This window comes from Geotrypetes seraphini, chromosome 1 (genome assembly GCF_902459505.1).
Source record: "Geotrypetes seraphini chromosome 1, aGeoSer1.1, whole genome shotgun sequence".
In the NCBI taxonomy this organism is placed as follows: domain Eukaryota; kingdom Metazoa; phylum Chordata; class Amphibia; order Gymnophiona; family Dermophiidae; genus Geotrypetes; species Geotrypetes seraphini.
The window spans coordinates 287,731,742-287,801,003 of record NC_047084.1 but is presented as its reverse complement, the minus strand read 5'-3'; the positions used below and the strand labels follow the sequence as shown (position 1 = coordinate 287,801,003).

The 69,262-nt window shown below is 42.3% G+C and overlaps 1 protein-coding gene across 3 annotated transcripts; it reads left to right on the top strand.

Moving 5' to 3' along the window:
• The first annotated feature begins 21,064 nt into the window (after nucleotides 1–21,064).
• AP5S1 (adaptor related protein complex 5 subunit sigma 1) lies at nucleotides 21,065–52,383 on the top strand. 3 transcript variants are annotated; one of them, XM_033933677.1, is made up of 3 exons: nucleotides 21,065–21,119; nucleotides 43,634–43,823; nucleotides 51,447–52,383. In XM_033933677.1, the coding sequence occupies exons 2-3, from the start codon at nucleotides 43,657–43,659 to the stop codon at nucleotides 51,868–51,870; spliced, it is 591 nt and encodes a 196-aa protein (XP_033789568.1). In that variant the 5' UTR covers nucleotides 21,065–21,119; nucleotides 43,634–43,656; the 3' UTR covers nucleotides 51,871–52,383. The 3 variants fall into 3 exon arrangements, with proteins under 3 accessions (XP_033789568.1, XP_033789492.1, XP_033789664.1); XM_033933601.1 differs by having other exon boundaries at nucleotides 21,105–21,215; XM_033933773.1 differs by lacking the exon at nucleotides 21,065–21,119 and adding an exon at nucleotides 21,238–21,311.
• The last annotated feature ends 16,879 nt before the right edge of the window (nucleotides 52,384–69,262 follow it).

Below are 69,262 nucleotides of genomic sequence, written 5' to 3'. Positions count from 1 at the left end.
TTTTTTTATGTCATCTTAGCATATTTTATGCTGCAGAACGAATTATTTTTTTTAACATGTATTGTTATGGGAAAACGCGTTTCACATAACGAACTTTTCGCATAACAAACTTGCTCCTGGAACGAATTAAGTTCGTTGTGTGAGGCACCACTGTACGTGAGTAAACTCAGTGTGCACATATTTACAGTCACTTTGGAGCAGATATAAAAATGTGTGTGCCAGCATTTGTGTGCTTTTGGGACTTCATCTGGACATTCTATAAAGACATATAGGTTCCTATATTAACTTTACAAAACAGAGACATCACATATATGAGGCTCAAAAATGATTGGTTACAAAATTCTTATGCACATATTAGCACACTAGGTTGTATGAGAACAAAGTAAAGCATAGGATTTATGAAAGGAGGAACAAAATGGGCCATATGATATATAAGGCAACACAGGGGAAAAGGTAAAATATAAATGCACAAAAACGGGGGGAAATGTATTCATGGGAGAGACTGAGTTCAGACCTAATGACTGGGCAGAATTTAGGTGACAGTCTGCAAGTCAGTATTTATTTTCCTGCAGTGGCTGAAAGCGAATGTTACATAGAAGAATGAATGCAAAAGCATTTTTGCCCGATCCTTAAATGTAGCCTTGGTGGCAAGTGCCAGTAGACCCTTTTTGTGTATATACTGATTTTTTTCTTGCATTTTTTTTTCTGTGGAAAGTTTTCCTTCTAGAAATTGCAGAGTCCAAACATAGTAACTTAGTAAACGACGGCAGATAAAGACCTAAATGGTCCATCCAGCCTGCCCAACCCAAAGTAAAAAAAAGTTACCCATATGTGATGGACAACACTGACAGAAACCATTCCCAAGTTTAAAATCATTACTGAAGTCATTTTTTATATTTCAAAAGGCCTTTCACAATTGGCAAGTGGCTGGGAAACAGCTCCAGGCCATTGGGCGTTCCTGTTTTCTCTGCCTCTATCCCTTTCAAGAAGTAAGGCATTCTTTTCTGTCTGTAATTAATACTGTAAACCATCCTGCCTTGTTTGCAGGAAGGGTGGAATATTACTCAACGACCATAACAATCAACACAGCCAGGGTTGTCAGAGGGGTGGGTCCTTTTACTAAGCTGTAGTGGAAAGTGGCTTTTGTGCACCCTTACGTGGGTTTTTCCTTGGGGTTAAGGCCATTTTTACTGCAGCAGTACAATGGCCATGTGCTAATGTTGCACTAGCGTCCACTATTAAAAACAATTATTACGTGAGCACTTACCGCCACCCATTTTGTAGCTAGTAGGGGCTGCGCTAATAAGTTAGTGCATGGTAATGTAGCAGAGCTGATTAGCACCGACACGCCATACTCTGCCTCAGATACAATTCCACAACCCCCAAAAATAAAATAAAATTTTGTGCAGGGGTAGTGCATGCCAATTTGGAACTTACCACAGGATGCCTGAGTGGGCCCCATTGTAAGCTCTTGTAAGTGCCCACTAACGTTTACTACAGCTTAATAATAGGGCCCCATAATATTGCAGGATATAATTTCTGGCCCTAAGGTTTTGGGGTTTTTTTGTAACTATTTTCAATATACTGTATTCTAATTAGACTTCTTTGCACACAATTTTTTTTTATAATCTTTATTCATTTTTAATACTTTCATTAAGTGAATACAAGGAAAAGAATACATTTTATTGTCTTTGCTTTCCAGTGTTAACCTGTAAGTGGTATGTGACAGGAAAAATGCATGTAAATCATACTGTCAGTGTCCAGCTGCTTCTCTGAGTGCTATGTTGGCACAGCATAGTTATAGCCATAGACATGTGAGCAGAGTTTCAATCCACTTCTGATCCATGAGTTAAAAAATGGATTTTAAGCGCTCTAGGCTTTAATATAGCCTCTGAGCCAGGGAAGAATACAAGGGGGTGCTGAAAAGTTCTCAGCCCAATCAAGATCATAATATAATAAGTGCCATCTCCAGAACAGACCCTAGGTCCATCAAGTCCGGCGATCCGCATATGCGGAGGCCCCGCCAGGTGTACCCTGGCATAGTTTTAGTCCCCATATCACTCTAAACTTCTCATAAGAGATGCACATCTAGCTTACCCTTACCTATGTCACCTTATGCCACTCATAAGGAGATATACATCTAACTTACCCTTAAACCCTAGAACGGTGGATTCCGCAATTACCTCTTCTGGGAGAGTATTCCAGGTGTCCACCACTCGTTGCATGAAGCAGAACTTCCTGATATTTGTCCTGAACTTGTCCCCCCTTAGCTTCAGTCCATGTCCTCTTGGACATTGGACATAGTAAATAATTTTTTAACCTGCTCTATTTGGTCGATTCCTTTGAAAGTCTCGATCATATCCCCGCGCAGTCTCCTCTTCTCAAGGGAGAACAATCCCAGTCTCTTAAGTCGTTCCTCATATTCCAAGTTCTCCATGACCTTTATTAGCTTCGTTGCTCGTCTCTACACCCTCTTGAGTATTTTTAAATCCTTCTTTAGGTATGGAGACCAATGTTGGACGCAGTATTCCAAGTGTGGTCTGACATCGCTCTATAAAGCGGTAGTATTACTTTCTCCGATCTACTCATGATTCCCTTCTTTATCATGCCTAGCATTCTATTCGCGTTCTTTGCTGCCGCCGCTGTTTCAAAACAATGCCAAAATATAGAATTTCGTTTCTGCAAATTGGTATTTAACAAAATAAGATAACACTCTTTTCAGTTACAGTGGCTTAACAACGCTCAGAATTTAGGAAGTTGGTTGGTTGGGCTGAGAATTTTTCTGCACCCCCTCGTAGGTGAACCCTTATATTAATATGGGATTTGCATGGGAATATGCTATTTATTAGCACATATTTTTACTCACAATATTGAGATAAAATCCTAATTAAGGCCCCCTTTTATCAAGCCGCATAAGGGTTTTTTTAATAGTGGGTCGCTGTGGTAAAAACTCTGATGCTCTTAGACCTGCAATAAAAATCACTTACACTGCTTGTTAAAAGGGGGCCTAAGCTGTAAAGGTAGTGTTGAAAAATTGCATGCTAAAATGTAAGCTATTTTTGCATATTTTCCCCTGTATTCATATGGGGTTAGATTTACTAAGCAAACCAATCGTGTTTTGATCGGTTTGTGAGCCCTTTGCGACCCAATTTCCCTCCGACTAGATTCACTAACCTGTGTAGCGATCCCATCCTGATCTGTGCATGCAAATGAGGGGAATCGGCATGCAAAGCAAGAAGGACGCAATTCACTACCTTTTTTTCCTGACACACTGACTGGCTGGCCGATCAAGAACAAGCGACTGGTGAGGACCAGTCGCTTGTGTAAAAAACTGTTCTGTCTTTGGTGAGGCTCCAATTGGAGTACTGCCTGCCCCAACTCTTCTCTCTCTGCCTCCCCAAACTCTCCTGCTCTCTACTCGCCCTGACTCTCTCTGGCTCACCTGACTCTTCTGCTCTCTGCTGCCCTTCCTCGCAGGGCGAGCCCTTGGTTTTAAAGTGGGGCTGCACTGTGGGGAAAGGCAGCAGAGAGCAGGACAGTCAAAAATTGCCTGTTTTTAAATGCCGGGAATCGCCCTTCTAGAGCAGAAGTCTCAGGGCCATTAAAAAAAAAAAAAGACAAAATGGAAGCAAAACGTATGCGCAGACCATCTGCAGGGAAAGCAGATGGTCTGCGCATGTGTCAAGATCGCACAGTAGAAATCCGTGCGGTTGGAGGGGGACGTTCCTCCAATCGCCCTCATTTTAATTTTTTTGTGTTGTGAATTGGTTGGGCCTGCACAGATCATCCATGAATTGGGCACAGAAAGGAGGTAAGTGAATCTAGCCCTTGGTGTTGTAGAGAGTTGCATGGGGACAGAAATCCCACCTGTCCCCACCAGTCCCCGCCAGGAATCTCTCATCCCCACGAGGAATCCCTCCATCCCCACCCGTCCCCGTGAGAATCCCCTCCGTCCCCGCTCGCACCTCATAAATTACTTCAGAAAGTTTTGATTTTTTTAGTGAGCTGTGATTAAAGGAATTATCTTCCAAAAGAAAGTATATACACAATTTTTCTCCTTATAAAAAAAAATCATAAATATTAAAAAATGCATACATAAAGACAAGTTGACACCAAATAGTCAGTAGTGTCATGATATGTATTGTGAGTATACTGCAACAGATTTGGGTGCCTTTGATAAAAACTAAGTCTTAAGGAATTTTGTGTTGGTTTTTTTTTTTTTTTTTTTAAACCTTATAATGTAAGTACTATCTGCACATCTTTCTCAGCCTAAATGTATAGAATCTATACATTTAGGCTGAGAAAGATGTGCAGATAGTACTTACATTGTAAGGTTAAAAAAACCCAAAATTCTTTAAGGCTTAGTTCTCTGCTGAAAAGAATCACTGAGGGACAAAGGTTAACCATTACCAGCATATATATCAATATTTCAACTGAAACAAGTTTGGGTGCCTTTAATAAAATTTAATGGAAAGCTGAGGAGTCGCCTTAACTCTAGCCTTGTGTGTTCTGATGTGCCAGCACTTTTATTTCTCATACCTGATCTATCACAACACAGTGTAACGTTTACTTCAGTCTCTGCCTCCTCTTCTCTTAGTCTGGGCCTTTGGGGGGGGGATCAGCTCGGGTGACAGTCCTCCTTGGCTCGGGTCTCTAAATGTTTCGGGCTTCATCTCCTCCTCGGGTCTTTCATTCAGGGCCTTTGGGGGCCGGGTCCTCCACGGCTCGGGGGTCCTCCTTGGGTCTGGCCTCCTCCTCCTCTGAAGGCTTTGTCTCCTTCTCGGGTCTCTCTTTCTCGGTCGGGGCCTTTGGGGGTTCGGGCGGCTCACTCAATTAAAGCTGTCTTCCCGCCTAGCCTTGCATGTGACGCCTCCCAACCAATCAGCAGCATTTCTTCCCAGTGTGCGACGTGTGCGTACATGCTGAGCTCACTGATCAGCATAGCTGTTCTCGCCATGGCACCACACCTGGACCGGTTTCTTCATTAAATTTAAAATGGATCGACGGAGCATTAGGTAGGTCTCAAGAACCCTGGTTCTATCCCCGTGTGAGTCCCGTGGGCCTAAGGGGGTCCCCATGTGAGTCCTGTGGACCTTGGGGGGGGGGGTGTCCCCATGGAAGTCCCACAGAGCTGGGGGGGGGGGGGAAACCCTGTGGGACCTGTGGGATTCCCGTGATCCCTGTTCCCATGCAGACCTCTATTCCACAGGCAACTTAATTGAATAATGAGCCAATTAACGCTGATAATTGGGATCCTAACAAGAAATTATTAGTGCAAATTGGATTTAATAAAAAGTTATTCACATTAATATAGGTGCAGATTCACACCTACATGTTACCTGTGGGTACAAAAAGGGGGTGCAGAAATGGGAGGGTCATAGGTGGGTCAGGGGCATCCCTAGAATTTATGCTATGTTCATGTTATTTATGTTTATTAATATTTGATATCCTGCAAATTACAATAGATCAATGCGATTTATAAAACATTAGAAACAATCAAATCAGATAAGACCAAGAAAAGAATACCATAATCAATAAAAAAGACCTAACCTAAATATATTTTAACCCCCCCCCAAAAAACCCCTCTTTTTGATGTGGTCTCCTGAATTTAGGGCTCCTTTTATCAAGGCGCGCTACGGGGGTTAGTGCGTTGGACATTTCATCACGCGCTAAGCCCCGCGCAGCCTAAAATCCTAACGCCTCATCAATGGAGACGTTAGGTACTAGCGCAGCAGGCGGTTTAACACGTGGTATTCCGCGCATTAAACCGCTACCGCGCCTTTGTAAAAGGACCCCTTAGCCTTCTCATCTCCCTCAACAATCTACAAGCATCTGGAAACACTGGATGAAAGCTGGTATACGTACTTTGGATGATGTTATATCAGATGGTAAGCTGCTTGACTTTTCACAATTGCAACACAAATTTGGTCTTAACAAATCACAAAATTATAGATGGTTGCAGTTGAAGCAGGCCATTCAGGAGGGTTTCCCTGAATGGAAAAATCTAATTAATCAGCATAGTTTGCCGATCTTAAGTTTTCAGGTGGACTTCCTGGGACACCAGGCCGCTCAGTGGTATACATTAATATCTGGATTTTTGAATAAGAAACCAAAGACTGGTCTGCGAGACATTTGGAGCATTGAGATATACGGTGTCAGCATCTATGAGACAAACTTGGGTATTTTTGTTACATAGAACAGTTTGGACCCCAGTTCGTTTCCACAAGTTAGATAGCTATAAGTCTAATAGATGCTGACACTGTCATCTTGAAGCTGGGACATTAGATCATTTAATATTTTATCGTCCATTGATACTTGCTTTTTGGAAATCAATTTGGGGTCAAATAAATAGCTTGTTGGAAAATCCGGTGGCATTATTGTATGATATGGTGTTATTTGGCACATCAATGAGAGTTAGGAGCCAAATATCTTCTAACAATAACAAGCTATTACTCATTATGACAGGGGTTGCCATACAGCATATCATGAGGAATTGGAAAAATTGGGATCGTCTGAATTATAGTTTTTGGTGGAACTCTATATGTCACATATTTAAAATGGAAAGGGTAATTGTCGTGCAGCAAGGGGATTTTAAGAAATTTCAGGATATTTGGGAGCCATTATCAAAATACTGTTTTTTCCCCTTAAAAATGCACGTCCAATGGGGGGGGGGGGGGGAAGGGAGTATTTTGGTTTTCTTATGAGTGCAAATTGAATATGATTTTGATAGGCTATTAAGTGATGTATTTAAGTATAAAATGATGTTATATGCTGTTACACTTATTGTAAGTTTAGAAAATCAATAAAGAATTACCCCCCCAAAAAAACAATCTACAATTAAGCCAAATTACATGCCACCCCCCAAAAAATTACAGGTGTAATTAAAGAATAAGGAAGATCTGTGCCTAATTTACTCCCCCTTTTAGAAAAGTGTAGTGCGGTTTTTAGCGCCAGCCGCAGTGATAACAACTCCGATGCCCATAGAATTCCTATGAGTGTCGGAGCTGTTACCGCTGTGGCCGATGCTAAAAACCATACTGCAGCTTTGTAAAAGGGTAGGGGGGAGGGTTTAGGCATGAGGATTTGTACTCGGCATGATTCCTGGGTGTGAGTGCTATTTTATAAGCTGTGCCTAACTCTAAGCATCATTTATAGAATAGCGCTGACTTTTTCAGCACTGATTTTTTTAGGCCTCACATATAGAATCTACCTCTTTATGTATTAGCTTCAGTGTACGCCATCTCACACCACACTTAGAGGTCCTTTTACTCGCTGAGAGCGGTGCACAAAGCACAGTTACTTACCGTAACAGGTGTTATCCAGGGACAGCAGGCATATATTCTCACATGTGGGTGACGTCATCTACAGAGCCCCAGCGCGGACAGCTTTTCAAGCAAACTTGATTGAAGTTTCAAGTTTGCTACACTGCACCACGCATGTGCATGCCTTCTTGCCCACTAGAGGGCGCATCCTCACCTCGTGGTCCTCAGTTCCATAACCAGCAAAGAAGCCATCCCCGGGGAGGAGGGCGGGTTGTGAGAATATATGCCTGCTGTCCCTGGATAACACCTGTTACGGTAAGTAACTGTGCTTTATCCCAGGACAAGCAGGCATGATATTCTCACATGTGGGTGACCTCCAAGCCAACCAAAAAAGAGCAGGTGGGAGGATGGCAATTTAGGAAAACAGGTTACGTAACACCGACTGGCCAAACCGGCCGTCACTTCTGGACAAAGTATCCAGACAGTAGTGGGAGGTGAACGTATGAACCGAAGACCAAGTGGCAGCTTTACATATGTCCTCCACAGGAGTAGACCGGAGGAAAGCAACCGAAGCTGCCATAGCTCTGACCTTATGCCCCGTGACTCGACCATGGAGTGTAAGACCAGCCTGAGCATAGCAAAAAGAAATACAAGCAGCCAACCAGTTGGACAAGGTGCGCTTGGAAACAGGATGTCCCAACCGATTAGGATCAAAGGACAAAAACAATTGAGGAACCTTCCGATGAGACTTGGTACGTTGGAGATAGAAAGCCAACGCCTTCTTACAGTCAAGCGTGTGAAGCGCCACCTCACCAAGATGAGAGTGGGGCTTCGGGAAAAACACCGGAAGAACAATAGACTGAGGTGAAAATCAGACACAACCTTAGGTAGAAATTTAGGATGGGTGCGAAGAACCACCTTGTCATGATGGAACACAGTAAAGGGCGGGTCCGCAACCAAAGCCTGTAGCTCACTAATCCGACGAGCCGACGTGAGCGCAAGTAAAAAGACCATCTTCCAAGTGAGAAACTTAAGAAGAGACTTATCAATCGGCTCAAAAGGAGGTTTCATCAGCTGAGCCAAGACCACATTAAGATCCCAAACCACAGGAGGAGGTTTCAGAGGAGGATTAACATTAACTAAACCCCTCATGAAACGAACCACCAGAGGATGAAGAGAGAGAGAACGTCCCTCTAGATGCCGATGGAAAGCAGCAATAGCACTGAGATGTACCCGGATGGAAGTCGTCTTCAGCCCAGACTTGGACAAATGCAACAAATATTCCAGAACCGAGGACACCGGAACCAAACTCGGATCCAGATGGTGCGAGGTACACCAGGATGAAAATCTGGTCCACTTCTGGGAATAACAAAGCCGAGTCGAGGCCTTGCGCGAGGCTTCTAACACCTCCCTGACCACCGAAGTCAGGGGGAAAGGAACCAAGCCGTCAGATGTAATGACTGAAGATTGGGATGCAACAGCGAACCCCGACTCTGAGACAGCAGAGAGGGAAACACAGGCAGAAGTAGAGGCTCCCTGGCACTGAGTTGAAGGAGCAGGGAGAACCAGTGCTGACGAGGCCAACGAGGCGCAATGAGAATCATAGTGGCTCTGGATGACTTGAGGTGAACCAACGTCCTCAAGATCAGAGGAAAAGGAGGAAACGCATAAAGGAATCTCCCTCCCCAGTCAAGAAGGAAGGCGTCTGCCTCGAGACGGTCCTGGGAGTAAATCCTTGAACAATAAAGGGGCAGTTTGCGAGTCTCCGGGGAGGCAAACAGATCCACCTGAGGAGTCCCCCAGCGGCGGAAGATCTCGCGCAGGACTCTGGAGTTTAGCGACCACTCGTGCGGCTGGAGAAGACGACTGAGCTTGTCGGCCAGACAATTCTTCTCTCCCTGAATGTAAACCGCCCGCAGGAAGATGTTCTGGGAGGTCGCCCATTCCCAAAGGTGCAAAGCTTCCCTGCACAGGGACCAAGAGCCCGTCCCCCCTTGCTTGTTGACATAATACATTGCCACTTGGTTGTCCATCCGTACCAGGACCACCTGATTGCGCAGCAGATGACCGAACGCTCGAGCTGCCAGAAAAATGGCACGAAGCTCCAACACATTGATGTGACAAAGACGGTCCTCCGCCGACCATAGCGCTTGAGTCCGCAGACCGTTGAGGTGAGCTCCCCAAGCGTACTCCGAAGAGTCCGTGTTCAGGACCTTGCGAGGTGGAGGAACGAGAAAGAGCAAACCCCCGGAAAGATTGGAAGAGTCGGTCCACCAACGGAGCGATCGTCTCAAGGAAGGAGTCACCGTTACAGGAAGGGAGAGCGGGTCTCGATCCTGACGCCACTGGGAGGCCAAGGTCCACTGAGGGAGTCTCAGATGCAATCGGGCAAACGGCGTGACATGAACTGTCGAAGCCATGTGGCCGAGTAGAATCATCAGCCTGTGGGCAGATACGGAGCGCTGCAGCAAAATCTGACGGGCCAGACAAAGCAGAGCCTCCAGTCTCGACGAGGGAAGGAACGCCCGAAGGCAAACCGTGTCCAGCACGGCCCCGATAAACTGAAGGGATTGAGCCGGGCACAGCTGCGATTTGGGAAAATTTACCTCGAACCCCAGACGTTGAAGAAAAATGATAGTCTGTCGGGTCGCTGAGATAACCCCCTCCCGGGATGAAGCCTTGATCAGCCAATCGTCCAGGTAGGGGAAGACCTGCAGCCCCTGAGATCTCAGGGCAGCCGCTACCACCACCATACATTTCGTGAAGACCCGAGGAGACGAGGCCAGCCCGAAGGGAAGGACGCGATACTGGAGGTGCAACTCCCCCATCTGGAACCGTAAGAACCTGCGGAACGCGGGATGTACCGGAACATGAGTATATGCTTCCTTCAGGTCCAGGGAGCACATCCAATCCCCCGAGTCTAACAGAGGGTACAGGACTGGGAGGGACAACATACGGAACTTCTCCCGGACAAGAAACTTGTTGAGCCCTCGGAAGTCCAGAATTGGGTGTAAGTCCCCTGTCTTCTTCGGGACCAAGAAATACCGGGAGTAAAACCCCCGTCCCCTTTGGTTCGGGGGAACAGGCTCCACCGCCCGAAGGCTCAACAAGGACTTGGCTCCCGACAAGAGAAGAGGAAGCTGGTCTCGACAGCCAAGAAAAGTCCCCGGCGGACATTCCGGCGGACTGGCTAAGAAGTTTAGCGAGTAACCTTCGGAGATGATCCGGAGCACCCAAGCGTCCGACGTGATCTCGGCCCAGGCTGGAAGAAAGACCTGCAATCGGCCCCCGATAGAAAGGGGGTCCTTCGAAGTGCGGAGGGGTCCGCCCCCAACCGCGCATCACGTCAAAAAGACGGAGCGGGTTTAGACGCTCCTTGCGCCTGAGGCTTTGGTTGGGACGCTCTGCCCTGCTGCGGGGGACGCCGGGGCGGAGGCCTCGAAAAAGCCGGCGTCAACTTCTGCGGGTACCGCCGCGGAGGAGGTCTAAACGGCTTCTGCGGTGGAGCCCGGGGTTTAGGACGGACCAATGAGGCAATAGAGCGCTCATGTTCGGACAAGCGTTTGGTCGCCGCCTCCAAGGACTCATCGAACAACTCGGAGCCCACACAGGGGAGATTGGCCAGACGTTCTTGCAAGTTTGGGTCCATATCCAAAGTACGAAGCCATGCGAGACGGCGCATCGCCACCGCAAAAGCGGATATGCGAGAGGCCAACTCAAAGGCATCGTAAACTGCGTGAAAAAGGTAGAGACGCAGCTGAGATAAATTGGCCATAAAGGCTCCAAAATCCTCCTTATGGGAATCCGGCATGACCCCATAATACCTGGGCAACGCCTTCACCATCTGCCTTAAATAGGATGAGAAGGTGAATGCGTAATTAAGGACCCTGGCAGCCATCATTGAGTTGGAATAGAGGCGATGACCAAACTTGTCCAGGGTCCGCCCTTCCCGCCCGGGGGGAACCGCAGCCGAGACCCGAGAAGGCTGGGACTTCTTCAACGCCGACTCCACCAGCAACGACTGGTGAGACAACTGCGCTTTATCGAAGCCCTTACAAGGGACTGTCCGGTACTTAGACTCCATCTTAGATGGAACCGCTGTGACTGTAAGAGGGGAGTCCCAGTTCCTCAGAAAGGTTTGGTGTAGAACCTTGTTAAGAGGCAGCCGGGGAGTCTCTCTGGGAGGAGAGGGCAAATCCTGCTCCTCCAAAAATTATTTCGTGTATTGCGACCCTGACGCCAGGTCAAGGTCCAAAGCCCTCCCCATATCCAGCACAAATCGTGAAAAGGAGGAGGGCTTCGAAGGAGGCGACGGAGAACGAGAAGCCCTCGTCGCCAAGAAGGAAGGGGAAGCCTCACGAGAATAACGAGGTTCCTTCCCCGTACCCGAACCCCAAGAGGCCGCACCAAGCGACCTTGACGGGGTCGGGGACCGGCCATGCCCCGAGGAACCCCTTCGGGAGGTCCCCAGGGTATGGGGGACCGAGGCACGCCCCCTCCGTCTTGGCGAAGAGTCCCTCGAGTACTCAACCTCGGAGGAACGGAGAAGCCTCGGATTATCGAGGCGAAGCTCGGAGACCCGAAGGGTCTCGGCCCCGGTCGGTGAGGAGCGACCGCGTCATCGAGAAGCAACCCGTTGACGTTTGGGCTTCCTTGACCGACGCTTCGCCCGAGGCCGACCTGAGGGCGAGGAGCCCCGGGAGGATCTCGACGAGGAGGAAGAGGAGGAGATCCTCCGAACCCTCCGTACCTTGTCCCGAGGCCGCACGCTCCGCTCAGGCTGGTCAGCCGAGGTCGAGGGCAAGGCCGGGGCCGAGGCCGAAGCCGTCCCGGGGGCCGAAGTCGAGGGTACCGAGACCGATGCCGCCGACGCCGGGGCCGCCGAAGGCGGCTGGAGGTGCGCGAGGGCACCGGACAGCTCCGAGGTAATGAGCGCACGGAGTAAGTCCTGAAAGGCCGGCACCGCCATCATGGCAGGTAGATCCTGGGTCGGCGGGTGCTCCCTCGAGGGCGACCTCGGTCTCGAGTATTCCCGCGGGGCACCCGACTTCGGGGCGGGGCCGAGGACGACCCACCCGCCCCCGTCGATGAGCCTGAGGATGGCTTCTTCGAGGCTGGAAGAGAAGAAGGAAGCGAGGACTTACCCTTCGTCGACTTCGGGGTCGAGGAGACCGGCTTCGACGACGCGGGCTGTCGGGGCGAGGTCGAGGGAGACGAGGCCGAGGTCAAGGCCGGGGACGACGTCGAGGCCTTCCCCGCCCCGGCTTCCACCGCAAAGAGCTCTGCCATACGAGCGCGATGGCGGCGGAGGGCCCTTGTTTGAAACGTAGAGCACCGAGTACAGGAGTCGGTCGGGTGCTCAGGGCCCAGACAAAGTAAGCACCACCGGTGAGGATCGGTGATCGAAAGGAGACAATCGCACCGGGTGCACTTTTTAAAACCCGTCAAAGGACGGGACATGGACACGAAACCCGGCCGGGAACGAACGAGGTCCCGCGGCCGCGGCTCCCGGGAGCCCCCGGAGCTGAACGGAAGAAAAATAAAAGTTTTTTGGTTTTTTTTCGACGAAAACCGATACACAATCAAATAAAAAAATAAAGTAAGCACAGCGACCGAGAGGGAAACACTCAGCCGCGGTGACAGAAGGCTAAACAAGAAGAGCACAATTTCCACAGGGCTTCTGGCTCCGCGGAAAAGACTGAACTGAGGACCACGAGGTGAGGATGCGCCCTCTAGTGGGCAAGAAGGCATGCACATGCGTGGTGCAGTGTAGCAAACTTGAAACTTCAATCAAGTTTGCTTGAAAAGCTGTCCGCGCTGGGGCTCCGTAGATGACGTCACCCACATGTGAGAATATCATGCCTGCTTGTCCTGGGATAAGGCTGGCTGCCTGGTCCCCGCCGCTTCCCCCCGAGAATGGCAGATGCTGCTGTCTCCTCTTCTGTTCTCTCGCGGCATAGCAGCGCACTAGGTTGCCTGCCTGGTCCTGCGCCACTTCCCAGGCAGGCAACCTTCTGCACTGCTATGCCACGAGAGAACAGAAGAGGAGGCATCCGCATCTGCCGTCCATTCTCAGGGAAGCGGCAGGGACAAGGCAGACAGGCAGCCAGCCTTGTGTGTTGCTCTCAGTGAGTGAAGGTGCCAGAAGTTAAAAAAGAGGTACGCACAGGGGGGGGGTGGCGGGGGAGGAAGGAGGAAGAGGGCCGGCAAGCATGGGAGAGTGGCAGCATTAAAATAATGTAACGGGGGAAGGGGGGGCGCTTTGGGTATTCACTCTATAAGACGCACCCTTATTTCCACCCACTTTTTTTGGGAAAAAGTGCGTCTAATGGAGCGAAAAATACAGTACCTACTGGTACTGAGTTTGAAATGGTCTCCCAGTGGTTTGAGAAAACACAAAGGATTAATATTTACATGTTTCTGTTCACAGGTTCTGATTGCTGCAGTTTGAAATGTGGAAAAGAGGATGGAACTTTCTGTATAGACATCTACTGTTGCAACTATAGAACATAAAAAGGTCTCTTGAAGTGATGTCTAAAATTGTTCTGTGACTGGAAAAATAAGCGTGTTGCTGTGACTAATCTTTTCATGTGTTGTATCTTCAGTGTCACAGTGTCTACTGTACAATATCAAAGGTGCTTGATAGAGAATGGACAACAAGAATGCCAAAGAAAATTTTGTCTTCTCAGGAGGGGGATAGGGAGGAACATAAATACACAATTATTTATTAAATTCTTGATATACTTCCTTTCTGTGGTACAACCAAAGTAGTTTACCTATTTCATACAGGTATTTTAATAAATCAAAGTTTTTGTCTTGGGCAATGGTGAATTAAGCGACTTGTCTAAGGTCACAAGAAGATTCAATGGAAAATGAACCTTTTTCCTGGTTTACAGCCCATTGGACTAATCATTAGCTACTCCTCCACTCCAATAATAGTTCCCCCCCCCCACCCTGATAGTCAGCCAGCATTGGTCAGTGTTTTTTGTTTAAACACTTAGGACTAGATACACTAAGGACACCGATCATGTCCCGACCAGTTTGCGACCCCAATCCAATTCACTAACTTTACTCCCGATCCGATCCATGCATGCAAATGAGGGGAAACGGCATGCTAAGTAGGAAGGCAGCAATTCACTAAACTGAAGGCGGAACACCAATTGGGCTGGCCAATCCAAAAACAAGCGACTGCTGAGGACCAGTCGCTCACATCCCTGCCAAATCTCTTGCTCTCTGCTGCCCCAACTCTCCCGGCTCACACTGCAGGCAAGGACTTTCCTGCTCTCTGCCGCCCTTCCCTGCAGTGCCCTCCCCCTCCAGGCCCAGATCCGTCCTGTCTCTTACTACCCTGGAGCAACCTGCTGTAAAACTTTCCCCACAACAGGAGCACCGCCAGTCAGCACACCACCACAATAATACCCGCATCACTGCCCGCAGTGTCCTTCCTGCTTTAAATCTGTGGGTTAAAACCGAACGTTTGGTTACATAAAGGCAAGGCTTCACATATCTGCTACATCAGCAAGCCGTGGCTCCTCTAGTGATGGTACTTTGGACACAGATTGAAGAAAACCACTTGCCACTGGATATTTTCTGTTCTGGTGAAAAACATTACTGTCGTGAGCATGGGAGCATAGACAGACAGCAAGTGCAGGCGCAGACCATCTACAGGCAAAGAAGATGGTCTAGTTCGGTGCTTGGACCCGTGCTCTTCAACATATTTTTAAACGACCTAGAAATTGGTATGAGGAGTGAGGTGATTAAATTTGCAGACAATACGAAGTTATTCAGACTAGTGAAGACGCAGGATTGCGAAGACCTGCAACGTGACATAAACACACTCGAGAAATGGGCCGCAACATGGCATATGAAGGTTTAACGTGGATAAATGTAAGGTGATGCATGTCAGTAACCCAAATCTTATATACAAATACAGACTTGGTGGGCTATAGCCCTTTTCTGCTGCTTTTTTCTATGTTTCTATGATGTCTGGTGCAGTACATGGAGAGACCCCCCAGGAAAGAGACTTGGGAGTGCTGGTCAACAAGTCGATGAAGCCTTCTGCGCAATGTGCGGGGGCGGCGAAAAGGGCGAACAGAATGCTAGGAATGATTAAGAAGGAGATCACAAACAGATCGAAAAAGGTTATCATGCTGCTGTACCAGGCCATGGTACGCCCTCACCTGGAATACTGTGTCCAGCACTGGTTGCTGTACATAAAGGAGGACATGGTACTAGTAGAAAGGGTCCAGAGAAGAGCTAAAATGGTTAAGGGGCTGGAGGAGTTGCCGTACAGTGAGAGATTAGAGAAACTGGGCCTCTTCTCCCTTGAAAAGAGGAGACTGAGAGGGGACGGGACATGATTGAAACATTCAAGACAAGAAAGGAATAGACTTAGTTGATAAAGACAGGTTGTTCTCCCTCTCCAAGGTAGGGAGAACGAAAGGTCACTCTCTAAAGTTAAAAGGGGATAGATTCCGCACAAACGTAAGATAGTTCTTCTTCACCCAGAGAATGGTGGGAAACTGGAACGCTCTTCCGGAGGCTGTTATAGGGGAATACACCCTCCAGGGATTGAAAACAAAGTTAAGACAAGTTCCTGCTGAACTGGAACATACGCAGGTAAGGTTAGTCTCAGTTAGGGCACTAGTCTTTGCCCTAAGGGCCGCCGCGTGAGCAGACTGCTGGGCACGATGGACCATTGGTCTGACCCAGCAGCGGCAATTCTTATGTTCTTAATGTTGCTGGCTAGATTAGCCCCCAATATTCAGTACAGGGCCATATCTGGGCACTGGCATTGAATATTGGGGCTAATTTTGGATGGGCTGGCCACTGGAGCTGATGTGGGCCCCTGCTGACTGGGACTTAAATAACTTTTAAACTCTATTTTAATGTTTTGATGGCCCTCAGAAAGCCTCCCTCCTTCCTTCCCAAATCCATCTATAAGCTCTCCTACCCCCCCTACTACTATTACTACTACTTATCATTTTTATAGCACTACTAGACATACGCAGTGTTGTACATCGAATCTTAGAAGAGATAATCCCTGCTCAAAAGAGCTTATAATCTAGTCAAGATAGACAAACTGGACAACAATACACATGCTCAGGTGAAGGAATTACAAAGACAGCATTGCCCATACACTCTAACCCCACCTCCCCTCTGGCAGTTTAGGTAGCCCCCCACCCTTCCAGGTATACCTCTGCTCAATGGTCCAGTGGGTTGCTGGAGGCAGGAGTGTAGCCCTTTTGGCTAGGGTTACCAGAAATCTGGACTTACCCAGTCATGTCCTCATTTTAGAGGGCATGTCCAGGCATCCGGACAGCTTTTCAAAACCCGGCACTTTGTCCGAGTTTTGAAAAGCAAATCGCGCCAGGAGGGGCATCTGCGCATGCATGGATGCCCTCCCGATCGAGATGAACAGGCTGAGCGGGCAGGGATGTAATGGGTGTAATGGGGCAGGGATGGGTGGAACTAGGTGGGTCTAGGGTAGGGGTAGGGAACTCCGGTCCTCAAGAGGTGTATTTCAGTCGGGTTTTCAGGATTTCCCCAATGAATATGCATGAGGTCTATTTGCATGCACTGATTTCAATGCATATTCATTGGGGAAATCCTGAAAACCCTACTGGAATACGGCTCTCGAGGACCGGAGTTCCCTACCCCTGGTCTAGGGGGTCTGGATTTTACTTAAAACCTGGTAACCCTGCCTTTTGCTCTTGCCCCTTGCAGCTGGCCTCAGGAAATGGCTGCTATGATCCCTTGTTGCAGCTCCTGGTACTTGTGCAGGTCATGGCAGCCATTTCTTGAGGCCAGCTGCAAGGGGCAGGAGGGAGGGAGGCTGAGGTCCTACTCCCAGTAATCCACTGGACTACCAGAAAGCAGATTTAGGTAAGGGGCGACCTACCTAAACTGTCGGGGGATACTATGATGTGGTAGGAGGGCTTAACCTTTTCCTATCGTGTGTCATTCCAAAAATGTCGTTGCCATCGTGGATACACAGCCTGTATGGACTAATAAAGAGCCAGAAACACAAAATATTTGAATTTACAGACTTATGACTTATTTACATTATGTTTACAATAGCCGTAAATGATAACGGCGAATAATACAAAACTTTGCTAAAATAATTACGATTGGAACCAGCGTAACGTAAAATTTATTACGATAGGAAAAGGTTAAAGAAGACATGGGCTAGGGTGAGAATGAAGGAGGGGAGCTTTCGGGGGGGGGGGGGGGGGGGGGGGGGGGGGTTCTCAGAGTGGGATTGTGGCACTAGGATGGAATTTAAAAGTTATGTGGATGCCGGCCAATATTCAGTGCTGGCACCTAAATCACAAAGTGGCCTAATTTAGAATAGCTTTTGATCTATCCTAAAGTGGGCCACTTAGCGATCAGGTACTGGCATCCACATAACCCTGGACTCCTCCCTAATCCCACCTCCTCTACTGCCCCTGGCCTGACCATTTTTTTCATCAGTCAAGGTTATATTCAGTGGCACTGCCTGGGGATTTAAGATGAATACTATCTTGAGTGAATTCCTTCAAAAGGTTGCAAAATATATCCACATAAATTAATAAATAGATAAATAAATAGGCAAGCTGGCAGGAGCCTTTCCTGCCCGCTTAAATCAATTTGAATATCAGGCCCTTAGGGCCCAGTTTACTAAAGTGCTGTAAGCTTTTGCAGGTACTGTGTGTTAATTGCCATAATTAACGCACAGTAACTGCAATGCCTCCATAGTAACTGTTGGGAACTTTCCCAGCCTTTTGCCTTTCAGCTAATAAAGAAGAAAGGTATTTACTGCACATTAACTGAATGGCAAATAATGCAAAAAGCTATGCCTCTTGAGGAGGCACTAAATGTATCATGAATAGTTAATGACTTACATATATAACTGTAAGGCACACTCTGATCTCTTCAATATTAGGTGATTAACAGAGAAATTACTGTGTACTAAGCTGCTGCATTAACTCTTTGCACAGATCTGCACTATTAATTCATCTTAATTTCCTTGTTAACTACTAAACACAGCTTAGTAAGTAGTAAATGACAGAGGAAAAGACCAGGTGGCCCATGCAGTATTCCCGGTTGCCTTTGTCTCTGTTTTTCTACTACATATTGACATGCAAAGAGGCAGATGCATCACATCTCATGGCAGAGCCTCAGTTCTACTACAAAATTATAAAGGACAAAATTAAAGAGTGTGGATTAATGAGACAAAGTCAACATGAATTTAGTCAAGGGAAATCTTGCCTCACCAGTTTACTGCATTTCTTCAAAGGGGTGAATACACATGTGGATAAAGGTGAGCTGGTTGATATTTTGTATCCGGATTTTCAAAAGGCATTTGACAAAGTGCCATCATGAAAGACTTCAGAGGAAAATCGGAAAGTCATGGATAGGGAGGCAATGTCCTATTATGGATTAAGAACTGGTTAAATGTTTCAGTATTCTCAATGAAGAAGGGTAAATAGTGGGGTTCCCCAAGGATCTATGCTAAGAGCAATGTTCCCTCTAAGGACCGAGTTCATGTGAGCAAGAAAATTTTTTTCATGAGCAAAGGCCTGAGTAAGCCAAAATTTTTCCGTTACATTACATCAGAGAAAGGAGAAAGCAATGCGTGTCCATTTATGCTGTGCAAAACATAAAGAGAGGCAGACACAAATAGCTAAAAACTGACATAATCCAATCACTACATTACAAATCAGCAAATGCAAGTAAATTCAAAATATGGAAAAATGATATAATTTTATTGGACTAAATAATGTATTTCACAAGCCAAAACCTCCTTAATCAGGTTAGGACAATATACTGCTATTATGGTATCCTGTCCTAAACCTGAGGAAGGGTTTTGGTCACTAAGTTAGTCAAAAAGGTATTATTTCCATTTTTACTTATTAACATGGCTACCACACTACTTTATCTTAAACTAAAAATGAAATTATTTTTCTACCTTCATTTTCTGGCTATTTACTTTTTCAGTTGTGTTGGTGGTTTTTGCTTTCCTGCCCATTTGTCAATTTTTCTCTTCCTTTTCCTTTCAGCTTTCTTCAATTTCTGCCTGTCCAGATTTAATTTTTTTCTTACTATCCAATCAGTCTGCCCCCTCCCCACTTCCATTAGTCTGCCCCCTCTCCTCTCTACTTCCAGCATATGCCCTCTAACTCCCTCCATGTCCATCCAGCATGTACCCCTCTGACCTCTCCACTTCCATCCAATGTGCCCTTTTACCCTCCCCACATCATTCCAGCATGTGCCACTCTGCTCTCCTCACTTCCATTCAATGTATCCCCTATCTTCCTGATATTTAGCAGCACTTAACCATAGAGTGCTGCCAAATATAAGTACAAACTGCCCTGATCCTCTGAGGCTGGGTCAGAGTCAAGGCTGTCCTGGAACCTATTAGATACCACCTATATTCAGTGCTGGTGTCTGGGTAACTCATGTAGAACCGCACAAATAGGTGTTCTATAGTTGCCCAGTTGGTGCTGAATATTGACTGGCACTCAGAGAGCTCCAATGGCCACACACATCCTGGATATTCAGTGTCATGTCCAGATATAGGGCTCCTTTTACAAAGCTGCGTTAGAGCATCAACGCGCGCTACATTGCTGCACGCGTTAGATGCTAATGCCAGCATTGAGCTGGCATTAGTTTTAGCCACATAGCGCACGGTAATATCCTGCATGCGCTAAAAACGCTAGCGCACCTTAGTAAAAGGAGCCCATAGTCTGGCATTGAATATCTGGGTATAAATCAATTCAAAGTGGTCAAATTTTATAAAATGCTAACCAACTGTGGGCTGAATATCTACCCTAAAATGTAGGGGAAGAGATAATTGAGATGATATTTACTCAGTTTATGCTTTTAAAAACTACTGTTTAACACTCCATAGAGAAAATAAAATAGAAAGGCCTGTTCTTTTCTTAAGCTGATAATCAATATTTTCAGGTTTAAACTATGGACTATCAAGGATATATCTTAAATCTAAATATTTCCCTGTTGGATGGGGGTCAATAGAACCTGCAGATACCACAATACCACCACTAGACCGCAGCAAGCAAAAGTAATGTTCATGTAAACTCACATTCTGTCACTTGAAACAACTTGATATATCTGCAGCTTTTTGGGTATGCAAGTGCAATGAATCAAGGAATAAATCCAGAACCTCTTTATTCTCCTCTATAGGAGTGAAGCGTTAAGTGGTTTTAATAACAAAGTGAAATCTAAGAACAAACTTTCCGTTTAGATCTTATATTCCCTTTCTTTCCAAACCAAAAGGGTCAGAGTACCGATTTATATGTAGACCTCCGGGTCAAAGCATTGCTTGATATTATAAAAACTGGTTTCATTTAACAATACTGGATTTTTGTTAAGAATGTAACGTGAACTGTAGGCAAAAAAAAAAAAAATCATATTAATATGAAAGAAGAACCCCCCCTTATAACCAAAGTAACCTACGTTTTATTTTTTTAGCTCAGTATAGTTGGACAGAATCAACGTGCTGGTCACGTAAAGAAATACAAGAATTAAAGTTCAGTAGCCTTTCTTTCTCCTTTGCTGCCAGCAAAGCAGCAAGAAGCCAAGATGCGAATCAGTCATTCCCCACACTCAGACCTCCATCCCACCCCTATTCGAGATTGTAAGGTTATTTTCTTGCATTGTTGTTTCTGTTCTCTGTTGAATCTCTAATAAAAATGATAGAAAAAAAAAAAGAAAAGAAGAAGCCAAGATGTTGCTTGTGCCACTACTTAACAGACCTCATCACAACCAGGAACAAGATAATTAGTTCCCCCCCCCTCCCCCGGAGGACACTTTTAAGAGGAACACCGCTGTCAGGAAGAAGCTTTTAGAAGCCCGGTGAGATGGGAGAGACGTGTGTGATAGAGAAGGAAGGGGAGGAGTACAAGAAAATTAGGAGCCGCGATCATAGAGTGTATAAAGAAGATTACCAGGGTAATGTAAATCCGTAGGAAAGTGGAAAGAGATAGCTAAAGGGTTGGACCTGACGTTTTCAATGAAATCGAGGATGTTTGCTGACTTTAGACAGAGGTAGAGAGAGCTGGTTGTCTGTGTGCTGTGTGTTTGGGATGGGGCTCTGCAGCATCCCTGCACCCCCCCTCCCGTTGAGATTTCGGGTTGTCTGTGTGGTAGGATGAGGAGAGAGAAAATTTAAGATTTATATGGAGGGATTCATACAGGGAGGGGGGCGGGGACGATCGTTGGGAGACAGCTTTAGCAGGGATGTATGTTACCGGAAGGTGTCCGGGACGAGGGAGGGTGGTCACTGAGAGAGAGAGGAGGGGAGGGGGTGCTTTGTAAGCTTTTTGCTGGGGAGAAGGGGGGGGGGGGGATTTGGCTGAGTGTCCATCCTAGAAAGAGGGCAGAGAATACCGGGGATTGAACTCACCAGGGTCAGAGGCGAGGGACATGAAGTCTAGGGAGTTTAAGCTAGTTGATCAGGTTACACCCCCTCCCCAGCAGTCTTGCCGTCCCCAAACAAAGCTTGTGGCACAGAAAAGCCACATCTTTTAATGACTGGATATTCTAGACCAGTGGTTCCCAACCCTGTCCTGGAGGACCACCAGGCCAATCGGGTTTCAGGCTAGCGCTAAATGAATATGCATGAGAGAGATTTGCATATAATGGAAGTGAGAGGCATGCAAATCTGCACCATGCATATTCATTAGGGCTATCCTGAAAACCCAATTGGCCTGGTGGTCCTCCAGGACCTGCAACAACTTTTTAAGTTAAGTAGATTCATTTTCCTTGCCACTGAAAATCTATTCTTAGTACACAAAGAGCATTTTGCCTTAGCCAGCATTTTTACACTAAAGTCATATATAAAGTCACTGTGATGGGACAGTGTGTTCGGCTATAGGAGTCTAGGCTCTTGGTCGAATCACACATTTTCTGAGTATATGTGAAGATTGTATAGATGCAATTTATATATATATTTATACTTTCAGTTCTATATAAGAACATAAGAACATAAGCAATGCCTCTGCTGGGTCAGACCTGAGGTCCATCATGCCCAGCAGTCCGCTCACGCGGCGGCCCAACAGGTCCAGGACCTGTGCAGTAATCCTCTATTTATACCCCTCTATCCCCTTTTCCAGCAGGAAATTGTCCAATCCTTTCTTAAACCCCTGTACTGTACTCTGCCCTATTACTCCCTCTGGAAGCGCATTCCAGGTGTCCACCACTCGTTGGGTAAAGAAGAACTTCCTAGCATTCGTTTTAAATCTGTCCCCTTTCAACTTTTCCAAGTGTCCTCTTGTTCTTTTATTTTTCGAAAGTTTGAAGAATCTGTCCTTCTCTACTCTCTCTATGCCCTTCATGATTTTATAAGTCTCTATCATATCCCCTCTAAGTCTCCTCTTCTCCAGGGAAAAGAGACCCAGTTTCTCCAATCTCTCAGCGTATGAGAGGTTTTCCATCCCTTTTATCAAGCGTGTCGCTCTCCTCTGAACCCTCTCGAGTAACGCCATATCCTTCCTAAGGTACGGAGACCAATATTGGACGCAGTATTCCAGATGCGGGCGCACCATCGCCCGATACAATGGCAGGATAACTTCTTTTGTCCTTGTTGTAATACCCTTCTTGATTATGCCTAGCATTCTATTTGCTTTCTTAGCGGCTGTTGTGCACTGTGCCGTCGGCTTCATTGTCATGTCCACCATTACCCCCAAGTCCCTTTCTTGGTTGCTCTCATTCAATAATATCCCTCCCATCGTATAGTTGTACCTCGGGTTTCTGTTTCCAACATGCAATACTTTACATTTCTCAACGTTGAACTTCATCTGCCATCTCGCCACCCATTCCCCCAATTTGTTCAAGTCCCTTTGCAATTCTTCGCATTCCTCTTTAGTCCCAGCTCCACTAAATAGTTTTGTATCGTCCGCAAATTTTATTATCTCACACTTCGTGCCTGTTTCTAGATCATTTATGAATATATTAAATAGCAGCGGCCCTAGCACTGAGCCCTGCGGAACACCACTCGGAGTCGTGACCCCCATCCAGTCCGAGTAGTGGCCCTTCACCCCTACCCTCTGTTTCCTACCCGCCAACCAGTTTCTGATCCATCTATGTACGTCTCTGTCCACTCCATGGTTCTTCAGTTTCCGGAGTAGACGTTCGTGAGGCACCTTGTCAAAGGCTTTTTGGAAATCAAGGTATATGATGTCTATGGGGTCTCCTCTGTCCATCCGTTTGTTAATTCCTTCGAAGAAGTGCAATAAGTTCGTTAGGCACGATCTCCCCCTGCAGAAACCATGTTGGGTTGTTTTCAAAAGTTCGTTTCTTTCCAGATGTTCATCGATGTGTTCTTTAATCAGTGCTTCCGTCAGTTTCCCCGGAACCGAGGTCAAACTCACTGGTCTGTAGTTTCCCGGGTCACCTCTATACATTGAGAAGTCTTGCTTGTAGTATTGTTATCTACAAATTTGACTTCTCTACCCTTAAAACCTCTTTGTAAGTCCTCTCCACTCAGCACGTTTGACTTAGAGAATGACACGGGGAAAAAATTTGTCTCTATCCCGTCCCCGCGAGCTCGGGCCCTGTCCCCGCAAACCATCTGATCCTATCCACACAAGCCTCAAATAGTTTTATACTGAAATTATATTAAAGTATAAAAAGAAACAATATTCTCTACAATTGTCAATTTATAAATCAGCGTCTTCTCCTCACTCTCTCTTCCCCATTTCCCTCAACGTCCTCGGCCCACTCTCTCTCCACTTCCCTTCAGTGCATGCACATAAGCAAGCAAGCAATTTTATATAATTTTCATTCTATTCATTCATAGAAATTAAAGTCTAAATAATGCCAGTCACATAACAAAACATGATTTTATAAAAATAATTCCCTGCACATTCAAGCCTGCAAGGATTACTAGATGTCTTTCAGCAGCTCCCCTCCCTCCCTCCTCCTTACCTTCATGGCCAAGTCAAAATGATGTACCAAAAATAAAATTTTAAAAAACACAAAGCACACTGTACGCAGAGAAAATGTTAATTATTTATATTCTGCAGGTTTACAAAGATGTCAAGGCAGATGACATATGCAATGTCACCTCAGTAACAACTATACAAAAATAGACAAAAATACCCCCTCCCTTCTTACTAAACCGCGATAGCAGTTTTTAGCGCAGGGAGCTGCGCTGATTGCCCTGCACTGCTCTCGATGCTCATAGGCTCCCTGCGTTAAAAACTTCTATTGCAGTTTAGTAAAAGAGGGCCATAGTGCAAAATATAGACAGCTGATATAAATTCTCAAAAATGACACATTTTTATTACTAAACTGAAAATAAAATCATTTTTCCTACCTTTGCTGTCTTGTGATTTCATGAGTCTCTGGTTGCATTTCCTTCTTACTGTATCCTTTTTTTTCATTTCTTTCTTTCTGCACTCTGGCCTTCCTTCCTTCCTTAGTGCCCCCAGTGCCTCCTTCCTATGTCCTTAGTGCCCCTTCCTGTGTCCTTAGTGCATCCAGTGCCTCCTTCCTATGTCCTTAATGCCCTTAGTGCCACTTCCTATGTCCTTAGTGCCTCCTTTCCATGTCCCCCTCACTGTCTACCAGACTTTGTCCCCCCCACCATCCCCGAAGCCAGCCTGCCTGCCTGCCTCCTTCCCTCCCTGCCTTCCGCGCAAAAAAAAAGCCTCCCTCCTTCCTTCCCCCGCCCCCCCCAGTCGGCTCTACTGCTGCTGCTCTGCTTATCTCCCTGCTGCTGCTAATCGTCACCCAGAAGCCTTCTTCCTGACGTCAATTCTGAGGGGCCAGCACAGTTAAATTCATTTCTGGTGTGCTACTGGCATGTACATTTTGACACCACACCAGTGGTGTAAATTACTGGCCGGCACTGTTAAATTACTGCTGAAGAGAGCAGGAAGCCAGACCATAAGAGAAAATTGAGGCAGTGAGGGGGAGGCGCTGATTATAACCGTAGGCTTGCCCTCTTGATTTCCACCTCTAGCTCCACTTCCCTTCCTGAGTTTTTCCTCTAGCTCCACCTCACTACTGGTCTTGCCTAACAGTACAATGAGCGCAGGGGTGGGGGAGTATGAGTACCTCTCCTGCCTCCAGTAATACTCTGCACAGCCGCAGTGGTGAGGGAGGTAGATGACAAAGGTAGGGGGAATGATTTTATTTTCAATTTAGTGTTTGAATTGTGTCAATTTTTAATCTGCTATCTTTTGCGCTACTCAGGAAGAAATACATTTGTTTATTTTTCTCTGGGGTAGTACTGCATGCAGAGTCTTAAATCTTAAGGTTTCATTTTTATATATTAGTACTTTTAGTTTTTGGCCCTGTATTTGCATAGGAGTTATCTATATTCTGGTAGGAATGAATGTTGAGAAGAATAGTGTGTTTTGTGTAGTTTAATTTTGTGGTTAACCATTACCATTATGTGTTAATAAGATTATATTGTGTGTGTGTATAAATATATGAAAAATGAATGGAAAAAATTGTGTTATTATTAGTACTATTATGGGGGCGGAGTCTGGGGCGGAGAATGGGCGGAGTCTGGCCCACAACTTTGTCTGTGTTTTGGATTTCGGCCTTAGGGTGATTGGGTTTGACACCCCTGTTCTATACAAAAGATGAGTGTAGTATAAAAAAAAAACCTCCAAAAGTCCAGAAAATGATTGAGAATTTTTATATATGGTTCTTTCAGTTTGCTGCAATAAGAACATAACATAAGAACATAAGGTGTGATAAATTTAGTACACTACTGTATTATGAGAGAAAATTGTATTAATTTTAAGTTTAAAATACACAAAAGAAACTCTTTAAAATGAGCTTATTGTAGCATCTTTTTTAAAAATTTACACCTCCTTACAAATACCATCTTAATGAAGGATTTACTATTTTACCACAATGCATGGAAGTGTGTTAAGGCTCAATTCTTTCCCCCCCCCCTTTTTTTTTTTCTCTCAAATCCATGCAAAATGTTTTTAGCACTGGCCGGCGTGCTGAATGCTCTGAGCTGCTCCGATAGTCATAAAGTTCTTATGAGCTTTGGAGCAGTGCAGAACATTCAGCGTGCCAGCTAATGCTAAAAATCTCTTATGCAGTTTTGTAAAAGGGAGGTTAATGTTGGAGATTAATTCCTGGGTCAAAAGTGGAGTTAAGGCAAGCTACTATTTCTGGTCCTATTGTTAATCTGTGTTGCTGCACAGTTTGGTCCCAGAATTTGTTGGAGGTCCTACACTCAGGTCTCCCAGATCAGGGATGTATCATGCTAGCACAGCACCACACATTAACCTCCCAGCATATATGGTTCCTTCCGATTATTAATCCCCAAATGCATTATTCTGCATTTCTTTGGATTGAATTTTAGTTGCCAGATATTGGACCATTCCTCTAACTTTTGCAGATCCTTTTTCATATTTTCCACTCCCTCTTCAGTGTCTACTCTGTTACATATCTTGGTATCATCCGCAAAAAGGCAAACTTTTCCTTCTAACCCTTCAGCAATGTCACTCATTGAACAGGATCGGCCCCAGCACCAAACCCTGAGGGACTCCGCTACTCACCTTTCCTTCCTCCGAGCGACGTCCATTAACCACCACCCTCTGGCGTCTGTCCAACAGCCACTTTCTAATCCAGTTCACCACTTTGAGTCCTAACTTCAGCCCTTCAAGTTTGTTGAAGAGCCTCCTATGAGGATCCGTATCAAAGGCTTTGCTGAAATCTAAGTAAATTATATCTAGCATATGTCCTCAATCTAGTTCTCTGGTCACCCAATCAAAAAATTGGCACGATTTACCTTTTGTAAAGCCATGTTGCCTCAGATCCTGTAGGAAGTTCACTATCCTTTCTTTCAGCGACACTTCCATTATTTTTCCAACAACTGAAGTGATATATCTTGTTGGGCAGACTGGATGGACCTTGCTGTCATCTACTATGATGCAGTAGATTAGTGGGTAGAGTTTTCTGAAGCAGAATTCTTGTAGTTTGCGAGTCATGAGGGAAGTGTCCAGTGTCTTTAATTTAATAGTTAGAGATGTTAGATGTTACTACTGTTTTAACTTCAGTAGTTAGAGGAGGTTAGGGCCTTTACTACCTTTATAAACTAAGCAGAATACATACAATTGCTTAATTATATCATACAATTAAACAACATAGAAGTTAATATTTTTCATACCTTCATCTTGTTTCCAAAAGGTTCTTTAACAACTTTTACTCAACCAAATATAGCGATAGTTAATAAAACCTTACATTCCATAAAACCAGCAATGTCTTTACATGATCTATTTCCCTCTACAGTCAAACAATATGACACTTTATCACCATTTATTCAAAAAATAATTTCTGGTAGTTCAGCCACAGGCAATGTCCCATATTCCTGGAAAATTGCCTATATATGTCCCAAGTTGAAAGGCTCAAAAGATTAATACCTCTTTATTATCTAATTATTGTTCAATAACTAATTTACCTTTTTTTTCTCTAAGCTAAAAAAACTTTTGTGGGTGAACAGCTGACCCATCAAACAGGTTTCTGATGCCATCATAACACAGACATCACATTACTAAGTATTATAACCTATATAGAAACTCATCTTGGCTAAGATAAATGGTTTAAGTTTATTTGATATACTGCCATTCCTAAAAAAAAATACAGCACAGTGGTTTACAAAATTAGGATGGAAGGAATTCCAATAATAGATACGGTAGGATAGAGAACTAGAAAAGCAACACTCATATCAAGGAAACCACATTATTAATTACAGGTATATATTGATAGTCAATCAGAACAGAATGTAGTTCACAGATGGAAATAGGACATGCATACCACTTTTTTTGTGGTTACACATTCAAAGCGGTTTACATATATTTAGGTACTTATTTTGTACTTGGGTCAATGGAGGACATATTTGATAAATTTTTAGCTGACAAATAAGAGACTGTAATATATGTTCTTCTTTTCTTCTTGTCCAATTACTGTTTTCCTATGTACTTTTGTGCTAACTTTGTTAACTGGTTCGAGTCCCATCTGGGAATGTCCCAGTATATAAGACTAAGGATTGGATTGGATTGGACTTGCCCAGGGTCTCAAGGAGCAGTGGTGGGATTTGATCCCACAACCTCAGGATGCTGAGGCAATAGCTCTGCTACTAGGCAGCTCCTCACTGCCACACAGATGCCCAATACCAGCAACCTAACACATGTCTCCCAATGCATCTTTAAATAAGTGAGTCTTGAAGGGTGCTTGAACTCTCATTTAGGACATGACAGTTCAAGATGGAGAGTGAGTGGAAGTGAGTTCCATAATACTGGAGCTGCATGCCTTGGAGTTTAATCTTGCAGATAATACTGAGGGGATAAGTTGTCGATGGTAATGCAGTGATCTAAGAAGATGGGGGTGGAAACATACTGAATAATAAGAGCACATGTACTGTGGATACGGTTTTGTGAGCAAGAATAAGGACCTTGTGTTGGATATGATGGGCAACCAGGAGCCAATGGTTCTGAATAAAAAGGGAAGTGACATGGCCATATTTCCTAGCTCGAGTGAATAGTCTTAAGGCAGTCTTTTGTACTGATTGCAGTCTCCAGAGAAGAAATTGAGAAATACCAGAGTATTACAATAATCCAACCAAGACAGTAGTAGAGCATAAAGAAGAATCATTTGTGAGTTTTTATCTAAATAAGAATAAATAGCATGAAATTGGTACAAAGCCATGGAACAAGACCTAGTTAATGTTGCAATCTGTGGGGAGAATGAAAATTCCCAATCAAGAATGATACCTAAATATTGAAACACGATTATTAATTTTGTGACAGAACTTCGAAATAATGGAAAAATTGCTGAGGCATCTATTTCCAATAACCTAGAAGGCGGTGGTTTTATTTTGTTGTAATCAGATGGATTTCCTGTTCCATTTGGAGAAAAGCAATGTCAGGAAGCAGAGAATCCATGTAATGGATCAGTAAAATATCATCTGCCTAATAATAATAACTTTTAAATCCAAGATTGTGAATTTAGAGTTGTAAGTGGGCTAATGTATATGTTAAAGAGAAGGGATGCAAAACAGAGCCTTGGAGAACTCCATATTTTAGAGTTAGTAAGGGGGGATGATGAACCAGCAAACAAGACTGTAAAAAATCAGTAAGTGAGGTAGGAAGTGAACTAATGAAGAACTGTTCCAGTCAGGCCCATTTGCGAAAGTCGAGTAAGTAATAAAGAATGATCTACTAGACCTAACACTGCTGATAATTGTAGGAAGAAGCAAAGCAAGAAGACCCAATGTTCCACAGAAAAAGGAGCAATTCAAAGAAAACCAAACTGTGGAAAACACAATGTTCTTGACGTTCCTTTTATTTCTTGAAATGTGTTCTCAAACAAAATAAACCTTGTCCTCATGGGTCAATTTTACCTCATGACCCATGTGGACAAGGTTTATTTTGTTTGAGAACACATTTGAAGAAATAAAAAAAATGTCAAGAATATTGTGTTTTCCACAGTTTGTTTTTCTTTTGATAATGGTAGGAACAAATGACCTGGCCAACAATACCCTGCTTGGAGCACAGATAGTTTTTGGGGAGTTGGGGAGGGGTTCTTTTCAGAAAGATTACAAAATACTGAGAACTTCAATAAGTTGGTAAGACCCTGGTGCCATCGAGAAGGCTTTAGGTACTTAGTAGGATGGAGCATCACATGGAAAAACAAAAGCCTATATTATAATGATGGACTGCATCTTACTGTGGCAGGAAAAATAATCCTTGCTGAGAAATTCAGGCAATATATATCTAGGCATTCAAACTAGAAGGTGGAGGTGGCATATGGATGCAGGTTAGTTCTGGTGGCCACACCAGCAAAAGATAAGATATCACAGTAGTAAAGATAGCAACATAAATAACAATCTTAGCAATTCATTTCGTAGCAGTGCAGTAGGAAGTGATACTTACCAAAAAACTATGTATTGGAAGCTCTTGAATAAACCTGATGGGCAGAATTTTGGACCCAAAGTGGTGAACTGGATTAGAAACTAGTTGACGGACAGAAGCTAGAGGGTGGTGGTTTATGGAATACGCTTGGAAGAAGGAAAGGCAAGTAGTAGAGTGCCACAAGAATTTGTGTTGGGACTGATTCTGTTCAATATATTTGTGAGTGACATTGCCAAAGGGTAGAAGGTAAGGTTTGCATTTTTTGTGGATTATACCAAGATTTGTAACAGAGTGGCACCCTGGAGGTAGTGGAAAACTTGAAAAAAGGATCTTCAAAAGTTAGAAGAATGGTCTAATATTTGGCAACTAAAATTCAATGCAAAGAAGTGCAGAGTGATGCACTTGGGGAGTAGAAATCTGAGGGAACCGTATGTGCTAGGAGATGAGAGGCTGATGTGCACGGATGGGGAGAGGGACCTTGGGGTGAAAGTGTCTGAGGATCGGAAGACGATGAAACAGTGTGATAAGGTGGTGGCTGTAGCCAGAAGTATGCTGGCCTATATAGAGTGAGGCATAACCAGAATAAAGGAGGTGGTAATGCCCCTGTACAGGTCATTAGTGAGGCCCCACCTGGAGTATTGTGCTCAGTTTTGGAGACCGTATCTGGCTAAGGATGTAAAAAGACTTGGAGCGGTCCAAAGAAAACCAGCAAAAATGGTATGGGGTCTTGCACCAAAGAACGTACAAGAACAGACTGGATGACCTGAATATATACTGTATACTCTAGAGCAGTGTTTTTCAACCTTTTTTGGGCAAAGGCACACTTGTTTCATGAAAAAAAATCACGAGGCACACCACCATTAGAAAATGTTAAAAAATTTAACTCTGTGCCTATATTGACTATATATAAAGTAATTCTCTTGAATAGGAATCAAATAAACACAAAGAAAGTATTTTATAATTACTTTATTATGAAATATTAAGTAAACAGAATAGTGAAAAATTATAAAATACTTTATTCAGTGCGAAACCTGGGCCTGTTTGGCTGAACACAAAGCTGATATTCTGGCTGGAATCGAAGAAAGACACACACGTAGCTCTTCGTCAACAGCTCTCAGTCTCTCTCTGTATTTGGTTTTTATAGCATACAAAAATAGACAAATATACCCTCCATCCTTTTTATTAAACCACAATAGCAGTTTTTAGCGCAGGGAGCTGCGCTGAATGCCCAGCGCTGCTCTTGACGCTCATAGACTCAATGCGCTAAAAAACACTATTGCGGTTTAGTAAAAGGTGACCATATTTTAAAATATAGACAGCAGATATAAATTCAGAACTGTGCATAGTAAGTGAAGGGAAGTTTTCATCTCTGGGAATTTACCCAGTTAACTATTAAGTTATTTGGGCAAATTCCTTTGAAAACTGTGGTAATACTGCCTCCACTTTGCTAAATTTAAAATAAAATCATTTTTCCTACCTTGTCTGGTGATTTCTGGTTGCACTTTCTTCTTCTGACTGTGCATCCAATCTTTCTTCCCTTCTATCAGCCTGTATGCTTTCTCTCCTCCACACCTCATTCCCTCCCCCAACTTTTTCTTCCTCTCTCCCTGACCTTTCTTTCTTTTTTTCTGTTTCTCTTCTTTCCTTCTGTTTCCCTGCCTGCCCCCTTTCTTTCTTTCTCCCTGCCGTTCCCCAAGCCACTGCCAGTGCCGCTGCCATCGGGGAACAGGACCCACCAACGGATAACAGGCCCCAAAGCCGACGCCGACGCATGCTCTCCCTGACGTCAATTCTGCAATCGGAGAGGAAGTTCCGCCCAGCCAGGCAGCGATTGGCTGGCCCGAACTTCCTCTCCGACTGCAGAATTGACGTCGGGGAGAAGAAGACTTATCGGCTCGATAGATTAGATCGCCAAGACAAAGTGAGTCCTGGGTGATCGACTCACTTTGCCTTGGCGAGCTACTGGCGCCCCTGCCTCGGGCCCCCTGTCAGCTCCGGGCCCCTGAATGCAGGACTGGTAGTACTGCCCTGATGGCGGCCCTTCGGCACACCAGGCAACATCTCGCACACTAGTGTGCCGCGGAACAGCGGTTGAAAAACACTGCTCTAGAGGAGAGGAGGGACATGGATTGGATGATAGAAGTTTAAATATCTGAAAGTAATTCGTAATATAGTTCCGGTCATGGTACATGGGCTTGACATGCCATTGGGGCTTGCGTGCATCTGAGAAATTGAAAGCTATGCTGTCGGTAGTTTCACTATCAGCAGGGTCTCCCAAGATGGACAGGTTTCACTGGAGATGCCAGACTAACGATATACTACCCATCTGGGCAGCAGCAGATGGGCAGTGTTGGAGGTAGAGAATTGTGTTTGATACAACAGCACATAAGAAAGGTCTGGCAAACTGCTTCTGTATTCCACTAAGAAAATTTGATGATGAGACATAAAGAATCAACATATAGTGCTGAAAGATGGTCCCCTAGATCAGAAGGCTCTCACTCTGCTACTAAGGAAGAGCTGATAGTCACCCAGAATATGCCCAGTGTTTGTGAAGCTGTCAGATCAAATCCACCAGGACGTCCTGATGCTGATGCTGCTGTTGTTGGACAGAAAAGGGAGCTCAGAAGCTGTAAAGATTATTCTTAACATTAGAACATGGAATGTACGAAGCATGAATCAAGTAAAATTGGAAATTGTTAAAGATCAAATGGAAAAAAAACAAAATCTTTTTGATAGGGATCAGTGAACCCAAATGGACAAGACAGGGCCATTTACAATCAATCAAGCATTGGATCTGCTACTCTGGTCATGAAACACACAGGAAAAATGGCATGGCAGTCATCCTCAACAATAAGCTTTCAAAGACAGTATTAAAGTACAATGTTATCAGTGATATTGTCATGTCAGTCCATCTATAGGGAAAGCCAATCAATGTTATCTTGATCCAAGTATGTACTCCAAGGACAGATGTGGAAGATAAGGATGTAGAGTTCTACGAATAACTTCAAAATTAGATAGATCAAACACCAAAACAAGATCTACTGATCATTATGGGGGACTTTAATGAAAACGTAGGAAGTACACCTGAAGATGCAGTGGTTGGAAAGCACAGTATAAGAGAAAGGAATGAAACTGGTGATAGTACAGTTTTGCAAAACGAACCATCAATCATGAATACGCATTTCCAACACCACAAACATTGCCAGTGCACATGGACCTCTCCAAATGGCATGTATTGAAATCAAATTGACTAAGTCTGCATAGGACAGAGATCGAAACCTGCTGTTTTGACTGCAAGGACTAAACCAGGAGTCGATTGTGGAAGTGACCATGAGCTTTTGACATGCTTTTTGACTGATTTTTTAACAAGATCATTAGAGACATCCCAAAATATGACATTGAAAATATTCTATCGGACCATTGGTTAAAATTTGCAACAGATTTGCCTCTCTAGGAAATAGAGAGCCTGAAAAGTTTTGGAATGACATCAAAATCATAATTAGTGATGAAGCTAAAAAAACCAAACACTCTAGAAGAGAAAGAAAGCCAAGAAATTGTCTTGTATCTTAGAAGAAACCAGAAAAGTTGCAGAACAAAGAAAACAAGCAAAACTCTTTGGTGGTAGAGAAAAGTATCACAGTTCAACCGAGTGTTTCAACATCAAGTTCAGCAAGATAAAGAACAATATCTAAAGGATATTTGTCAGAAAATTGAATCGGAATATGTAAACGGAAACACCAGATTAGTATTTCAGGAGGTTAAAAGATTGTGGCAGAAATTCCAGCCTCAATTGGGGAAGCTTAAAGATGCCAGTGGAATGATATTGAATAATCCAGAACGCATTAAAAACAGATGGAAACATATACAGAAAATCTATACAAAAAAAGACAAGAATAACACTGGGAAAATATACAGAAAATCTATACAAAAAAAAGACGAGAATAACACTGGGAAAATGGAACTGGGAACTGATGCCGAAGAATGACCAGATATTGTAGAAGTCGTAACAGCAATTAAAGCTTTATCGAAAAACAAGTCACCTAGTATCGATGGTATACCAACCGAATTAAAGGCTCAGTAGGTTCTATCATGGCCTCATTTGACTGTCGACAGATTTGGAAGGAGAAAACATGGCCAAACAATTGGAGAAGGTCATTGTTCATATCTATACCGAAGAAAGGTGATGCCAAGGACTGTAATAACTACAAACAACTGCATTAATTCTACAGGCCTGCAAAATATTGCTGAAAATAACACAAAGGCTACACTCATATGTTGTGCAAGAACTACCAAAGTTCAGGCAAGTTTCATAATAGGACAAGGAACAAGAGACATTGCCAACATTAGATGGATATTGGAAAAGAGCAAAGAATACCAAAAGCTCCTATACTTTTGCTTTATCGACTGCAGCAAAGCTTTTGACTATGTGGATCATGATAAACTATGGAGAACTCTAACACAAATGGGAATACCCAAACACATAACTCAGCTGATAAAGAGCCTCTATGAAAATTAAGAAGCTGCAGTGAGAACAGAATATGGCAACACTGATAGGTTTCCAATAAAACATGGCAATAGGCAAAGATACATCTTGTTACCTTACCTTTATGTGAAGCTATCTTCAGAAAAGCAAATTTGGAAGAAGAGAGTGTTGGTTTCAAAGTTGGTGGCCAAAATATAAACAACCTGCGCTATGCAGATGATACAATACTCATCACCATCAGTAAGAAGACATGCTGTATCTATTGAGAAAAGTCAAAGCCAAAAGTCATAATATGGGATTAGAACTGAACATAAACAAGACGAAGATCATGAAAACGGAAAATGAGGAAGATTTTGAGATTGAAGGCAATAGAATAGAAGTTGTAAAATAATTCAATCTCCTGGGCTCTTTTGTAAACAAAGATGCAACAAGCAAGGAAGAAATACTCCACAGAATAGCACCTTGTTGTTCTTTCATTAAGGTTCTTCACAAAGTATTCAAAGGCAAGGAAATAACACTCCAAACTAAGATCAGACTTGTCCATGCACTCATTTTCTCAGTGGTCACGAAGGAGGCTTCTTCGTCGATCGATGTCTTGAAGACCAGAGCCATCCATCTGGCTTTGCTGGCCTTCCATTCCTTTCTGATGGGCAAGTCAGTCAGGGTTCTGTCGGACAATGCCACAGTGGTGGCTTATGTCAATCATCAGTGGGGCACCAGGAGCACTCTGCTCATGGTCTGGGCGGAGTCACACCTTCAAGAAATATCAGCATCCCACATAGCTGGAGTGGAGAATGTTCAAGCGAATTTCCTAAGTTGTTGCGTGCTAGATCCCGGAGAGTGGTGTCTAAGCCCGGTGGCCTTTCCGTTGATTGTGCAGTTTGGGGATCAGCCCCTCATGTACCTGATGGCTACAAGTGTCAATGCCAAAACACCCCACTTCTTCAGTCATCGCAGAGACGGTCAGACTGAGGGCCTGGATGCTCTGGTTCAACCATGGCCAATGACGGGGCTGTTGTATGTGTTCCCTCCGTGACAGAGTTCATCTCTGCATAATTCGCCATCCGGGCCTCGTGGTTCTGGTGGCTCCGGATTGGCCTCAACATCCGTGGTACGCGGATCTGGTGAGGCATCTTGTGGCGGATACTCTTCCTCTGCCACTCTTGGATGACTTTCTGACTCAGGGCCCCATTCCCATGTTCGATCCGGGTCCATTCTGTCTTACTGCTTGGCTCTTGAAAGGGGTCACCTAGATAAGAAGGGGTATTCAAATAAAGTGGGGTCCCGGAGGCTTTCCACCTCTCTGGCTTATGTGAGGGTTTGGCATCTATTTGAGGACAGGTGTATGGCGCGTGGAGTGGTCTCTTTTCGCTCTTCCCTGCCTAACATTAGAGTTCTTGCAGGATGGCTTAGATAGGGGACTGGCTTGGTCTTCTCTCCGGGTTCAGCTTGCGGCCTTGTCAGCCTTTCGTGGGTTGTTGAAAGGTTAGCATTTGACTACCATTCTTGATGTGATTCGCTTCTTGCGGGTGGCCAAATTGCTCCGGCCTCCTGTACGACCCTCTGTGCTATCTTGGGATCTGAATCTGGTTCTGTCAGTTCTAGTGCGCCCTCCTTTTGAACCATTGGGCGACTGCTCTTTGAAGGACCTTACTCTTAAGGCGGTCTTCTTGGTGGCCATTACTTCAGCTAGATGTGTTTCTGAGCTGCAGGCTTTCTCTTGTAGGGCTCTCTTTTGGGAGTTTTCTAGGAAGCGGGTTGTCTTGAGGCCTGTTCCGTCCTTTCTGCCAAAGGTAGTTTCTCCTTTTCATGTCAATCAGGCAGTGTTTCTCCCAGTGTTGGGTAGCCGGGAGGGTTCTTCAGAGCAGAGACAGTTGCGCAAGTTAGATGTCTGTCGGGTCCTTCGCTCTTATGTGCAGAGGACCCAGGAGATCAGGAAATGAAATTATCTCTTTGTCCTTCTAGTGGGTCCTTGTAAGGTGGATGGCGCTTCTAAGGCTACTATTACGCGCTGGATCAAGGAGACTATTGTTTCCACTTATCTTCTGAAAAAGAAGCCTGTTCCAGAATTTCTCAAGGCTCATTCCACTAGGGGTCAGGCAGCTTCTTGGGCTTAATCTTCTCTAGTGCCTCCAGTGGATATTTGCAAGGCTGCAGTTTGCTTTTCTCTGCATTCCTTTGTCAGACACTACTGTGTGGATGTTCAAGCGCATCGGGATGTGGTGTTCGTGAACGTTTTCTGGTGTCAGCCCTTTGGGGATCCCACCCTTGATGGGTATTGCTTTGGTATGTCCCATCTGTAAGGAATTATACCGGTCTACCAGGCGATACAGAAGGAGAAATTAGGTTCTTACCTGCTTATTTTCTTTCAACCCGAGACTCGGGCCGCGTGGGAGCCCTGCTCCGCCCCCGAATCTCCTGCTGACCTCACCGGATTTCTTCAGGAGCAGCCCTCTGCCATCGGGTGCTGCTCCTCACTTCAACCCGAGACTCGGGCCGCGTGGGAGCCCTGCTCCGCCCCCGAAACCCTACAGTTTCGCCTGACCTCCTCGGGAGCAGCTCCCCTGCCTTCGGGTGCTGCTCCTCACTCTCAGCCCAGCAACTTCGGGCAGCGTGGGAGCCCTGCTCCGCCCCCGAATCTCCTGCGAGTTTCATCGTTTTTTCTCTTCAGGAGCAGCCCTCTGCCATCGGGTGCTGCTCCTCACATTCAACCCGAGACTCGGGCCGCGTGGGAGCCCTGCTCCGCCCCCGAATCTCCTGCTGACCTCACCGGATTTCTTCAGGAGCAGCCCTCTGCCATCGGGTGCTGCTCCTCACTTCAACCCGAGACTCGGGCCGCGTGGGAGCCCTGCTCCGCCCCCGAATCTCCTGCTGACCTCACCGGATTTCTTCAGGAGCAGCCCTCTGCCATCGGGTGCTGCTCCTCACTTCCCAGCCAGGCAACTTCGGGCAGCTGCCCGTACCCAACTTTCTAACTGGAAACGTGTACATTTAACCTGACCCCCCTGGTCGGCAAATCCCCCCCCCAAATAAAAAAAAATAAATAAATAAATAAATAAAATAAAATAAAAAATAAAAATATATACAAAAAATAAAATATAACAAAAAAAAAAAAAAAAAAAAATATATATATATATATATATAACCGACCCCTGGATATACTCCTTGTCTTATCTTTAACTGCACTGCCTGTTTCTTTCAACTCTCTCTTCCCCTCCCCCTCCTCCTGGCAAATTCTCTGTCTAACCCCTTCATATTGGCCCACCTGACTCCAACCATGAAGCCTTCACTCTGGCCCCTTATCCTCCTTCTCCTCTCCCTCACAAACACTTCCTACTCTCAAAAACCTCTCCCCCCAAACTCTCCCGATACCACTTTCATCAACAACACCTGTCCTGGCCTCAGAATCCCCACGCTAATACCCACCAGACCCCATCACTTCAAAAAACACCGAGGAGTTAACCTCACCTCCTTGAAACCTGTTCCCCCAGCAAACCTACCCAACCTTACCTCAGACTCTCTCACCCCAGTCCCTACCCTCTATTGTAACGCCAGATCCGTCAGAAATAAGACCCAAATAATAAGAGATTTACTCGAGGATCGTGATCCGGGTTTTCTGTGCATCTCTGAATCATGGATCGAAAAAGACGACTTACTCACTCAAAATGAACTCTGTCCCCCAGGCTAAGAACATAAGAACATAAGAACATAAGCAATGCCTCTGCTGGGTCAGACCTGAGGTCCATCATGCCCAGCAGTCCGCTCACGCGGCGGCCCAACAGGTCCAGGACCTGTGCAGTAATCCTCTATTTATACCCCTCTATCCCCTTTTCCAGCAGGAAATTGTCCAATCCTTTCTTAAACCCCTGTACTGTACTCTGCCCTATTACTCCCTCTGGAAGCGCATTCCAGGTGTCCACCACTCGTTGGGTAAAGAAGAACTTCCTAGCATTCGTTTTAAATCTGTCCCCTTTCAACTTTTCCAAGTGTCCTCTTGTTCTTTTATTTTTCGAAAGTTTGAAGAATCTGTCCTTCTCTACTCTCTCTATGCCCTTCATGATCTTATAAGTCTCTATCATATCCCCTCTAAGTCTCCTCTTCTCCAGGGAAAAGAGACCCAGTTTCTCCAATCTCTCAGCGTATGAGAGGTTTTCCATCCCTTTTATCAAGCGTGTCGCTCTCCTCTGAACCCTCTCGAGTAACGCCATATCCTTCCTAAGGTACGGAGACCAATATTGGACGCAGTATTCCAGATGCGGGCGCACCATCGCCCGATACAATGGCAGGATAACTTCTTTTGTCCTTGTTGTAATACCCTTCTTGATTATGCCTAGCATTCTATTTGCTTTCTTAGCGGCTGTTGCGCACTGTGCCGTCGGCTTCATTGTCATGTCCACCATTACCCCCAAGTCCCTTTCTTGGTTGCTCTCATTCAATAATATCCCTCCCATCGTATAGTTGTACCTCGGGTTTCTGTTTCCAACATGCAATACTTTACATTTCTCAACGTTGAACTTCATCTGCCATCTCGCCGCCCATTCCCCCAATTTGTTCAAGTCCCTTTGCAATTCTTCGCATTCCTCTTTAGTCCCAGCTCCACTAAATAGTTTTGTATCGTCCGCAAATTTTATTATCTCACACTTCGTGCCTGTTTCTAGATCATTTATGAATATATTAAATAGCAGCGGCCCGAGCACTGAGCCCTGCGGAACACCACTCGTGACCCCCATCCAGTCCGAGTAGTGGCCCTTCACCCCTACCCTCTGTTTCCTACCCGCCAACCAGTTTCTGATCCATCTATGTACGTCTCCGTCCACTCCATGGTCTTTTCTCCCCTAGAATAAACCGGAAAGGAGGAGGTCTTGCCCTTCTCTACAAATCATTCTTTAATGTTGAGCTTCTTGAAAAGGGCAGCCATCCCTCCTTAGAATTCATGTTAGCTTCAATAAATGACGAACTTCATCCCCACCCATTAGGCATCCTGTTACTTTACCGCCCTCCTACCCCCTGGAACAAATCCTCCGAAACTGTTCTTGAGACCATAACAAGGGCCTATCTAAAATTCCAAAGACTACTGATCATTGGCGACATAAACCTTCACCTAGAGGACAACACCAACAAGGACACAACTGATTTCAAAGACTTCCTCATTTCTTTAGGCTTCACCGCCCCACCACCCACCCCTACCCACGAAAAGGGGCACTCCATCGACATCATCAGCTTTCTTGACCTGACTGAGCACAAAACCTCCACTGTTGAGACCCGTTGGGAATCTGTTCCCTGGTCTGATCACCTCCTAGGCTATTTTTGCCTCCCTGTCTTCATGTCAGTTCTTGGTACCCCTACCCGAGCCTCAAACTCCATCACCTACCGCAAAAAAATCACTAGTGAACTATTCTGGTCCCAGTTCCTCAACAAATTCCCTCCTCTTCCCACTCTCATGGACCCAGACGCATTCTGGCACAACTGGGTGACTCTTTCGGAAACCACGTACCGTGCTCTTGCCCCTCTAGCCACTAAATCCATCTCCTACTCTCACAAGGCCCCCTGGTATCTCCCATACCACAGGGAATTAAAACAGAAATGCCGAGCCCTAGAGCGAAGATGGAAAAAATCGAAATCCCCTTCAGATAGGCAATCCTGGAGAGAAAACATCAAATCCTACAACTCCATACTAAAAAAAGCTAGGAAGATCTTCTATGGAGATAAAATCTCCAGATCAAAAAACCAAAACAGTACACTCTTCCACATCTGGCGAAACCTAACTTCTAAAAACGACTCCTCCCCCTCCCCCACCCTCCCATCTCCAAATGACTTAGCCAATTTTTTCAACGAGAAGATCACTACCATAAAGAGTTCGTTCCCCCCAGCTATCTCTTACAACTCTCTTCCTCTGAAAGACTCCGACCCTATCCCTGCTGACAGATCATGGACTACTTTTGAACCTGTATCCGAGCCCCAGATCTCTAAACTCTGCCTGAAACTTAAATCCTGCAAGTGCATCCTAGATCCTTTCCCATCCTACCTCTACGAAAACATCCCAGCGCAGGCCATCTTTTCCCTTACAAACCTTATAAACAAAGCTTTACTATCGGGCCTGTTCTCCTCAGAAATGGGCCACATTGCCTTGTCCCCTCTTCTGAAAAAAGCCGATCTTGACCCTTCCTTACCATCGAACTACCGCCCCATAGCCAACATCCCTCTTTTAACAAAACTTCTGGAGACCATAGTCGCTACCCAGTTCTCCTCTTACCTAGAGAGATTCTCCATCCTCCAACACTACCAATTCGGATTTAGGCCCAACTTCAGCACCGAGTCCCTCCTAGTTTCCCTAATCTCAAAGGTGCAACAACTACACGCCCGAAACAAATTTGCTGTTCTCCTACAGTTCGATCTCTCCGCAGCTTTCGACGTCGTGCACCACGACATACTAATCTACCAACTTTCTGAGATAGGAATAGACTCCTTTGTCCTAAAGTGGTTCTCAAACTTCCTTCGCGCACGTTCCTACATTGTCAACGCAAACGGCTCCAAATCCACTTCGTGGACACCATCCTGCGGGGTCCCACAGGGCTCTCCCCTATCCCCTATCCTCTTCAACATGTATATGACCTCCCTGAAGCTTCTCAAACTATCCCCCCTTGAAACAATTTACACATATGCAGACGATATCCTTATCCTCCTCGAAACAGACCAGAACCTTACAAACCTCCAAGAGAACATCACCTCATGCATAATGAGACTTCAAGCCTGGTCCCTCTCTGTTCAGATGAAATTAAATGAATCAAAGACAAAACTACTCTGGCTCGGCCCAAAGTTAGCACACCTGCCCACCCTCTTCACTCTACCCACAGGTCCCGCTCTTCGCCTTGAGTTCTCAAGCAAGGTCCTCGGCATCATTATCGATTCCTCCCTCTCCCTAAACGATCACCTGAACTCCTTGGCAAAATCATGTTTTTTCAGCCTCCACATGCTGAGGAAAGTTAGATCCTATTTCCACCAAAAACACTTTACCGTCCTGGTACAATCCATCATCTTATCCAAACTCGATTACTGTAATGCCATTTACCTGTGCCTAACAAAAAAAAGTCTTCACAGACTCCAGCTCATCCAGAATACTGCGGCCAAATTGATTTTTGCTAAACGCAAATTTGATCACGTCTCCCCCTTACTTACCAATCTTCACTGGCTCCCTGTACTTTCCAGAATTCACTTCAAATGCTCCTGTCTAGCTTTCAAGATAATTCATGGCATCCTTCCGCCACTAATCCCCCTATCCTTCCTCGCCCAAACGCCTGCTACAACCAGATCCGCCCACAGACATAAACTATCCTTCCCCTCTCTACGTGGCATCCCCCACGCAGGCAAACTGGGAAGATCCCTCCTCTCCAAAATCACGGGCCTTTGGAACGATCTCACTATCCCGCTGCGGAACCTGGGCTCCCTCCAACTGTTCCGGAAACAACTGAAAACCTGGCTTTTCTCTAATATTTAACATCTCCTTCTTACTCCCCCTCTTTTCATATGCCCTTGTAAACTCTCTCTCCCCTCTCTTCTTGTATTTTTAAGCTTTGTAAACCGTGTCGAGCTCCGCTTCCGTGGAGATGATGCGGTATATAAACTTAAGGCTTAGTTTAGTTTAGTTTAGTTTAGTTAGCCTGTAGACTGGTATAGTTCCCCACTCTTATCTCTTTTTGTGTGGTGATTGCAGGTTTTTGCTCGCGTGCAGATTTTGAATTTTTCTGCGGGTTCTAGTATTTTTCTAGGGCTGGAAAGAATTAAGAACAGCGACTGTGGCTCAGCTGGTGAGCTGTGGAGATGTTTTATTTTCCAGGCTAAAGTTCTACACATTTTCCAACAGTTGTTTGCTGATGTTTGTTGTTTTTACACTCCTGTTCGGAGTGTATTTTACTGTTATTCAGTTAAGAATTTTTCTAGGTTCTGCTGGGCTATTCGGCAGACTGGATTAGTAGAGGGGAAGCTATACTGATATACAAGTTTGATCTCAGTCTCCACCTGCTGGTAGAAGTGAGGTATAATACCCATCCATAAGGAACTATACCGGTCTACAGGCTAACAGAAAGAAAATTAGCAAGTAAGAACCTGATTTCTCCTTTATATACCTGTAAAGATTAGAACTGAGTTTCCATTGCTGCAGAATTATGCCGAGAGATTCTTAAGTTCATGTTTCAAAAGAAATATATTTTCAAACTTGTGACATTCTAATACCTATAGAAGTATGGAGATAACTGGAGACCTTGTAATCCATTTGTTTATTGTTCTCAAGGTCCATTGATTTATTGTGTTAAGAAAACAGTTCTGGAATACAGCCAACTGCAACAGCTGTTCATTTCTGCTTTACAAGTTATGCTCACTTTTTTGATTTAAAATATCAATGGGAACATAAGTTTTGATCAAGATTAAGGTCTCTATCTTTGTAATTTTCAAAGTGCTGCCATGTGAAAAGTGAAGCGTTATGTTTACAGAGCAGATTAATGAAATGTTTGCCAAATTTTGTTGGTGGTAGTTTATTAAACTTTTCCTCCAGCATCAAAAAACAAAAAAACAAAAAAAAAAAACAAGTTATGCTCACTGTTAACTGTAAGGGATTTTTATTTATTTTGAGTAGAAGAGATGGCACACCACATAAATGTTAATAATGCATGTTGCTGGATCCAGGACAATGATTTTTAGTATAGATAGAGCCCCCTTTATCAAGCTGTGGTGGAGCATTTTAGCACAGGCGGCGAGATAAATGCTCCGATGCTCATCCAAGTCCTATGAGTGTTGGAGCATTTACCTCGACGGCCTGTGCTAAAACACTACCGTGGCTTGATAAAAGTGGGCCATAGTGACTTACATTATTAGTTGTATCACTTATTAACTCCTGGAAGTCTGCTCCACAATGTAGGTTTACAGTCTGGCTCTTAATTGGCTTTAGTGTTGTCTCATTACTCTCTTTTGGGTACCAGGCAGTGCTTACTCTTGTTTCCTCCATTTAGGTCCTCATTGAGGGTCGAGGGTCATGGTTCATGGTTTCCTAATTCACACCCTGGGTTGCAGCCCCAGTGGTGATGCAGATCTGACCCGAGTGCTCTATTCTCAAACCTTCAGCTCAGAAGCATTTGACCAAGCAGCAGATCTGGAGAGGGTGAGGTTGCTGAGAAAAGAACAGATGCTGGCTGTAGCAAGGTAAAACAAAAAAATGTTATGACTAGACGTTTGTTTTTCCAAGAACAATGAACATTGTCTCTTATTTTGTGTTTCAAGTAGGTCCTCTCTCTATTCATAGGCATTTCAGTGTTCATCTTCTAGTTAATTGGAGGTTCTTTGAGAATACAAAATGTAAATGTTTATCAGCATTTTTCCACAGGTACTATTCCTGGGTACCTGTTCCAGTGGAGTCAAATATGTACATTTTCTGTCACTTTTCAAAATGCAAAAGTATACATGTATAACCAGCATAAATAACTTGCATTTATACACCTGCTCTGCTGCTGTTTGCTCATGTAAGCATGATTTTATGAGAGAACTTATTCATGGACTTTCTCTTTTATAAAACTTCTGCTTTTTCTATGTATATTAGCCACACATACACACATATGTGACCTGTTATAAAATTATCCTGAACTATGTAATTCAGATTCACAGGTTTTATATTTCTGTTATATTTTTCAAAATCAACTTATATTTAAATTAATCATTTTAATATAAATATATGTGAATGTTAATACTGTGCTCAGATCCACTAAACCCCAGTGCTCAAATCAAGGTAAGCAGGGGTCAGGGACTATCATTGCCACAGTATAGTCCCTGATTAGTCTTCGTCTTAAAACATCACCAGATAAGGAATATTATACTTATTTTTAGACGAGGCTGTTTGTTATATCAGGCGTACCACTGCTCAGTGCTCCAAAATGTGTATAACATAACATAATAGCAGATTTCTAGACCGCTTAGCTATTAGTTCAATGCAGTTAAAAGATTATGCTATGGGAAAATACAGAATTAATGAGATGCGAAGAAATTTAGCTACCCAAAGAATTTGGAGAAAAGAAAAGTCTTCAAAAGTTTTCTGTAGTGCTTATAAGATATGGATCTGAGTAATAATGGACGGAAATCTTTGTCATAAGAAGCAGCCTGATAAGAAAGACAGTGACCAAGATGTTTCTTACTTTTGCAACCCTTTGCTGAAGGGAATATAAATAGGGCATGAGATTTTCTACTCCTTTCGTGTGTCATGATAACAAATCTATCAACAAGATATGAAGGAGCGGCACCAAAAGCTACTTTGTAATATAAACATCCCAACTTGAAGATCACCCGGGCCTCCACTGGGAGCCAATGCAACTCACAATAATGATTGACATGATCGTACTTCTTCAGGCCATAAATCATTCTTACAGCTGTATTTTGGACCAAGGCCAATCTAGTCAAATTTTTCTTAATGCTTGTCAAGTATATAATATTGCAATAGTCCAAAATACTCAAAAGTATTGAACTAAGAGTGTTAAAGCGGTAGCAACAAAATAAGATCTGATGGTATGGAGTTTCCACAAGGTATAATAACTCTTCTGAACCACTGCATCTATCTGAGTTTTCATGGTCAAACACTGATCAAAAACTACTCCCAGAATTTTAATTGTAGGGCTTATTTTAAATGATACTGAATTGATCATAATTGTTGGTTCAAAGTTAATCTTTTGAGAGGATACGAAAAAGAATTTTGTCTTTTCTTAATTTAATTTCAGCTTGAATTCTTGCATCCAAGATTCCATTTTATTTAGTACAGATTCAATAAAATGAGTACTGTTGGATAATGTAGTACAAAAAAAGCAAAAACCTCCCAAACCCCAAGAATGAAAACTAGATAAGAGGGAGAGACAAGAGCATAAATGGTGAATCTACTAATACAAATACAATTTAGTGTAATCGGGAGAGCCCTCAGTCACACAGCCACCAACTGGAGACTCCCAGAGGAAAGGCTGTCACTGGCTTACACCCAACAGAGTGTTAACTGTGAAACATCCCCAGGCTCTCTCCGTGCTGATTAATAAATAAAGTGCACCCCAAAAGTGCTAAGTGTGAAAAAATATATATAAATAATTCAAAAAAACACACTATACCACTGATTGCAATTGTCTCTACCCCTTATCCAGGTGGCCAACATAGGAATATCAAGCGTCCATATCCAACAGAGCAAACAACAACTGGAAGTACTTAGCTTCTCCATGTGAAAAGAACAGTCAGCAGATGTCAACTTCTTCAGGAACGGCTAGACTGTGCTGTGTCCCCCAAATTCTCCGACACAGCTTGGATTGCAAGGCGAAAAATGGCGCTTGACCGAAAAGAACGCCTCCAATTTAAACTGCAGACTCAAGTACGTCATTGAATGAACGAGTCGGATGACGTTCCGCAGAGGAAGAAATAATCATAAAGCTCTGCCGGTGAAAAAATAGTCCAGTCTGGTAACTACAGGAAAATAAGTCTTCGATAAAGACCAAACACTAAAAAGTATGATGCCATTCAATATAATCGTTGTGTCCAGTGGGAACCAAAGCTTGGAGTTCGAAAATCCAATACTGTTCCCTCTGTTGTAACCAGGATAATTTGTCCCCCTGGTACTCCTCAAATAATTGTTCAATAATGAACCAGCGAAGATCTTGAAAATCATGCCCGAGTTGAATACAGTGAGGTACCAGGGGAGAGCTCATTGATTGTGTGTTGATACGTGAGCGATGTTCTATAAGACGGGTCCTGACAGTTCTTTGGGTACGGCCCACGTATATCATGCAACAGGGGCAAATGATGACATATACTACCCACATAGATTTGCAAGTAGTAACTGACTTGAAGGTATAAGATTTATGAGTCATAGGATGTTGCCACTTATTGCCTTCAATGGTAATTTTGCAAATATCACAAGTGTCGCTGCACTTGGAATGCTGCCCCTCATGAGCTGAAATCCCCCGAATCGCAGTGTATTTCGGATGAACCACGTAATCAGCTATATTCTTGGCACGAGAATATGCTATACGTGGAAGATCTTGAAAAATCGAGTGCAGCTGAAGAATGTGCCAATGTTTCCTAATACTTTGAGCAACAGACGCAGCATGATCTGAAAAAGATAACACACAAGTGGTTTTAGCCTCATCTTGAGTTGGAACAGTAGAGAGCAGGAGAGTCCTGTTAGCGTACAACGCTCTATTGTAGGCATTATGCAGGACTCGATGGGGATAACCCCGCTCTTTAAACCTAATGTACAGTTTCCGGGCTTGGATACGAAACTCGTTAAGGTCAGTACATAGCCTTCGGATGCTTAAAAACTGGCTTATAGGTAAGGATTGTTTAAGCTTGGTAGGATGACAACTAGTGTAGCTTAGATAATTGTTGACCTCCATGGATTTTCTGTACACTGTAGTCGTTAAAGTGTGATCTGATTTATGGACCCACACATCCAGAAAAGATACTTGGCACTGGTTGGACACCATCGTGAATCTCAAATTGGTGTCCAAAGAATTAAGCCAGTCTAGGAAATGGGGTAACAACTCGGGAGGTCCTGTCCAGATACAGAAGACATCGTCAATAAATCTGCGCCACACTTTGATATAAGAATACCAAGCTGAAGAGTACAGATAACGTTCCTCAAACCGCAAAACATATAAATTGGCAATGCTGTGCCCATGGCTATGCCATGGGTCTGAAGAAAAAATTGTTGGTCAAACTGAAAATAGTTATGGTTCAGTTGACATCTGCTGATTGTTCTTTTCACACGGAGAAGCTAAGTACTTCCAGTTGTTGTTTGCTCTGTTGGACATGGATGCTTGATTTTCCTATGTTGGCCCCCTGGATAAGGGGTAGAGACAATTGCAATCAGTGGTATAGTGTGTTTTTTTGAATTATTTATATATATTTTTTCACACTTAGCACTTTTGGGGAGCACTTTATTTATTAATCAGCACGGAGAGAGCCTGGGGATGTTTCACAGTTAATAATAATAATAATAATAATTTTATTCTTATATACCGCCATACCCAACGAGTTCTAGGCGGTTCACATCAGTTAGGTTAGGATCCGCATTGACATGCAGATTTACAACAATTTATCAGGTTTACAACATAATTAGCTGAGCTTGGCAGATGAAGAAGGAGGAGGGTAGAAGAGAGGGGGAAAGATGTGATCAAGGAGGAGGAGCTGAGCCGGGCAAAGGCCAGGCGATTACCGGAAGGGGGCAGTTAGGGGTCTTGTTTGCTGAATAGGTGAGTTTTGAGTAGTTTTCTAAAGCCGAGGTAAGTGGGGGCCTCCAGTATCATTTGGGCTAGCCATGGGTTCAGCTTGGCTGCTTGGAAGGCGAAGGTTTTGTCTAGGAATCTTTTGAGGTGACACAGCTTTAGCGAAGGGAAGGCGAACAGCTGAATTCTGCGGGATTTCTTGTAGGAGCAGTAGAGGTTAAAGTGGGGATTGATGTATCTTGGTGAATAGCCATTTACCAATTTGTAACAGAAGCATGCGAACTTGAAGAGCACTCTGGATTCGAAAGGCAGCCAGTGGAGTTGGTGGTAGAACGGGGTGATATGTTCCCATTTCTTTAGGCCATAGATGAGGCGAACGGCGGTGTTCTGGATCATTTTTAGTCTCCTGGTAATTTTCTTCGTGGAGTTCAGGTAGATAATATTGCAGTAGTCTAGGATGCTTAGAATGGAGGCTTGCACTAGTAGGCGGAACGAGGTGTCATCGAAGTATTTTTTTATAGTGCGGAGTTTCCAGAGTGCCGAGAAGCATTTCTTGACTATGAGGTCTGTGTGATTTTCTAGGGATAAATTTTTGTCAAACGTGACTCCCAGGATTTTTAAGGTATGTTCGAGGGGGAAAGTCATTCCTTTCAGTTGAATTGTAGTGTCCCTGATTTTATCTTTGGGGGTGGCTAGAAAAAATTTTGTTTTATCAGGGTTTAGTTTCAGTCTGAATGATAGCATCCAGAGTTCAATCTGGTTGAGGATGTTTGTGATGTATTCGAGTAGTTCTGGTGAAAAACTGGTTAGAGGGATGGCTATTGTGATGTCATCTGCGTAGATGAAAAATTTCAGCTTGAGGGTATGTAGGAGGTTACCTAGGGAGGCCAGGTAGATATTGAACAGAGTGGGGGATAGGGGGGAGCCCTGCGGGACACCGCAGATGTTGTCCCAGCTATATGAGAAAGAGTTATTCTTGAGTACCTTGTAGGATCTATTTTTTAGGAACCCCTGAAACCAGTTGAGGACCTGATCGGAGATGTCAATGTGTGCAAGGCATTCCAGGAGAATGGTATGGTCGACCAGGTCAAAGGCACTGCTCAAATCTAGTTGTATGATTAAGGCACTAGAGCCTTGACTAAAGAGCGTGTGGAGATGGTCAAGAAGGGTGGCTATGATGGTTTCAGTGCTGTGATCCACGTGGAAGCCAGATTGGTTGTCGCTTAGGATGTAGAATTTTTCTAGGTATGTGGAGAGCTCAGCTTGTACCACCCCTTCTGCTATTTTGGTGAATAAGGGGATGCTTGCAATCGGTCTGTAGTTTGATGGGGAATTTGGTGATTCTTTTGTGTTTTTTATGATAGGGGTAATCATAATGTGGCCTTGCTCTGGCGGGAAGTTTCCTGTGGACAATAGGGAGTTAACCCATCTCATCATGTTTGCTTTGAAGAGGCTCGGGGCGGTTTTCATGATGTTTGGTGGGCATGTGTCCAATTTGCAGAAGGAGTGGGTGTATTTGATGTAGTAAGTATTAAAGGTTTGCCAGTCTATTGTTGAGAATTGTTTCCAGCTAAGGTCGGTTAACACTCTGTTGGGTGTAAGCCAGTGACAGCCTTTCCTCTGGGAGTCTCCAGTTGGTGGTTGTGTGACTGAGGGCTCTCCCGATTACACTAAATTGTATTAGTATTAATAGATTCACCATTTATGCTCTTGTCTCTCCCTCTTATCTAGTTTTCATTCTTGGGGTTTGGGAGGTTTTTGCTTTTTTTGTGATTTTTTACCTCCCGTTTACTTTTGGGTTTTGCTATTTTTCTTTGGATAATGTAGTACAACATGGGATAACAATTGTAATATCATCAGCATAGCTGAACAACCTCAAACCCAATTTACTCATCCAGTGACCCAGCAAGAGGAGATATACATTAAAGAGTGTAGGAGAGAGTGTAGGAGAAAGTGGGGAGCCCTGCGGGACTCTGCATGGATTTTTCCAAATTACTTAGAGTACATCCTTTAATTTAACCTGATAGAGTCTCGATTCTAGGAATCTTCTAAACCATGATAGTACTTTACCTTGGATTCCTAAAGAATTCAAAAACTCGAGCAATTTACTGTGATCTACCAGATCACCAAATCATATTGAAGCACCAACGCATTACTACTCTTACTCAGAAGACTATTCAAATGGTCTAGAAGTAAAACTAGGACCATCTCAGCACTATATTGAGATCTAAAACCTGATTGAGAATCTTGCAATAATGAATGATATTCCAAATATTTTGTTAATTGAATTTGCACCAACCCTTAATAAAGAAGGGGATGGACGCTATCGATCTATAATTTGAGGGTAAGGAAAAGGATTCTTTTTTATTTTTTATAATAGGTGTAATAATTATATTACCCTCTTCTTGTGGAAAAATACCTTTGTCTAGTGAATCAGTGATCCATTCTAACACTTCATTTTCAATTCTGGAGGTGCGAAAGACATAAAATTAGCTGGACAGGAGTCCAACATACAGTAAGATTTAGAGTATTTGGAAAATAATTTAGAAAAATCTGTTCAATCAGGATCATCAAAGGCGGACCATGTTAGGTCTGCTGGAACTTCATCTAGTGAAATTTCCCAATAGTTGTTTATTCTTCCTAGGCTTAAAGAGCAAGAGGTTCGTAAACCCGTGATTTTAGAACTAAAGAAAATTGCCAATTCATTTGCAGTTGGTAGTGGAGATTGGGATAATTGCAAATTTTTTGCCACATCAAAACTTTATTAATCAATTAAACTGCTATGCACACCCGATTGGGTTTCAGGCCACCTACATGTGCTACCCACATGCTAAAAAAATCAAATTTAATTTTTAGCACTGGGAATGGTCTGGGGACAGAGTGGGTATGCTTTGCACTAATCTTTTAGCACTAGTCAATTAGTGCATGATTAGCATGTGAACCCTTACTGTCTACACAATAGATGGTGGTAGGGACTCACATGCTAATGGCCATGGACCAATGGGAAAATTAGCATGTGGCCATTAATACTAAAAACACTTATACTGGGAAAATAGACCTTTTTGCCCCTGCAGTAAAAAATGGCCTTAGCACATGGGAATGACCCACTTAAGTACGTGCTACTACTTACTCATAGCCCTCCGTTTCTTCCCGACATCAACATCCTCCCATGTTTTTTTCAGGTGGTATGTACTCTTCAACCAATGAGTATTCCAAGCCTCAGTCTGGTGTCATGGCAGCCTAACTGGGAATTACAAACCACATGCTGGAGCTCCAAAGGTCTCTGTGTTCCAAGCCTCATTCTAGAACTTCAGTTGCCTCACTCAGTACATTCCAAATCACCAGAAATCCTGCAGTAACTTATTCCATCCTTTTGGGCATCCCACAGGTTCCACAAGATCCCTCTGATCCCTGTTCCCGTGCAGCTCACTATTCTCTGCTAGAGCTAACTTTGAAAACAATTTAGAGTATCCTACTTCAGTAGCTAAAGGGTTTGTTGTTATAGAGTTGTGACCAATTGGATTACTTGATTTCAACCATTCAAATTATCAATAACATTTTAATGGATTTTTTTTTTTTTTAGACATGTCACATCAGCTTGTATTTTGACACGTCAGGCCTTGGAGAAACCCATTTATGAAGTTGTCTCACCAGGAGAGGAAACTGTTAATCTTCAGGATGCAGAATTTGGCGTGTTCAGTCTGGCCCCGGGTGACCCATTTCATGAATGCAAGACAGTTTTATGGCTGGGGGTGCTGTCGCTTGGCTTTGTTCTCATCTGTGATATGCATGATAACCTGACTCTGGCAGAAGACACTTTGAAGCTGATAGTGAAGTATCTAATAGAGCATCTGAGGTTGCTGAGTCAGGGAAGTGATGTCATCTTGAAAGCAGACAAGACGGAAACAATACTTAATACATTTCTACCTCATGGGCAATTACTTTTTCTAAACCACCAGTTTATCCTGGCACTGGAAAAAGAGATGAACAGCAGCATGTCCAAGTAAAGAGATTGAACCAGTGAACAATTTTTTCTCCTTACTGTCTTTCAAGACCTCATTTTGAGACTATTGCTTATAATAATAATAATAATAATTTTATTTTTGTATACCGCCATACCCAGGGAGTTCTAGGCGGTTCACAGCAGTTAGATGAAATACAAACAATGCAATTGAAATTGAAAAAAAAAAATGCAGTCATAGAAGTCAAACTAGTTATACGTCTACAATTTAAGTGAAGGAAAAAAATACATACAATAAGTATATACATACAAGCCATAAGGAGGGAGCAACAATCTTAAAAGAGTGAGAGGAGATAGTGATGAAGTACGTTAAGGATTCGGTCTGTTGAATAGTTGAGTTTTAACCTGCTTTCTAAAACTGAGATATGAAGAGGCATCAAGCACAATTTGGGCGAGCCATGAATTTAGTTAAGGCGCTTGAAAAGAGAAGGTTCTTTCGAACAATCTTTTAAGATGACACGATTTTAGTGAGGGAAAAGCGAACAGATTTATTCTGCAGGAGCTCTTATTGTTGTAACTCAGGTTGAAGTGAGGGTAAAGATACCGAATACTGTTTTGTAGCAGATGCATGAGAACTTAAATAGAACTCTGGATTTGAACGGCAGCCAGTGCAACTTGTGGTAGAAAGGGGTGATGTTCCCATTTCTTCAGGCCAAATATGAGATGGACAGCAGTATTTTGGACCAACCTCAACTTCCTGGTGATTTTCTTGAAGGTACCTAGGTATATGATGTTACAGTTATCTAGAACACTCAGACTAGAAGATTGTACCAACAGACGAAAAGAGGCATCATCAAAGTACTTTTTTATGGTGTGGAGTTTCCAAAGCACCAAGATACTTTTCTTAAATACTAGGTCAGAGTGTTTCTCCAGAGTGAGATGCTTGTCTAAAGTGACTCCTAGTGTTTTTAAGGATTGCTCAATGCAATAATCCAGCCCATTCACATGTAACGTAGTTTCCTTGATTTTGTCATTTGGAGCTGCCAAGAAAAATTTAGTTTTTTCTGAATTTAACTTTAATCTAAACGCTGACAACCAAAGTTCAACCTGATTTAGAATAAATGATAAGAGAATTTAGCAGCTCTGATGTAAAGCAGGATAGCGGAATGACTATGGTGATGTCGTCCGCGTAGATGAAGAATTTGAGCTTTAGACTCTGCAAGAGGTTTCCTAGGGAGGCAAGATAGATGTTGAACAGGGTGGGTGATAAGGGGGAGCCCTGCGGGATCCCACAGGGGTTGTCCCAACCGTAGGAGATAATATCGTCCTTAAACACCTTATAGGATCTATTTCCCAGAAACCCATGGAACCAATTGAGAATATGGCCTGAGATTCCAATAGATGTCAAACAGTCCAGCAGAATAGCATGGTCAACCAAGTCAAATGCACTACTCAGATCAAGTTGTAATATCAGAGCACTTGATCCTTGGCTGAAAAGTAGGTGAAGGTAATCAAACAGAAAAGCTATAATTGTTTCGGTACTGTGACTTGATAGGAAGCCGGATTGGTTGTCGTGTAAGATGTGTTTCTCCAAATATGTAGTGAGTTCGGCATTTACCACCCCTTCTGCTATTTTGGTTACCAGAGGGATATTAGCGATAGGTCTAAAGTTAGATGCAATTTTAGATGGTTCTTATGCATTTTTTTAAATTGATGTAATCATAATGTGACCTTGTGTAACTTTATTGAATATTTTTTTTTTTCAGATCACATTCTAGATAAAATGGGAAATATGTTAAGATATCTTACAGTGCCTTTTCAGGCTCACTAAGGATTTGTGTAGCAGAATCAATGGACCTTTAATCAAGTCAGTGTTTTAGTTTTACATTCTACAAGCATACAGTTTTTTTGTGTTTTTAAAGTCAGCACTGCACAACTAACTCACTGCGCTGGCTCCTTCTTGGTGTGCTTAATGGAAATTCTGTGACCCTTTCTCTGGTTTTTTTATGATCAGTTTAGGAGCCTATTATATAGCTGTGAAATGACTGTTCAAAATAGATTGAATTGTGGTAGGCAAGGACCGACAACTCAAAATGCTTTGTTTCCCCGCACTTGTTTTCAAGCTAGGAGTTCATTTCACATTCTCTTTTATCTCAGTTTAAAATCAAGTGCTAACACAGCTAAAGACCTTGTACAAAATATTAGGTTTCAGACATATTGATTTTCACTATAACTTCTGTTTTCCCAGTTCTTTTAGTCTAGGTGAGAGGGGACTAATTAATATCTTGCACATTGTCGGTCAACTATAGTGCTGCCTGACCACTCTACATTTTGTTATAAATATTTGTTTTAACCACATATACCATATTTTTTGCTCCATAAGACGCACCTGACCATAAGATGCATCCTAGATTTAAAGGAGGAAAACAAGGAAAAAAACATTCTGAACCAAATTCTCCATGCCAGGCTCTGCACCCTGTTCCCCCCTCCCTGCCAGGCTCAGTACCCTGTCCTCCCCTCTGGTGGTCTAGTGGTAGGCTGGGACTTGGCACAGGGCGGGCAGGGACAGGGCACAGAGCAGGCAGGCCTAGTGACAGGCAGGCAGGCCTAGTGACAGGCAGACCCCATACCCTCCATGTTACCCCAGTACCTTAAATCATCCCCCATACCCCCATGTACCTTAAATCATCCACCATGTGACCCTAGTACCTTAAATCATCCCCCACGTACCACCCCAGTACCTTTTTAATCATCCCCTCGTACCTTTAATTATACCCCCTCGGTACCTTTTTAAATTCCTCTCTCCTTAGATGGCTGTCTCATCTATTTCCCAGCCAGCAGTGCACAGGCCAGAAGCACAGAGATCAGGAACAAGCCCTTCATGGTCCCGCGCCAAACTCAAAATGGCAGCAGTCAGTTCTCGTGAGTCCTGCGAGAGCTGACTGCAGCCATTCGGAGATCGGCACAGGCCCTGTCCCTCCCCCCTTGGTGGACTAGCATATCCCCTTCCCCAGTGATCCAACCTGAGCTGACACCCACACACACAGTTCAAGGGATAACCCGGGTAGTCTAGTGGACCACCTAACCACCTTGCCTCAAAAATTAAATCCCTACTGTCTAGTGATACCCTTCCACCCGTTCTACCTTACAAGAAAGACAGGAGTGATGCCCACTCCTGCTTCTGGTGCTACCATCTTGAAACATTGTGATTCCCTGCCCTGCATGGTGCATCCTGTGGATTCACCAGCTAGGGTCTGCTGCCATTTAAGGAAAATTTGCTTATATGTCATACAGGTCCTGCATCGTGCATTCCCAGGATGCACTGTACATGGCAGGGAATCACCTTTTTTTCAAGATGTCAGCACCAGAGGCATCATTTCTGCATTTCTTGTAAGGTACGGTGAGGTAGGAGGGTGTCGCTAAGTACCTGAGATTTAATATTTTATTTGAGGAAAGGGTAGGCCACTAGACTACCCCAAAAAAGGTGTGCACCCCTTCTCTCGTACCTCTTTAATTTTCCTGGTGCGAGCAGCATCACAAACTTGCTGTTTGCATCGGTGTCTGCTCTCGCTGCCATCCCTTCTGGGTCCTGCACCTAGGAAGTGACGTCAGGGAGGGGGCACGTGCACAGCAGGGGGAAGCAGAAAAGAGGGTGGGGAGGGGCACCAATGACCCTCACTACACCACTGCTTCACCTAATTTCAGTAGAACTCTTGCTTGCTTGGGGATTAACTGTATGTGGCAGTAGATCTCTCAGTGAAGTAGGATGGATACAGAAAAAAATCTGGAATGAATTCCTTCTGCAAAGGCTTGCAGCCTGGGGGAGATTACTTGCTTGTCTAGAATGACACACCTATTGCACTGGAAGAACCACTGATCTAGTCCCTGTCCAGACCCACCTGGGAATCAGTGCACTAACTTAATATATTCTGTCTGTGTTCTTTCACTATATTAAGTTGTCACAAGCTTCTCTTGCTTAATGGTTCAGTGGCCAGGGCACAGACAGCCAAAGACAAGACCATTCTGATGAGCTCTAGGGTTTTATTATCCCTCAATTTCTCTCCATAGTGGTGTTTCCTCCTCCTGGTAGGAAGGCAGAAACATCAGCCCTAGTTTCTAGAAACTGCATGAGCTTTCCAAGTCAAAAGTTCACACCTCACACTAGCGGAGGCAAAAGAGATGTCTCTGACAAGCATAATCTGTACAACAGAGGATAATGCAGTAATTAACCACTTCTGAGTTTGTAGTTAAAAATTACTGGATACTCACAGTACTAGAAAGCAATAAATGAGTCACTGGTGCTATTTTAATTAATTCCCATTTTATCTTCTCTCTGTACTGCACTTCTTTGATTACTTTATGTTCAGCTTTTCATTTGGCTAAGAGGTGCTCTCCTTGGGCCTCTATATTTGGGTACTATTAAAAACATATTTCAGATCAATAAATCATTATTGATTTGAACATTAAATAAGGTATATAAGAATGGGGTTTAATGGAAGATTTTCTGGAATTTTAAGAATGTAATTGATTAGGGGGAAGGGGGATAAAGTCTGATATAGTGTTTAACAGAATATTAAAAGTGTTATATTTGAATTTTAAATGCTATAAATGTTGTTACACTTATTGCAAGTTTTTAAAAAATGAATAAAGAATTAGAAAAAAAAACATATTTCAGGAAAAAATAAAAAAAAGATTCCAAGCAGAAAACGAATGGAAAATTACACGTAACAGAGAAGAATGCCAGTCTGCTAAGAGTAGGATAGCTCAGTCTTACAGCAACAGCAGCAAATATGTCCTGAAGAACGGAAAAGAATTATCAGGAACACTATATGGAGGCATTTTCAGGACTGATAAAACTAATTTGTAATCTTTCAAACATATTTCAAGCTGTGTTTGTAAATGGAAGAACCAACGATCATCTTTTCATCAGAGTCATCAAGAGCAGAAAAAGAAACAAGAAGGAATGCAGCAAAATTATTTATAAGTATAAAATAAAGGTTGAAACAGAGGAAAAGAAAGAGCAATCATAAACCCTCACATACATCACCATAGCATTCAATTTTTGCTATCACTTTTCTAAATGATTTCTTTGAATGATGGAATCCTGCCGTGAATTGACCAAACTAAATCACATAAACATGTTTTTCAACTACTGCCTTAAATAAAGGCATTGAGACACATTTATAGTCAAAAGATTTTTCTTTACAGCCATTAGATTCAGTTCTGTGGTGACTGATATATATTTGCAGGTGTTATTACAAACTCCTCTATCAGCTCTCCACTACTCCATTTTTCCAAATGATCATCAGTATGTTAAAGTGAGAGAGGAAAGGGTGACTTCAAGCTATGATACAGAAGATATGTTTGCAGGGTATCTGAAAGAATGTAAGAGACATAATATTATTTTAAGGAAAGTACAGAAAGTAGGAACTAAGGGATGGCAGCTTTTCCAAGTTTTGGGAAAAAAAAAAACTTGGGCGTGGCTTAGTGGTTCAAGTAGCTGACTCGGCTCGGCACCTTGAAGTTATGAGTTCAATTCCTACTGCAGCTCCTTGTGACTGGTCACTTAACACTTCATTGCTCCAGGTACACAATAAATACATGTCTAAAATACATAAACTGCTTTGATTATAAGCACACAGAAAAAGCAGTATATGAAGTGTCCCCCACCTTATTGAGCAGTGTGGTAAACAGGGTCAGATTAACGCTATATTGGGCCCATATACCAGAATTTCCTCTTCCCTTAATTTACTTCTTTTCTCACCCATCCCTCCTCCACCCAACATTGCTCCAGAAGTAGCAGGGAAAATACAGTAAAACCTTGGATTGTAAGTAACTTGATTTGCAAGTAACTTGGTTTGCAAGTGTTTTGCAAGACAAGTAAAACATTTTATTAAATTTTAACTTGATATACAAGTGATGCCTTGCAACACAAGTACATACAGTATACACACATCACAAATGAGCCGATGGTTCTTCTCTCTCTGACACAGCAAGAGTGTAGTCACTGTTCTAAACAAGCAAAGTCTTGCAATACGAGTACATTACATACATGCAATATGAGTACATACAGTATACATGCATCACATCACAACTGAGCTGATGGTTCTCTCTGACGCTGCTATAGTGTAGTGACTGTTCTAAACGAGCAAAGTCTTGCAATACAAGTAAATACAGTATACACGAATCACAACTGAGCTGATGGTTCTGTCTCTGACGCCGCGGGAGTGTAGTAACTGTTCTAAGTGAGCGAGGTCTTGCAATACAAGTACGTATAGTATTTTGTATTAATATTTTTGGGTTGTGGAACAAATCGTCGTGAGTTTCCATTATTTCCTATGAGAAAATTCACTTTGATATACGAGTGCTTTGGATTACTAACATGCTTCTGGAACGAATTATGCGTGCAAACCAAGGTTTGACTGTATACAGTAGAGCCTATCTGGGCATGGTGGCAGTAATGCTTTGTAGGTAAGCAGGAGGACCCTGCATGCACATACCTCAAATGGAGGGGCTTAATGGTTAAAGCTAGAAAGCTGCAAAGTTACCTAGTTTCAGGAGGGAGATTCTGAACTAGTCCTAGATTTCTGCAACCCTATCCTGATGCATTATAGGATGTGAAGAACAGATTTCACTTGGTAGTATAGCACACTGAAGGTAAATGCTCCGAAGCTCATAGAATTCCTTCTTTATATTCAGGGTTGGATTGGTGCACAGCTAAATAACTAGTGGAACAGAATTGGGCCAAGATGACGAACACCAAAACAACACTGAATACATAGGAGGAGGCATAATAATTATTTACTATAATTATTGGTAACTAAATGTACAAACCAGCAGGTAAAGAGCATGGGACACCTATATAACAACAAGCAGAAGAAGCACAATGGAGGTAATTAGGGCTAGATTCACTAAGCAAACCGATTGCGTACTGCTCGGTTTGCGCTCACTTTTCTACTACGGCTCGATTCACTACCCTTTCTCCAGACCCCATTCGCACTTCCTCCAGACCCCATCCGCACCCTATCCGATCTGTGCATGCAAATGAGTAAAAAGGCATGTAAATTTCGTAAGGCATCGATTCATTAAACCATTTCGACTGGCCTTTCCGTTCCAAAATGTTTCGACTGCTGAGGACCAATCGCTTTACATCTTCGCTGATTATTCCTGCCTAGCAACTGCCGCTTGCATGTTAAGAACCTCATTAATATATATATATATATATTTACCCCGCAAAAAATCCAAAATATATCTAAACTTTAAATATATGTAAACTTTCATGTACATAAGCGTTAGAGATCTTTTTTTTATATATATATAATATTTCTTTATTGAGCAAACCTTTTTATGGAATGGGCATAGTGAGCACGGGAGTGAATCTCAGATTTGTAATGCGCATGGCAAGAAAATCACGGATTGACCCTGTCCTCTCCTTGCGCATTGTACATTTTATATATCAATGCCAAATTTTTTAAAAAATCAAAAATATCTTAAGGGCCAGCAATCCCTCCCCCCCTTCCTTCCAGCTAGATTGTCGGGTGCATCTGATGTCACGGGGTCGCCTTTGGTTGCTTCGTGCTTCACTGCAGAAAGAGCCGCATATCCTCCTGGGATTTGTATGCTGTATATAACAGCGCATGATCCCAGCGCATTCAACTGCTGTTAACTGTTGTGCCTTCTATCAGCTTAGTTCTTTTCCTGAGAGAAATGCTAAGCTGTTTGGAAGTGCGCAATAAACTTCGAGATCGATCTGTAAAAAGAGGACAAACTCAAAGAATTCCACAGCTCGCTTACAAACCTCCAATGCTATTTCGCCTTAAACCTCTCCAACAAATTTTTCAAAAAGCTACGGTCACAGTTTAAACAGCTTGCAATAGCACTTAAGAAAAAAAGAGAGGTTGGTAAAAACTACAGTTCTTGTATTGCATTTTTTACGACAACAATGCTTTGCGATAGGCGCATTCGGAGCCCGCCAATGATGTCTACAATTAAACCTTGCCCCCATTTCTATGCAGTGAAGTCCTAAAGAGCTAGCGTATGCGTTATGTGGTTCAAAACCAACAAGGAGACAGTGCACACGCGCGTCGATCGATGTTACAATGAGACATGGGGGCGTGTTTATGATTTGATCATTTGCATGGACAAGCTTTACTGAATCGATCAGCCAGAATGACTCGGAAACGGATAGGACACGAATAGGATAGATTTGTGGACTTTAGTGAATCTAGCCCTTGTGAAGAAGTGAGAAATGTTTTTGCAAAATTTAATCTTTGCATATGTTTCATGAATTCCTGCCTCTCCTGGGTTTTGAATGGGGAAAGAGGTTTATGTGTCAGGTAAGTGAATCACTAAATACTTTTTCAAAAATGAGAAAAAGGGGCAATGTTTGGAAAGCAGTATATACTAATGCTCAAAGTAAAGGAAACAAGGTTCCTGATCTAAAGGCTTAATGGAAGAGGCTGAGTTGGATTTAGTGGCGATCATACAGACGTGGTTCACAGAGAGTCATGACTGGGATGTACTGTACTATAGTTCTACAGGGCTACACAATCTGTTCAGGAAATACAGGATAGGAAGAAAAGGAGGGGGAGTGGCGTTATATGGTAAAGATCATATTAAAGCCCCACAATTTCAGGATCTACAGGGTAAGGAAGAGGCACTGTGGGTTAAACTGGAAAGTGAATAGAAAATTATTTATATTGGTGTGATATACTACTAATAGGAGATTTTAATATGCTAGATGTTGATTGGGGTATCCCTATTGCGGGATCTCCTTGAAGAAGGGGGACAGTAACATAGTAAATGATGGCAGATAAAGACCCAAATGGTCCATCCAGTCTGCCCAACCTGATTCAATTTAAATTTGTTTTTTAAAATTTTATTTTCTTCTTAGCTATTTCTGGGCAAGAATCCAAAGCTCTTCCCGGTAGTGTGATCTTGGATTCTCTAAAAGAACTGTTCCAGCAGTTGGTAATGGGACCCATGTGGGATGGGGACATACTGGACTTACAAACAAGGAAAGTGTTTCTGATGTTATACTGGGTGATCATTTGACGTCCAGTGATCTCTGCATGGTGTGATTTAATATTAAGGCAGGAGTAGAGAAGACTCATTCAAAAGTGAAGTTTCTAAACTTAAAAAAAAAAAAATTAACTTTGTTCAGATGGGGGCATGGCTTGGCGCGCGCACAAGATGGAGGGGTGATCGCGACGCTCCGCTAACCCGGGCAACAGTTTGAAAAATTTAAAGTACCTTTAGGCTTTCTTTCTTCCCCGAAATAGTACTATTTGATTCAGGAATATGGCGTGTATGCGGCAAGTGAAAATTGACGAGGCTTTCGCGGCTGCAAGGACGGCGAAACGCGTCAAGCATGATCAGGTGATGCCGTCTAAAGTGCCGCTTCCTGAAGAAGTAACGGAAGCTTTAGATAAAAATGAGGTAATGACAAAGTTGCAAAACATACAAAGAATGCTTCAAGACAACACAACTAAAATTACTGAAGTAAAAGAAAAAGTCTTGAATATAGACAGTTGGAAGTAGCTAACCAAAGAATGAATCTACTGGAGAATAAAATGGATCAAATGAAACTGAGCACAACCCAATGTAAAGCGGATAGCCAAACTATTAAAGAAATGCAGAGACAGCTTGAAGACTATGAAAACAGAGGAAAAAGGAAGAATGTGAAAATTATTGGCTTAGCTGAAGGTTTGGAAGGGGGGAATGTTATTCAATTTTTGGAAAATCTGTTACCTAAGTTATTACAATTAAATTTGAAACAGCCCCTAGAAATAAAATGAGCACACAGGATTCCATATAAACGGTCAGCAAGTCAAGTAAGACCAAGGCCTTTAATTTTCAAACTCTTACGTTTTCAGCAAGCAATAGAGATTCTAAACTTGGCCAAAGTGGACAAAAACTTGAATTATAAGGGCTCCAAGTTTTATTTGTGCCTGATTTCGCAAAAAGAACGTTGAACACAAGAAAGCAGTTCCTCCTGTTAAGACCTCAATTGAGAGAAAAAGGGTTTACTTATAGTTTATACTATCCTGCAAAAATGAGAGTGACCAATGGAAATAAATCCTTATTTTTTGATGATCCAGAAAAATTAAAAGTTTTCTTGTCAAATAATGAACTAATGTCTATGTAAAGAATGGATTTAATAATCTGGACTGAGTGATGTCTCTTGGTTTCTGGACAGGTGATTAGAACCGAAGAGAAATTTGAAGAGATTATAAAGGAAAAGACTATGGGCTTCTTTTATCAAGGCGCGCTATGGGGTTAGCGCATCGGACATTTCATCACGCACTAACCCCCGCGGCAAGCCTAAAAACTAATGCCTCGTCAATGGAGGCATTAGCAACTAGCATGGCAGGCGGTTGAATGCGTGGTATTCCGCACGTTAACTGCCTACCGCACCTTGATAAAAGGAGCCATATGAGTTTTAGATGTAACATAAAATAAACATACTGCCTTGAACAATTGCTTGAGTCTACAACCTATGGAGAATTCAGAAAATGCCTGAAAACACAGCTATTCCTGAAATACTTAGGAAACCAACCTATTCAATCTTAGTCCTTAACAACCGAGCGCAGGAACCACCTATCGCTAAATCTGTACTTTGTTTATTCATTCAATCTGTAACTTTGTTTATTCACTCAATCTGTAACATTTCTAATCATTGTAAACCGCATAGAACTTCACGGTCCTGCAGTATATAAACTTATTATTATTATTATTATTATTAATAATGATATAAGATACAAGGGTTTGATATGGAGGATGGATTGGAGCTAACAGAGAATTCAAATCTTATTGTTTCAAGAGGAGTTCAAAGGAGAAGAAACATTATAAGAAGAATTTTAGATCTTGACATAACCTTTTATTTTCTGTTAGTAGAAATAGTCTGGCCTTGCAAGATAAAGTGGAAACTTTTTTCATATGCATTAGGACTCAAAGATGATAGCCAAACTAGTAGAAATAGAGATGTAACAAGGTGATTTAAATTATTCATAAGATCAGGATTGAAGATATCCTAGTCAATTTTAAAGGTTGTAAAGATTCTACATGAAATACATTATCATCTTTTACAAGAATTTAATTTATAGACGATTTTTGACTCCTGTCATCTTAATGGCAGGATTATATTCTGACAGGAATTTCTAGATCAAATATACCTGAGTAGGTTTTATTAGTTGGGTTTATCATTAATAATATTTGAAGTTCATTATTAAATCATTTAAGTTGATGTTAGGATATGGTCTCTTCATTCAATACATGAAAGAAATTTAAATATGTATTTATTTCTTAGTGATTGATATGAATTGTTTGTCATACTGGATACAGACATATAGATATTTAAAGTAGTTATGGGTATAGATTAATTGCGAATATATGATTTTTAAAAAAGGGAAAAAAAGAGGGGATATTAATTCAGATAAAGATATAAAGATGACCTTTATTAAATATTTAATATACTTGTTTTTGATCTAAGGAAGGAAAAATAGAAAATATGAATCTCTAGGAAGTAATATATAAAATTTTAATATTAATGATTAATTTAGACTTTCTAAGGGAAATTTTAATTGATTTGACTTGCTGTGAAGTTTCTTAATTTCTTAATTTTGAATATTAAAAGGTCTTAGGGTGATATATTGGGAAGTATGAGATACATTGTGATAATAACAATTAATAGGATAATGAATGCTCTATGAACTTATTTATTTTTATATATATATAAGAACGATTTAATAGGAAGAGGGCTTTATGAAATGCTTCTTAAAATAAATGAGTAGGAATTTATTGTTGTATAGGTGGGTAATGAAAGAGTATTTGAATGTAATAATTGTGTATAAACTTATTAATTTTTAATATTGATAAGGGAAGGAGGTGTTAAAATTGCCTGGGGGAAGGGGTATTGCGATTACTAATCTTATGTGTGTTCCAAGGCAGTCAATATATTTGGGAGGTGGGGGAGGGAAAAGAGTGGGGGATGGGTTAAATGAGGGTTTGGGGGGAGTTTGTAAGAAAATATTTATTTTTAAAAAATTTAAAAGTTGGGTAGTGGGTGTCTATTCATTGTAATTTAAATAAATCTAAATTTTTATGGATTATATTTTTGGGAATAAAAATTTATAATGGAGATTAAAATTTTTTAATTAAATGTTAATGGTCTTAACCATCAAATAAAAAGGAAAAAATGCTGGCCTTTTTAAAACAACAGAATGCTGATATATATTATTTACAGGAGACGCATTAATCAATGATAGAATCAAAAAAGTTAGAGGGGGGTTGGGTGAAGCAATGTTTTTCTGCCTCTGCAATTGGGAAAATAGCTGGGGTTGCCATACTAATAAACAAAAAATGTTCAGCTAATTTTAAATTGATTGATGCTGATCTAAGGGGTAGATGGCTACATGTGAAAATGAGCATGGGAAATAATACCCTGGAATTGTTTAATGTGTATGCCCCAAATTCGAGTCAAGGTGAATTTTTCAAAGAGATGCAACAATAATTCTCCCACTGGCTGCTTCTAATTTAGTAGTGGCTGGAGATTTTAATGCTGTAATGGATCCATTATTGGATAAAAAAAAAACAACCAAGTAAAATGATGAAATCATTAGGATTAGATAATTTAGTTCAAGCTTGTGATTTGAAAGATATATGGCGGATACTTCATTTTGATGATCGGAAATTTTCATTTTGCTCACAAGTTCATAAATCTTTTTCAAGAATAGATTATATTTTTGTATCAAATCAAATAGTACAAGTGATAAAAGCATCCATAGATCCAATCATTTTATCAGATCATGGTGGTGTATGGATTGAGTTTAATTTTGATAATCAGGATTATAGCAGGTCTGTATGGAGATTCGATAATACATTGATTGCAGATTCAAATTTGAAGAATTTAAATTAAAAATGATTGAATTTTTTTCAAATTAACATTTCAGATGAAATTACCATAGAAACATTATGGGATGCATTTAAAGCTACCATGAGGTAATATTATATCATATTCGGCATTTCTTAGAAAACAACTTAAACAACAAGTTTATAATTTGGAAAAAGAAATTAAACAGTTGGAATCTAAACTAATTGATAAGTGGGAGCAAAATAGTCTGCAGGTCTTTTAAAAGCAAAGGACAAATATAATGAGATATCTTCAAAGTTGATAAGGAAAGACTTGTTTTCCCAACAAACTCTGTATTATGGAAGCTCAAATAAGGCGGGAAAATTATTAGCAAATTATCTTAAAGCAAAGAAAAGAAGAACAAAAATTGTGGCAATAAAGGATGAGAAAGGTGATACACATACTCAAATTGGAAGTATTTTAAGTCAATTTTTAAATTTTTATAAAGACCTATATTCTTCTGAGCCTTATGGAAGTAGGGAAAAAGATGGATTAGAATTTTTGAATCTTATTGAAGGGCCGAAAATTCCTGAACATATAAAAAAAAGTTTAGAAGAGCCTATATCATTAAAAGAATTAGAAACAGCGTTGAAATCTCTTAGAGTTGAATCTGCTCCAGGTGATGGCGGTTTCACAGTTGAGTTTTATAAAACATTCCAAATTACCCTATTACCTTATTTATTAAATTTATATCAGTCTCAACTAACTAAGGGTTGCATTACAGGTACTATGGCAGAATCATTAACTATAGTTTTGCCAAAGCCAAATAAAGATCCCACTTTGGTTTCAAACTACAGGCCTATTTCGCTAATCAACTTAGATGAAAAACTTTTGGCTAAAACATTGGCTTTACGTTTAGTCAAAGCTCTCCTTTTTATTATTGATATGCACCAAACTGGATTTGTTGCCAAGAGGCATTCATCTAATAATACCAGATTGGCTTTTCATATGTTAAATTTAACAAAAGCCATGAATGATCCAGCTTTCTCTGTATCTTTAGATGTAGAGAAAGCTTTTGATCGTGTGGAATGGACCTTCATGTATCAAGCATTAGAATGGTTTGGCATAAGTTTGGGATTCATACAAATGATTCAAACATTATATAGCTCCCCTGCTGCAAGATTGTATATTAATAATAATTTATCAGAACATTTTAACTTGCAGAGGGGGGTTAGACAAGGCTGTCCATTATCTCCTTTGCTTTTTGATATTGTATTAGATCCCTTGTTATTAGCCATTCAACAAGCTAAGGGGATACAGGGTATTCCTTATACAGATCGGGAATATAAAGTCTCTGCATATGCAGATGATATACTGCTTCATTTGAGGAATCCAGAAATTACCATTCCATGTTTGCTGGAGTTAATTGAGAAATTTGGAAAATTTTCAGGATATAAGATAAATTGGAGTAAATCAGAAATCCTTCCACTTAATGTGTATTGTACAAAGGGCTTGTTTGACTCATTCTCTTTTATATGGAAGGAGGATGGATTAAAATATTTAGGAATTTGGATTAAAAATACGCTGGAAGACACAATGAAAGAGAATGAAAAATTTTTGTTAAAGAAGGTAACAGAAATGTGTGAGCAATGGAATCCTTTACATCTTTCTTGGTGGGGGAGAGTTCAAACAATCAAAATGATGATATTGCCTGTGGTTTGTTATCAAATGAGTATGATACCAGTTTTTTTTCAAGGGCCCTTTTATAAAAAATTAAATCGTATTCTTACAAAATTTGTTTGGCTGGGTAAAATGCCTAGAATTGCTTTAGTATCTTTACAGAAACCAATTACGGAGAGTGGGGTAAATTTTCCAAATTTTTATAGATATCATCAAGCCTATATTTTACGCCAGGGTATGTATTGGGTCCTCCCAGAGCTCATTGATAATACCCCAGACTGGTTGTGGTTGGAATGGCGACTCATGTTCCCTTTACGTTTATGTCATGTTCTCAGTATTAAGATGCCTAGAGTATATAAAGAGAATAGAATATTAATGGATACATGGAAAACATTACGCTTTGTTAGTAATTTAACACCTATACCAATTCATAAGTCAATAAATCAAACAATTTGGCTAAACTCCAAGATTCGAATTGGCGGATTTAAAGTCGTTTGGAAGCATTGGATTATTGCAGGTATATGGATTTTAGGTGATGTTATTTCAAATGGTAAACTGCTTGATTTTTCACAGTTGCAACATAAATTTGGCCTTAATAGATCACAAAGTTTTAGATGGTTGCAACTGAAGCAGGCTATTCAGGAGGGGTTCCCTGAATGGAAAAATCTTAATAATCAGTATAGTTTGGAGTTCTTGTGCTTTCAGGCGGACTTCCTGGGACACCAGGCCGCACAGTGGTATAAATTGATATCTGGATATATGAATAAAAAACCAAAGACAGGTCTTAGAGACATTTGGAGCATTGAGATTAAGCATCAAATTAATGTGACTCAGTGGCCACAAATTTGGTCTTGGAGGATGAGATGTACAGTGTCAGCAACTATGAGACAAACTTGGTTCTTTTTGTTGCATAGAGCATTTTGGACCCCAGTTCGATTACAAAAGTTAGATAGCTCTAAGTCTAATAGATGCTGGCACTGTAATCTTGAAGCAGGGACTCTAGATCATTTATTATTCTATTGTCCCTTAATTATGGCTTTTTGAAAATCAATTTGGCCCCAAATTAATTGTTTATTGGAGAATCACGTGGCATTATCCTATGATACGATTTTATTTGGTATGACAATGAGAACAAAGAGACAAATTTCATCAAAGAATAATAAACTTTTAATGATTATGACAGGAGTTGCCATACAACAGATCACAAGTAATTGGAAAAATTGGAATAGAATTAATTATAATTTCTGGTGGAATTCGATATGTCATATTTACAAAATGGAGAGAAAAATAGCGGTACAAAAAGGGAATTTTAATAAATTTAAAGAGATATAGGGGCCATTAACAAAATATTGCAATGAGTAGATACCATTTTTACATTATAAATACAATTTAAGGTAGAAGGGTTGGGAGGGGGGAATTTGAATGTATTAAATGACTAGATTATTAGGAAAGATTATTGATGTGATGTAAAAATGAAAAGGGGGATGGGTTAAAATTTTCATCTACTAATATCATATAATGATAGAATTTCAAATGATGTATTTATTGACAAGTGTTTAATATATATGTATTTGTTGTATGATGAAAAATGAATAAAGAATAAAAAAAAACAAAAAAAAAAAACTTTGTTCAGATGGGGGATTAGGACAAGGAATTGTTGCCTGAGCGGGAACATATGGAAGAAGTAGGAAAGCAGTGGGCAAAACTGAAAGGAGCTATTCAAAGGTTAACAAACCATTTTGTAAGAAAAGTAAGTAAAAGTAAGAGGAAACGAAGGGCGCTTTAGTTCTTAAAAGTAGTAGCTGAGAAGATAAGGAAAAAGAGATTAGTTTTCATAAACCACAAAAGATCGCAGAAAGAGGAAGACAGGCATCTAATAAATAAACTGAGTGACAGACTGGGCCAGAAACTGAGTTACAGACTGGGCCAGGAACTGGTTGAGTGGATGATGACAGAGGGCAGTGGTCAACGGAGATCGCTCAGAAGAAAAGGCCTCAAGGTATGCCTCAAGGTTCGGTTCTCGGGCCTGTTCTTTTAACATTTTTGCAAGCAATATTGCTGAAGGGCTGACTGGTAAGATTTGCCTCTTTCGGATGATACCAAAATCTGCAATAGATTAGACAACCCTGATGTGTGGAAAATATGAGGAAAGCCCTAGTAAAACTTGAGGAATTTTCTGAAATTTGGTAGCTAATATTTAATGCTAAGAAATGCAAGGTCCTAGATTTGAGCTGCAGAAACCTGAGGGAATGGTACCGTTTAGGTGGTGAAGAACTTTTGTACACCCAAAGAGGAGCGACCTTGGTGTGATAGTATGTGATGATCTTAAGGTGGCTAAACAGGTTGAAAAGATGATAACAAAAGCTAGAAGTATGCTTGGGTGCATAGGGAGAGGATTGGCCAGTAGGAAAAAGGAGGTCTTGATGCCCTTTATAAGACTCTGGTGAGACCTCATTTAGAATATTGTATACAATTCTGGAGCCACACTTTCAGAAAGATATAAACAGGATGGAATCAGTCTGGAGCAGTGGTCTCAAACTCAAACCCTTTGCAGGGCAACATTTTGGATTTGTAGGTACTTGGAGGGCCTCAGAAAAAATAATTAATGTCTTATTAAAGAATTGTCAATTGTGCATGAGGTAAAACTCTTTATAAGTTTATAGTTTATAAATCTTTCCTTTTGGCTAAGTCTTAATAATAATATTGTAATTTATAGCTAAAGAGACATATGATCAAGAAACTGTTTTATTTTACTTTTATGATTATGATAAAAATACCGAGGGCCTCATAATAGTACCTGGTGGGCCGCATGTGGTCCCCGGGCCACAAGTTTGAGACCATTGGTCTAGAGCAGACATGTCAATCTCTGGCCCACTGGCCAAATTTGGCCCACGGGGTGATTAAATTT

Bases quoted from the DNA above. Each gene is read 5' to 3' on its own strand.
- AP5S1 (XM_033933677.1), top strand. From the start codon at position 43,657: ATGGTTCATGGTTTCCTAATTCACACCCTGGGTTGCAGCCCCAGTGGT. The intron at 43,824-51,446 runs GTAAAACAAAAA...TTTTTTTTTTAG, and splicing joins CAGATGCTGGCTGTAGCAAG to ACATGTCACATCAGCTTGTA.